Source organism: Nylanderia fulva, unplaced genomic scaffold, assembly GCF_048542155.1.
Source record: "Nylanderia fulva isolate GAGA-0341 unplaced genomic scaffold, ASM4854215v1 Scaffold91, whole genome shotgun sequence".
Taxonomy (NCBI): Eukaryota; Metazoa; Arthropoda; class Insecta; order Hymenoptera; family Formicidae; genus Nylanderia; species Nylanderia fulva.
The window spans coordinates 90,912-151,859 of NW_028191037.1; the positions used below are offsets into that span (position 1 = coordinate 90,912).

The window sequence follows — 60,948 nt, forward strand, 5'->3', positions numbered from 1 at the left end:
ATTGTGACGCGTTTCTTTTTATGTTGTTGCGATGTTCTTTCATCCTAGTTTTCAACAATCTACCCGTCTGCCCTACGTACGACGCATCACAATCCATACAATCAATTTTATAAACTACATTATTATGGAGTTCTCTTGGTAACTTATCCTTGTGTACTTTAATGAATTTACGGAGACTGTTAATTGCTGTATATGATGGAATGACATCCAAATCACGTGTAATGTCCTCGATTCTCTTCGATACATTATTAATATACGGAATATTAAAGTACGAAACTTTTTTCTGCGTTAGAATCTTGTCATTGCATACATTTGCTCTATTGTTATGCAACTTATTATTATAGCGGAAGAACAACTTTTTTAACCGCGCTTGTAATGTATGAAATATCAAATTGAGAGGATAATTATTAGACAAAAGAACTCCAATCATAGACTCAAAGTTAACTTTATGGAATTTCGGATGAGATAGCCAAAAAACTCTATCTATGAGGCTGATAATGGTGCCTTTTTTATGACAGAGAGGATGCTGCGATTCAAAATTTAAATATCTACCTGAATACGTCGGCTTATGAAACAAATCAAACTCAATGCTCCCATTATTTATAATAATGGTGACATCTAAAAAATTCAATCGGTTGTCAACCCCCTCCTCCATGGTGAACTGCAATCTAGGATGGAAAGAATTGAAAGTGTTTAAAACTATTTTAAGCATGGAGAGTGGGGCCGCCAACGCGATATCGTCAACATATCTAAAATAAAATGGAAATGACAATGGAATCGCAGCAATCGCTCTACTCTCCAAATCTTGCAACGTGATATCCACAATAATCGGTGAGAGGGGGGAACCCATAGGCGTGCCAAAAGTCTGTTGATAACATACATTATTAAACATAAAATAAGTCGAGTTCATAATAAAACGAATTGCCAATAAAAATTCATCTCGTGGAATAATACACTCTTTTTCAATATACCCCCATCTGTTAATTAAACTATCAATAGCCATATCCAATGGTACGTTGGTGAACAATGATGTAACATCTAGTGAAACTAGCTTCACATCACTATCCACACATAAACCATTTAATTTGTTCACTAATTGGAAACTATCAGAAATAGCCGAATCAGGTTTCGGAATTGCCTTATATATTATCTTATGTAAAAATTTTGCCAAGTAATAAAGAGGTGTATTCCTAGATGACACGATGACACGTAAAGGGCAATTTGGTTTATGCACCTTCGGCAGACCATACGCTCTCGGTAAAACCCCGTCCGTGCAGTTCAGGGATTTATATGTTGTTGAAGAAATGTAATTCTTCGTTTTCCATCTCATTAAAATTCCGTGTAATTGATTAATTAGGTTCCTAGTCGGATCTTTTTTAACAACAGTATAAGTATCCCGGTCAGCCAGCAAATCACACATTTTGTCCATGTACATATCTCTGTTCATCGCAACCGTGATATTACCCTTATCCGCCTTCATAAATAAAATATCGGGATTGTCTTGGATGAATTTACCCGTCAATTTGTAAGCCTTACAAAAACTATTTTTTGTGTGAGCTTTTTCTGACATGGAAATATGGAATTTATTTATTATGATATTTCCTTATTTTTAGGTGTATTGTTATTACGACAACTCATTTTCATTTCATCCCACTGTCCCACCGTGGCTCTGTTCCTCAGGATATACCCCCACCGACCTAGGGGTGCCCCAAAACATGACTGGTCACACCCTACTGGCCAAGCCCCAAGTTCCCCAGGGGAGGGGACGTATGTCACTGGCCGGGGGAAACAGCGCACCTCGGCACAGAACCCCGAGCCCCTTACACGCCCATAGAAGTTTTGACGCTCCCATGGGTTTTCAGAGGACCCACACCTCCGACAATGCGGGTACCGCGGTGGGTGGCGCCACCCGGGAGGGAGGGGCCTACGGACAGCGTCTCTACTAGTGGGTCGGTTCGAAAAGGAAAACGGTCCCGACCCACCGGCAGTACCTTCTCGCCGCCGGGCCCTGCCTCGGAATATGTCCGAACGGCCCCGACGGCAAGTCCACGTGGCATCCTCCGGGCGATGCCCTGTGGGTAATCCCTCCGAGCAAAGTCCCTTGGGGCTTCTCGAGAGCCCCGGACGGGGACGAGAGCCCCGGTGGGTCGGGACCGTTTCCCTTTGTGGATCCTCTGAAAACCCATAGAAGCGTCAAAACTCCTATAGGCGTGTAAGGGACTCGGGGTCCTGTACCGAGGTGCGCTGTTCCCCCGGCCAGTGACGTACGTCTCCTCTCCTGGGGAACTTGGGGCCTGGCCAGTAGGGTGTGACCAGTCATGTTTCGGGGCACCCCTTGGTCGGTGGGGGTATACCCTGGGGAACAGAGCCGCGGTGGGACAGTGGGATGAAATGAAAATAAGTTGTCGTAATAACAATACACCTAAAAATAAGTAACAAACCGAAGCATCTGGATGATTATTTTTGTGCAATAGCACTCAGCGCAGATAGTTACCTTAATGATACTCCTGAAAGTCTCGAAGATATAGAGAAACGAGAAGACAAAGGTCACTGGAAAAAGGCTGTTCAAGATGAAATAGATTCGTTGCTGCAAAACAAAATGTGGGATCTAATGGAATTACCAACTGGAAAGAAAACGATTGATTACAGATGGATTTTGAAGGTTAAAAAAAATGAAAACGGAAATGATTAACCACTCGAGACCTACTTCACCGACCTAGCCCCGCCTCGGAAACGTCCGAGCGACTTAAGCACGGCCAGCCCCAGGAACGCTGGGACAAGAGCCACGCTCTCCACCAGCACTTTGGGACTTCTCCCGTCACCGGGCTCCTCCTCGTAAATGTCTGAGCGGCCCCGGCGACCGATCGACGTGGCCCCCTCCGAGCAATGCTTAAGACATCCCTCCGGACAAAGCCCCTCGGGTGATCACGTGCAATCTCTCCTCCGGTGTGACCCCCTCCGGGCAATGCCCTTCGAATAGTTACACGCGGAGTTTCACACCTCACCCCGGCGGCCCCCACCGCCAAAAGACCCCACCCCAGACTCCGGGGGGACTCTCCCCAGGAAAACCCCAGAAAAAGCCTTCCCACGACGAGACGGAACCCCAGGCGGCAGAAGCCATCGAGCACACAATTGACCCGATCTCCCCCGCGGTCCTTTTGACGTGGGTGACGCTACCAGGGGCCGAGGTCCCCGCCAGTTTGACCCGCGGGATCATTGATCAAGTGTTTCGTACTCTAGCTGTATGGCAGAAGGACAAGCGCCGAAGCGCCATGCAATATCCTCTCCTAACGGTGCCATACCACCGGGCGTTTGAATTCTGGGTCGCCATTCTTTACTACCTACGAGCCAAGGCTCTCCGGGGAAGTAAACCCCGTCTCACTTAATCGGAAGATACTCTCCCGGCTCGAGGGGAGCCCCCAGAAACTGAAGGCAGATGTACTTCCCAAGACAGGAAGGTATGATGCGCTCCTAGCACCCCTCACAAGACTATCCTCTTGCGAGGGGTGAGCCCTCCCACCACGGCAAGATGGCGAATCACGGGAGAGTCTCGAAGTACTTTTAGATAGAGCAGATACTATACACGAGAAGTTTGGTCGTCAGAAGCGTCTGCCTGTACCATGTGATCTTGGTTTTTGTATTCCTCAATGAAATTGCAGTATAGTTGCTGAAACGTTTGATTGGTTGTGAATTTGTGTTAATCTGTTGAGATAATTAAGAACTCTTGGTTTTAAGTCTCCTAATAATGAGGGTTCTCTCTTCAGAGGAAGGCGAAATAAGTATCTTCCTGTGGTATCTCTTGAATGTGTAGTTAGAAAGTGTCTCTCATACTTTTCTTCATCATTATTTAGTTTAGAAGTATTAGAAGAAAGAAATTCTTCCTGAGTTCAAAATCTAGCGATAAGCTCTTGTAAGTCATGGTCCGGAGTGCAATCATAACTCTGTGGTGATGAGACTCTTCACCCGTAGAGATCCGTTCCGCTTAGAACTCATTCAAATATGGTTTGCTGCGTGATCGGAGTTGACGGTTTACTTCGGATTAAACCGGGGAGAATAACCGAACCGTAATTATCCGAGCCGATGGTGATTTGAATAAGTTTGGGACAAGCGTAGTCAAGATCAGCCAATGGCAGACCGGTAATGTGTGACCAGCAATAAAAAGTAGCGTTGTAAGGTGGCAACCTTGCAGTCAGCCGTGGCAGTACATAAGCTTTAATGTTGCAATTGGAGGTATTGTCGTGAATGGAATGAAGTTGAATCGAGACGATTCCCTTTGTGCGACCAGAGTATGTACCACCAATTTCGAGAAGCGGTACTGATGCCGCAGATCTTTTCAGCTGCACGCGTTGTACCAGATCCTCTGAGAATAGCTCAGAACCTTGATCGATTAGCAGATGTATGGTATGTAGCTCATCGTCCTTCCTTAATAAAGCTCTGCATGTTGCGAGCGAAGTGAGTTTTGGAATTGAAGGTGCTTTCCCGGAGTGATGCGCACATACTGTCGGCCGTCATTGTTTTAAAGATTGAGATTGCTTTGCGGGTTGTTTCGTGGTGGTCTTTATTTGTAATCTGCAACATGTTTTGAAGTCGTACTGCTAGCGTCGTCAAAGTGATGCTTTTTTCCGCACTTAATGCAATGTTTTGTGGAGCTGCATTTGCTTACCACGTGTGGTCCAAGACAGTTAAAGCATCGTTTTTGTTTCAATATATAGTCCCTACGTTGTTGAAGAGTCTGATGGATAATGCTCAAATTTTGCAAGATAATGGGCAGATCTGCATAACAGGCACGGATGAGGTCCTGAACCTATGGTAATGTTAGCGACATGTGCCGCAATCTTCCTGCGTGTTTTTTCTGAGGAGATAGCCGAATGATCTTTGTGTGAACTAGAACTGTTAGCGTGTAAATTGAGGTTCTTTATAGCTCTAGTTCTTCCGACTAGGGAATCCTCAAACTGGGCGTACGTAGGATAGGCTGAGGTAGATTTGAGTTTTATCTCCCATGCCTCACAAATGTCGGGATCTAGTAATCGTACTAAAAGATGTAAAAGCAGCGGGTCCTAGTAATGTACGACACATCCTAAGGCACGCATTGTGCTTACAGCCTCTGATATTGTCGTCAGAAGTACTCTCAAGCCTTGTGCGGATTTAGTTTTTAATGGTTTTAAATTAGTTATTCTGTCCAACTGCGCAGTAATTAGATAACGCTTATTTTCATACTTTGACACCAATATGGCCCAAACAACCATAAAGTTGTCACCCGAAACAGGCAGATTACACACCAATCGAACTGCCTCTCCGCTAACGCACGTCTTCAAATAGTGCATTTTTTATACGTCAGACAAGTCTGCATTTTTCCGTATTAACGATGTAAATAGCTCATGAAATGACTTCCACGATTGGTAATCTCCCGATAAATTTGTAATTGTAATCCGAGGCAGGACGTTTCGAGGCAACGTTAACGTGGAAGCTCCGTGAGGAGGTAGATCTAGAATGTCGATCTACGGCTTCGAAGTCATCTCGCTGAGTTAGCAACCTGGCACGAGAGAATACGTAGAATGCATGGCATCGTACGTAAATTTGTTCCTGAACGTAAGCCATGTTGCTTAATGCTTTATTCTCCGAGAAGCACAGATTTTCGTGCTCGTCCTGGAATCTCATCCAATTTTGTTCGAGCATTTCCAATCTCGTAACAACCAAATGACAAGTTACCTGAGAAACTTTTGTGTTATGCAACTCCTTGAATGAGGTTAAAACGGCTCAGTTTGTAGAACAATCCTTGCTTCTAAGCTGGACATGTTGTGTGGCGTAGCTATCATCCGGCTCGAAGAACCAATAAAATGTTCAATTAATGATTGCTCAAGTTTCACGATAAGAAGGCTGTTACTGCGGTTTAGTCGACTTTTCGCTTTTTGTCAAAAGGCAACTTTAAATTTTCTGAAAATAACAATTTCAACAATAAAAGTCGACCAAACTGGCAGTAATTTATTAAAGATGCTTTATTAAAATACAACGTTTCGGTTGTTATTGCAGCCCTTTTTAAGTAAACTTATAAACAATTACACGAATATAATTATAACTTTAATCTAACTATTTATCACATGAATAATTATATACGCCAAACATTAGTAAAAAAATGCATTATCTAATAAGCGGAAATACATAATGCGTTAGTACGACTGAATTAAGTTCACTGCATACTGACATAATATTCAACATTATTTTAATGAACAATGTAAACTTAACATAATACACAGGAACAGATAAAGATGTTAATCGCTCACAAGAAACTTAGTTACTAATCGTTAAGCAATAACTTAAATATAATATAATGTGTCATTTACAACCTAATAACAGTAACAAAGTCAAATAGATAAATAAAAATACTTAAATAGCGTCAAAAACACGATCATAAATCCCACTAAAACTCTTCTAATATTCAGTTATATATAATGTATTATGCATATGCATCTGTATGTGTCATATTTCTTATATTTATAAACATGCATGCATACATACATTATATATATATATATATATATATATATATATATATATATATATATATACATATATATATAGGTATATACAGGGTGTCTGACATAAAGTGTCATATCGAAAATATACAAGTGGATCTTGGATTCTATTTGGAGACGATTTTTCCTCAGAAAAAAGAAGTAGGCTATCTATATTTTTGAATGTTCCCAATTTTTGCCACCATGTATCTTTATAACTAAACCTTAAATTAAAATTTTATTAAAGTAAACTCTACTTGAAATTAATCGAAGAATATGATTTTGTTAATGTTTTATTTGCACAAGACTTAGTTTGCGAAAAACCCTTTTCAATCGCTTATAACTCGAAAATGATTGGTGCCTCAATATTTTTGCCGAGGAAAAATTATCTCTAAATAATAAGATCTACTTATATATTTTCAATGTGACACTTTATATCAGACACCCTATATATGGGTGTTAAAAAAGTGTCGTATACGCTCAGTACCATTCGATAAAGAATGAAAATCTAAGAATAAACGTCTAATACTATTTTTCGATCCGATGAATAATTTCGCCGCAATTAATTATTGTACCTAATCATTTAATCAGCGCAAAGTTACAAGAACAATTCAGAAGCGGGCGCGCGAAGTTAGCTGCGGCGCGGCGACAGCCGTGCTCACGTATGATATACCGTTTTACTTTTTCATAACATAAAAAATTTCATTTAATATAAAAAGATTAAATAATTAATTGTCTTATAAAATATAAATGAAATAAATGTATATACAAAAAGTGATAAACAAAAGGCCAACTTATCAAGCAATTATTAGAGTTGTTCAGTCAAATAAAATTTATTTCATGTATAAACTATTAAGCTACAATCATTCAATATTAAAACTTGCGCAAAAATTACAGTCATTCTAAAATAATAAAATAAACGTTTCAACCGCATGCGGTCTTCTTCAGTATAATTATTAAAATTGCAAAATCATAAAAAAAATTCACATAATATCGAAAATTAATGTTAGTTCTTCAAGAGTCGAAAGTTTATAAGCAGTTAACGCGTGTTTCAATCCGTCATGTCCAACAAATGTTCGCATCGATATGATCTTTGATTTTAATCAGATCTCGAAAAGTTTCATCGTTAATATGCGAAAAATTAAAACGTTCTGTAGGCGTTGACATCGTCCTTCTTGACAATTTTAACCACGTTTTTTTGAAAAAGTTATTGAAGATGACACAAGACAAGACCAACAATTTATAAAAAGACACCTCATTTCAAACTCTCATGAAATAAATGTATGTTAATACATAAAAATAATTCGGTGAATTAAAATTATGTCGAGACATAATAAGGATTCGGAATTATTATTATGTCGCGATATAATTTTAATTTAACGAATTTTCATTATGTGGCGACATAATAATAATTCGATGAATTAAAATTATATCGCGACATACAGATATTTTGGTGAATTAAAATTATGTCGAGACATAAAAATAATTCGATAAATTAAAATTATGTCGAAACATAATAAAAATTCTGGATTATTATTATGTGGCAATATAATTTTTACTTATCGAATTTTTATTTTGTGGCGACATAATAATAATTCGATGAATTAAAATTATATCAAGACGTACAGATATTTCGGTGAATCAAGAGGTAGTGTCTTGTGCTAAGTCCGAAAGAAGCAACAAGACACACGCCGTGTCTCTTTGCGCGAGTCGAATAGTTGAGAGTACTCGATATTTTCAGTTCATATATAATCGCTGAATGGATTGAGTTATTTCTAGGTTCAATCGATAGCTTGAATATGAACTATATAATGAAAGTGTCTTTATTTTTTGCGCTACGTGCTCTCTAAACGGAACTATTACGATACAAATTTGAAATGTCAAAATTTTTCATTAAAAAATGTTGCGGCAAACATATGATTGTAAGGAGCAATGTACGGTTCATGTAACTAACGAAAGAAGACGCTAACGTTTTGTGATGTATTGATTTATTGATTACCTGGTTTTGACAATTCATTATTATCTAGGTTTGACAGGTATGGGTTAATATAATATATTTGTTTAAGAGAAATAAAATTACAGACGTAATGTACTATTATTTTGCTTCGGCTTGATGCAAGCAAATAAATCTGTGTGGAATCAATTTCTGCGGAGAAAAAATAAGACATCAATAAGTTATGTCAAGTTTTTTGGTTGTTCGATTATGTTGGAAAATCTGCTAAATGTAGATGTGATTGATATCATTATTATAAAATATGAAGAGATTGCTCCAGAGTAAGTAATTTCTGCTTTTATGTAATTAATATTTTTTAAATGCATTATTAATTATACTCATGCCAAATATTTACGTATATGAATAAATTTTTTTATATCAATTTATGTAGATCGATTTTATCTGCTTAAAGATAGACATAATAAAAAACTATGTTTAATAATTATTTGTTTTGTATAATATATGTTTATATAATATATATTTTTTATAATAGTTTGGATAGCAAGTCTTCTTACGCGCAGGTGTCTTTCACAGAATTATTTTGAGCCATCTTAGAGAAAAGCATATTGAAAAGGTAAAATATTATAATATTATAATATTATTTTTATGTTATAGGTAACTACAATTTTGAAATAATCTGTTATAGATACAAAATTTTGTCGAGCAACGTAGATTCTTCCTAAAAACGAATACTTAGGGTGCGTTCTGTTTTTACTGGCATTAAAATATATATACATACACACACACACACATATACATTAAAATTTTAATGTATATATATTATATATGTACACGCGCGCGCGTGTGTGTGTGTGTGTGTGTATTTTAATGTGTATATATATATATATATACACAATATATATATACACATTAAATATACACATTATTTTAATGTGTATATATATATTGTATATATATATATATATACACACACACGCGCGCGCGCGTGTATATATATAATATATATACATTAAAATTTTAATGTATATGTGTGTGTATATATATATATATATATATATACATATATATTGCAACGTCTTTTCTTGCTCCGAAACGCCAAGTTCGGACAGGGGAGCGTTCAATTTAAATATTCTACTAGTTTGAATCCTAATATGGTAAAATTCGGTAACGAAAGAGTTAATTACTCGTACTTAGGTACTTTCGGTAACCCACGGTAAAGTTGGGCGCCAGGCGCATGTGAATGCGCCACGATACTCTTGAAAACGGTACTTAAGGTAACTTCTTAAAATTCGATATAGAGTCGCGGGTCTATAGGATGGTAATCTATGGTTGAGAGAGAGAGAGATATAGAGAGACATAAGCGTGGTGATATAAATTGACAGATATATATTTTGAACACTTAGGACTAACAATAGTACATATGATTAATATAATTGGACAATATAATTACAGAATAACATTAATACTCGTATATAGACTAGCGGTATGAACAAAAAATATAATAGCAATATCTCGGCGACTATAACGGAATGACAGAATTAATCTATTAACTTTTTATCAATGATAACAATTTTCAAATACTTTAAATAATTTTTCGACAATATTATACGAACGGAAGTTATACGGAAAAAAAGAGATCGGTAACTGATATGCTGTTCAAACTTAGTATCGCGGACACGCGGTATATACAGAGGTCACAATTATATATGTCAAGACACGGCGCGGTATCCAAAAAAAAGGTAACAAATAGACAACGGTAATTTCGTGACTCTCGCACGATTCTCTCGCCGAGTTGAAAGGTGAAATCTTTAACACTCTCGCGGAGAACGGCTGCACGCAAATTCCGAAAATCTAAGGATAGAACATGTACAAAAAAAACGTGACTCTGACTACAGCGGTAAATGAGAATTTACGATTCTCGTTCTCGATACGAATGACTGTCGGCGGCACTTTCGGAGAGGGCTCGGCTCGCGAAACTCGAAGTCGGCTGGCCCCGCGGTATGATACTCAGAGAGAGAGACCGCTCTCTCCTACACAAAACTCGAGAGGCGGCTTACAATTTTCGGCGGTGAAAGATCGTCCTTCTGTAGTGTAGTCGGAGGTCTGGAGGCACCCTCTCTCACGTGTGGCACACCGAACAGTGAAGAGCCGGGTCTCGCGCGTCTTGGTACCTTACGTGCCGCGCCGATCTCTCGCGCATTCTATCGATGATAGGGTCGATGGCGGGGGCCCTAGGATCTCCCTCGACTCCCCCCTAGCTGGGATAATTTTCTCGCCGGTATCTCAGGGCTGCTCGAGAGGATATTTCTCCGGGTTCGTTCTTTTGGCATTTCTCCTGGGGGAACAAGCGGTAGGCTGGCCGGGCCCTCCGTCGTCTTTTTCCAGGAGCGGCCTCGGGGTTGATGTGACTCGGAGTCCTCTCGGTATTCTAGAATATTTTCACGGCATCAATATTGCGCAAGAGATATTAAATTGAATTTCGGCCACTCAATACTTATCTGCGCGAGGTCCCGTGCTCTCTCTCTCACTCTCGCCTTCACTCCATCCTTCTCTTTCGGCTGCGGCATTCCGGCCTCCTCTGTCTCTCTTCCTCTTGCTTCACAAAGTTCTCCTGCCGCTCTCTCGGACCGTCGCTGTCGCTCTCCCTATGAATCGCTTTGCACGCGCATCGACAGGCCGATGCTGCGTGCAATTGTGATTCTCGCAAAAAATACGGTAACAAACAAAATGAACGAAAACGGATCGCACCCTCCCCGAAATGAGGGGCACTCCAGATCCCCGCGTCCTACTCGATCGGGCTTTTCGCCCTTGTGACGGCGCTCCAAAAGCGTCACGTCACAATATATATATATATATATATATATATATATATATATACATATATATATACATTAAAATATATATAGCACTCACTAAGTTTAAACTTATTTATAATCAATATTTTTCTTGATAACATAATATCACGCAATAATATATGTAATGTATGATTCATAGTGTAATATTTTATTCCTTACATTATTTTGATATCTTTTTAGCATTTATCAATATACTCTTTATAAAGGCATTTTCTATAAATAAAATAACTTTTTTTAAATTTGCGAATTATGATATAAGTTTATTTATTCGAAGATGTTTGCTATTTATTAAAACTACATAACATATTAAATACACTGTTACGTCCTGCGGTCTCCACGATTCTTTTCTTTCGGAGAATGCAATGCGATATCTGAAATATCGCAGGCGCATACGATTTGACAAGCGAAGTAAACATAATTTGAGAGAGAGCTAAATCATCAAAAATAAAAGATATACACAAACCGCGAGAACCAAATAAGTCAATCCATAAAATTCTAAACTATAACTCGCGGCGCCTTAAAAGATAAGGCAGTTGACAGCTCTCGAAACGAAGTTTACTCTAGCATTATGTCCTGCGATTCTTTCTTTCGAAGATCGTAAGGCGATATTTAAAATATCGCAGACCCGCAGATAAGCCACGATGTGACAAGCGAGGCAAAACAATCTTTCTGCCTAAGGAAATATAAAATTATAACCACTGTTCTCTTCAACGAACCACTTGAGAACCAATAAATTTTTCAAAGGGTAACTCTAAACAATCCTCGCCTGACAGATCAGCGATATCTGTTTAAGTCACAACTCGAGAAAGTAATAAACATATCAATCTCCCTTGATAAGAACAAATTCTCCATTGGTCGAAACCTAAGGCTCGAAATAAAAGCCCTAACCAATCGTATTAATTTCCAAAGTTAAAGAGACGCCTCCGGATCTAAAGAGCGTCGTTGAAAATTTCCCTATTTATTGGGAAATACTAACAAACCAATGGATAAGGAGGCGCAAGGAGATATATATACGCGCGCTACACCATACGAGACACAGAGATTCTTCGCTTTCTTTTTCAATTAAAATCATTCGTATTGCAAGTAGTAGTTGTGCCTTATTCGTGGGTTTGTGCGTGACAAGTGTCTCCAGAGCACCACCGAACCACCTGCAGCCAACCAAGGTTCCATCGAGCTACAATTCATCAACCAACGCTCACAATAAGTAGTAAGTTACTTCGGGGCAATTGTTATCATTTCGCCTCTTGTAAGTAATTCCCAGATTCCAAACGAAGATATTCCCTTCATTTAAACGAGAGTGTCTCTTTCTCCTTACCTCTCTTGAAAATTATAGTGGATTTCCCGCATTAGCGGAGAGATTCGTGGTTTTCTTCTTCCTCGAGAATCATAGTGAATTTCCCGCATTAGCGGAGATATTCGTGGTTTTCTTCAACCTCCTTTCTTCCTCTTCCCCTTCTTAGGCGCATATAGAAATATATATATTGTTGCGTCCTTTTGCGATATCTCGCAAAAGACGTCTCTCGCACACACTCTCACTCACTCGCGGCTCGCGAAATAAATACACTCTCTTATGAAGAATGAAACGACCTTTTAATACAACGACATCAATGAAATACAATGATTAATGTGCACACGAAAGAAGGAAGATTGTTCTCTGGTCAAGACACGTCTGTACGAGATGACAGCTTGGCCAAATCTAAGATGTCGTCGAAAAACAAAGACAGGGCGGTTGTCAATAAACAACCCTCTTGACGATGACGCTCAAGGGATGAAACCGATGACGCTCAGGGGATGATAGACCAGGGACGGACGCAACAATATATATATATATATATATATATATATATATATATATTTAGTAGTTCTACACCCCCAAAAAATGGACTTTGATGGTGCAGGATAAGGAGACTTGTAATGTCTTTTAAGGTCTTTTAGGGTTTGAACATGGCCGGAGACACTACCGCGTCTCCTAATATATATATATTCTTTCGAGAATCCAGGAGTTATTTAACCACGCGCGAAACCGCCGTCGACAGAACCGCCGTTTAAGGCAAGAAGTGGTTCAAGTCGCAATGATTTAGTAAAAAAAAAATATATATATATATATATACATATGAATTGTAATAACCAATCGGGACGCTTAACTATCTTTTAACAATAACTCTCTTTCCACCAGTCCCGATTGATGACCTCCGTATTAATGTATCACCCGCGAAACACACACCCATGCATTCACACTGTTATGTATATTTGAATAGAATTTAAGTATATTTTAAATGTATGAATATCTTTGTTTTCGTAATCTTGTCGTTTTGATAATGAAAATAATAATAAATATTTATTCTACCAATCAATCTGCACTTATTTAATTAAACTGAAATAAATAAAAACCCCACTCTCATTCCTTTTTTCAACCCAATCGCACAAAGTCCTATTCTATGCAAAAGAGATTAAATTCTCTTGCTAAAAAGGGACCACCGAGTGAACGGGCTGTAAATAAAGTAAAAGTGATCCTTCTGGTCATTGACTTATTTCGGTTCTTCCAGGTTCGCTCGGCTCGAACAAACATACCAGTCAGCGTTATTCGAGAAAAGTATCGTTACGCCTTTCCTTCGACTCTTCCTAATTATTGAGTCTGGACGTAACAACACATTAATTTCTTACAATTAGCTTTTACAATAATTCTTATTTTATGATATAATATATAATAAGTTTATTATATACTTAGAATGTAATAATTGTTTATATGGTATTCCGTTTCATAAACTTAAGAAATCTTGTCAGTACATTGTAAGAAAAGAAGTCATTTCCCATGATTAGATAAGACTATCAGTAACTAACATTGTGCATATATATATACCTATATATATAATAATATAAATATGATATTTAAAATCGGCCAATAGAGCACAAGCGCGAAAAATTAATTCTTCGGAACTGTATCTCTTGGTTTGAGATTACTAACAAGTAACACTACCTAAGTGCCACTCGCCGATTTTGATATACTTAGAATATGTTGTAGTCTAGGCCAAAATAAGAGACACGTATTTTTTTATACGTGTCTATACGGCCATTAAAGTGGTGAAAACCCTCTTGAAGAAAAATAGGTTTTTATCTTTCTGAGCAAATATCATCAAAACAGTAGGAGATATAAAAAAAATTTTCAAACAAAATTTTTATGGTTTCTAATGTAATTTAAAACTGTGCAATCAAATTTTTCGAAAATTTTATATTTTTCGAAATCCTCCTCCCCCCTCTCAATTTTTGAAAATTAAAAAATTTTGTTTATAGTATAACTTATAGTATATATTATTATATATACTTATTTTTTCAATTAAATCCTTCAAAAGCCCGTCTTTTATGGTAGTCTCTGTGAAATTACAAACAAAGCTATCGCCATGAATAGCAAGAGTCATAAGGCGGACAGAGCGCGTGTATAGCAGTATACAGAGGTACTTCAAACGTATTTCTGATACTGCGACTTCGGAATACAAATTTATCATATATGGTTGAATTTGTTGTTAAATATACTATAAGTTTAACAAAACAAAACAAAATTTTTTAAATTTTAAAAATTGAGAGGGGAGAGGAGGATTTCGAAAAATTTAATTGCACAGTTTTAAAGTACATTAGAAACCATAAAAATTTTGTTTAAAAATTTTTTTTATATCTCCTACTGTTTCGACGATATTTGCTCAGAAAGATAAAAACCTATTTTTCTTCAAGAGGGTTTTCACTACTTTAACGGCCGTATGGGCACGTATAAAAAAATACGTGTTTCTTATTTTGACCTAGACTACAACATATTCTAAATATATCAAAATCAGCGAGTAGCACTTGGGTAGTGTTACTTGTAAGTTCCATATATAAATTAATCTCGAACTTACATATGAAGAAATAGGCGAGAAAAATATAGGTCCGAAAAGTCGCTGAAGCGGGAATCGAACCCGCGTCTTTCACTTTCCGGGCGACTGCTCTTACCAACTAAGCTATTCAGACCCTTTCGATCCTATATTTTTCATTTGCCTTTTACTAGATGTTAGTAAATAACGCCGCGATTAGCCAAAGCGTGAATAAAATCAGATAAGAAATGTATTTTTATCGGCTCTCAATATTAATAATAATAATGTAAATATGATATTTAAAATCGTGATATTTTGTTTGCACATTTTTCTCGCCTATTTTTCCATATGTAAGTTCGAGATGAATTTATATATGGAACTTTGTTAGTAATCACAAACCAAGAGATGCAGTTCCGAAGAATTAATTTTTTGCGCTTGTGCTCTATTGGCCGATTTTAAATAGCATATTATTATTATTAAACTTTTTACACATAACATCTCTGTATAACTTAATATTTATTTTTAGATTGTTTAAATGCGGTGGTAGTACGTCATGTTTTCTGCATCTAATAGAAAAATTAATTGTTGTTTTACTCCACAAATCTTCCTCTGTATATTCGACAATGTCTTAAGGAGGTTGGTAATGTGAAAGCCATAATTACTTGTAATCCTTTGATAAAAGCTGTTAGAGTTCGTGTACACCATAATTAGGTCCAGGTGTTAATTAAATCAAATCAGATAAAAATAAATTCCAAAAAGCGCCAGTAAATAAATTTAATTCTTCGTAAAAATTAATTCTTTGTAAAAATTTTTAATTAATTTTTCGATATAAAATATTTCTGTTGTGAAAGCTGTATAATTTAATACTTAAATTAGTGCAGAGAAAAATTCTTTAATATTTAGTTTTATCATGTGATACGATTATTTACCAATTGAATTTTTTTATTGAAGTTTTTTGCAATTTTTATTGTATTTTTATTGTATTATTGAAAGTTTGTAATCACTTTTTCCAGCTCATTTGATAAAGACTTAAAACAAAGATTGAAACGTAATGAAGAAGTTTTGAATAAACTAATACTTTTGCCCAGTTTGGTCGTTTACGATTTCTAAATATTTAACCTTTGTGATTTTATTACTGGCGTTTTTTGGAATTTATTTTGATCTGATTTGATTGAAAAATAATGTAAGTTATTTAAATACGATAAAAACTAACTAAAAAATGTAAACATTAACTGACAACTAAACTTCTAAAAATTATAATTGCTTATATCAAAATAAAAATTTAAACATGTATAACCAGGCCAACTGACGAGCATTGAAATTATTAAAAATTTTTATTAATTTAAAAAATCACATAAAAGAAAAGAAATAATTAACTACATAGTCAAAATTATTTAATTGATCTTAAAAACAAACTTATACTTAAAATACATTATATTTGACATATTTATTATTAAAATTGACATATAAAATATAATAAAAATAGAATAGAATCACAAACGTTTCAGCTGTACACAGCCTTCTTCAGTGTAATGAAACAATTAAATTGAAATTACAATTAATCCGAGAGTATCTAATAAAATGCGAATAAACTCATTAAGAACCATAACGATGCGTAGTCGATTAACCATATAGATAAACTATGATAATCATCATTCTATTTCATCTTTAATTTCCATCTATAAATCCTTTGACCGCTTTCAAAGCTTAGGGAAAAGAATATGTGTAAGAAGGATTTTTCATCTGATTTCATCGGTGAAAAGCGTGGAATTATTCGAGATCCCATTATAATAAATGGAATAATCTACAGAATTAAAATTCATTTAGGTGATAACCATCACAGTATTTTTTTCGACAATTATATTAACCATGTGTACTTACAATGTAATTTTAAACACCTCTCACTTGATTGTTCCGTACTATCTCATCTCAAAGTACCTTATAGAAAGACAGAGCTCAACCACGCATTTATAATCACATAAGCCCTCAAAGTTTTTCTATCATTGACTTTTATTAGTATATTTGTTTATTTATCAAAGTTTGCCAATTTTTTTAGAATGTCAGAATAAGAATCACTAAGTAACTCTGTGTCTTTGTTAAGATTTATTCCATTTTTTTTGTTCTTTAATATGCAACATTTCTGAAATTAATCTTTTTTGATAATTAGTTTCGTAGTCTAATATCCTAACATTATCCCAGTCAAAACTATGTTGTTCTTTCAATATGTGCTCAGATATGACAGAGTGCCTTTTAGAATCTAATCTAACATTATTTCTATGTTCTTTTAATCTAGTCTGCAGTTGTCTCTTTGTCTGACCCACGTATGATGCATCACAATCATTACTGTTCGAAATTGAGAAGAAAATTAATAATTGTTTAAGTCTATAATTTCAGTCTAAAAATCGATATTTTCTTACATGAATATGCGAAAAAAAAACCGCGGAAAAAAGGGCTCGCCCGATATAAACAAGTAGGCGATAAATCAGGATTATCCTAACAAGCTGTCAATAATAACAACATTGCTCAACCGAAAGCAACGATTATCGCATTGATTATCGATGTAATAGACATGCGCCGTTCGATCACGTGGCTTCCGAAAGCCAATCGATCCCGCTATCGAGCGTTTCGCGCATGTCAGGTGCGTGCTTGTTTCGCGCAAATTACGGGGCGGCCAATAAAGACAGGCGCCCTCGCGTCACCTTCGAACATTTTTAAACAAACGAAATTAATTGGTGAAGCAAAAATTAGTGGGGCTTCAGTACCGCACCGATAAAAGAAGCGCCCACCAAAATTGCGCGGCTAGTCTCTCGAATCTTAGTACGTACAACCGCTGTCAAACCGCTTCGAAATTACCGCAATTATTAACCGCACACGCACTTTGAAATCGATCTCGGCTTATCTACTGGAACTTTTGTAAAATTACTGTATCGTCTAAACTGTGTTAAAGTAAACTCTGTGTTATTTTTTAAAGGGTGATCAATTCTTTTCGGCCTTCAAATCCGCGCTCTCCTTCACGCGTTCGCGCATACAATTACAAAAGATCTTATATATTACGTTAGAGTTTTGTGATTGTTGATTTCTGTCTTTGTGAGCTTTAATAATTTTATTTAACTTATTCAGACAACGATATCCAAACATTGTTTTAGAATTGTTAATTATTTTACTTTTCTTAGTAGAGGAAACAACCATTTCAGACATATTCTTGATGTACGGAATAACTATCAGTTTTTTTCTCTCCTCATCGCCTATTGTATTCACAGTTTGTTTCGGATAACTATAACTGTTATAAATCTTGTCATTTGAGATGAGATGTTTAATACGTCGATTCATCCTGTTAAAAATCATATCGAGAGGATAACCATATTGCTTAAAAGTATATTAATAACTAGTTTCAAATTCTTCTGATAATAGTGTGAGTGTGATAAAAGTAAACATCTGTCAGTTAAATTATAAATAACTCCAACTTTATGGCAAATAGGATGGTTAGAAAAATATGACAGTACTCTGCGCAAAAACATTTCTTTTTGGAACCAACCCAGCAAACACCGATATATAATTGTTACATTGCTATAATAAAACGGAATATAACAGGTAATATAACGTGTACGTTACATGTAACATCCATGTTAGTTGTAATTTCCCACTCATAGATGTAACATTTTAATATAACATATATTACATATATAACATATATAACATGTATTACATATATAACATATATAACATGTATTACATATATAACATATATAACATGTATTACATATATAACATATATAACATGTATTACATATATAACATATATAACATATATTGTAGTTATATTGTAATTATATACCAAATAGCACATTGATGTATTGATAAGTCAGTGCTATCTTGGGATATAATGACAATATAACTACAATGTAATATATGTAATATTAAAAATGTTACATCTATGAGTGGAAAATTACAACTAACATATACGTTACATGTAACATGCTTAAGTATATAACATTTATTGATTGGATTATACTCATGGATATTTAAAAATTACATTTTTTTCCATAATTTCTGGAACATAAAATAATAGCTTATCATCTTTTTTTCTATACATTAGTCCATTACGCAATTCGAAGAATTTACTTTCGGACTGTTCCAATTGATTTCTCGCGTCTACAATTTTCGCGTCCTGTCCCTGATTAAGCGTAAGATTCCATTCGAAAGGATTATCTTCCACAATTCCCACCATTCGGCTATGCGCGTCGACATGTTTCATACGCGTTCCGGGCCTATGCTCTAATTCATAGTCGTAATTTAGCAATTCTAATGCCCATCTAGCAATTCTAGGATTGATATCCTTTTTCTTTAGAGTCATAGCGAGGGAATTACAGTCGGTAACAATTTTAAATTTAACATTTTGCAAATAAATTCGAAAGCGTTTTAGTGCATAAATTATTGCAAGAGTCTCTAATTCGTAACTATGATATTTGGATTCCGTCTCGGTCGTTCGCTTCGAAAAATAGAATACCGGGTGAAACTTGCGATCCAATTTTTGCTGCATTAGAACCGCACCGTAACCCACAGAGCTCGCGTCACAATGCAATTCGGTTTCGTCTTTCGGATTATAAATGGCTAATCCGTACGGAAAGAAACTATTGAATTGAAAACTATAGAACTATTAGTGCACACTAGATCAATAGTAATTTCGCGCACTATTGAAATTTGCACTAGTAGTGTTACATCCACACTAGTAGTGTTACATCCGCACTAGTAGTGTTATATCCGCACTACTAGTATTACATCTGCACTAGTAGTTTTACATCCGCAGTAGTAGTTTTACATCCGCACTATTACGTACTTGGTAAGGTATGTATTCGGGGAGATTATATATATATATATATTTGTATATATATGTATGTATGTATATATGTATATATATAATCTCCCCGCGATATATATATACATATACGATATACCCTCCATATAATAAGTTTGGAAACATCTCACGTTTTACAGATATAAATAACAGTCGCATGGCAGCGATCTGCGCAGATTTTTGATATGAATATATTGTAAGACGTTCTAAATGGAAATATATCGTCATTTAAACGTCTTACACGATATGTCCATATACCAAAAATCTGCGCCGATATCACTGCCATGCGATTATGCTTTATCTGTCTCTAAATACTCTAAAACTTTAGGTGTTTCCAAACTTATCTGGACGGTGTGATGTACTGGTATATATATATACATTATATATATACATTATTATTATATATAATATATTGCTATATAGAAATAAAGCAACACTGATTATTTATTTTACATTAATTACTAGTTGTATTTTTATTCGCATAATTAAATTCAAATAATAATATCATGTTAATAATTATAAATATTGAAAAATAATATATTTTAATAGAATAATTTTATAGATAAAGAGAATAATAATAATTTTAATAAATAATTAATACGAATTAATAATAATAATATAATAATAGTAATTTTAAAAATAAAAATAATAGTTCTAATAATAATAATATAATAATTTTAGATTAATCATTCTTTGTTTTTTCTTCGCTTTGACATAGCTGGCTTACTTCTTAATTTCATCTCCTTTATTATTTGGCCCTCTATTTCGAGGAACTGCATTATTGCACTTCTGTTGCACTGCTTTCCGGAATATTTTATCAAAATCTTTTTTTGATGAAAATTTGTTCTTAACGTATGCTGAAAGCACATATATACATGTATTTATCGGTTTTCAAATTGTTACCTATGCGAAATCAATACTTCATCGCACAAATTATGATCACATACTTTTCATAGCTTCAATTTTCACCGTATCGAGTTTCTTTTTAGCGGCTACACCTTTTTCGCAATGAAAATTTGCCACAGTTCCTGTAAGCGAGGAAGTAGCCAACTCTTCTTTTGAAAATAACAATGACATCATCTCGCATATCAATTTAGAGGCAGATGTGTGATTGCACAAAGAAAGACGAGTAGCATTCACCACACAAAGTTCTGGTCCTCCCAGGTCGACTGTTTTTTCCTGTGATTTTGTACAAAAAATATGATAAAATAACTTTTAAATAATTATAAAATGTAATGATATTCATATTCATCGCAAAATTGCATCAGATAAAAATTGAAAACCAACCAATTAATATATTTATACTATACACTTAAAAATCAAAATTTCAATCGAAATTCTAAAAATATTAACTTCTATATTAAATAGCGCATTATAAAATAATTGAAATAATTTTTAGGCTTGCGTACTGCGATTGATTGATGCTTATCCGCAGGCTTTATTTTATCTACTGCATTCGATTCGTGTACGTTTTCCAATTCATGTGTGTTGACTACTTTTATATTTTTATTTCTAACGTCTGGATGAGTATCAAAGAAATCTTCCGGTGATGATTCTCGGTTATAATTTTGCGGTAGAATATGTCCGGATGTCGAAGGTTTCGACTCACGTGAGGATGTTGATTCACGAAACTCATCTGTATCCGATCTTTGAGACGATTTTACTCGTATTAACTTATCGCTACTTACAATTGGCTCTAACTCGTTATTTTGCACTATCAATGTTGCAGGCGATACATCGATTTGATTTCGAAATGATTTTAACTTATTGTTTGGTAGATCCAACTTATTGCTGATCCAGATCGGATCAGACTCTAGTGTCATTGCTGGAGGCGGAGTATAATCTTGCTCACGTTCAATAATGCAGTTACTTATTGCTTGTACTTTCTACAAAACAAATAAGCACAATTAGCATATATCGTTTCATATTACAATATATTTACAAATATACGATTTAATGCAAATAAAAGTCAAAATTACATAATATATACCTGTTGCAGTTTATCAATCTGATTATTGAGAGATTCGGTTTTCCATGAAGCACATTGCAAGTCGGCCGTAACATCTTTCATAAATTTATCTATCTTTGGCAAATCTAAAAAAATACATAACGGTGTGATTGTATTAAGAATTGTACTAACAAAATTGAAAAACGCTCGAAAAAGTAGCATATAAAGAAATGTATTTGTAAAGAAATGATTAACGTTTGCACTCGTTGTTTAGAAATCTGTCTATTTATTTGGTGAATTGCTGATAAATGCAATAATTCGACAATTATTTAAAAAAAACTATCGAGATAAAAATTAAAGTTTATCTGTAGTAATGCAATTTGAGCTATACTGAGTAGTAAACAAATTGAAATACTCTGAATAATAATAATATAATTATTAATAATAATAATATAATATAATTCTAATTAATTTTCTTTAATCATTTGACTTTATTTCATAACGGAATATTTAATTTGATTTCTGAGGATTATTAAGAGGAAAATATTCAACAAGAATACCTTCGTTGACAAATCGTAATTTGCGCAGTCTTTCATTGTCTCTTCGTAATCTTTTGTTTTCCTCATTTAATACAATGACTGTATCTTTTAATTGTGACTTTGATTGTTTATGAATGAGAGATTTTTCGTTTTCTTCACCAGATTCGTCGTCGCTGATATCTATCGATTTATTCTATAATATGGTATAAATTATATATCAACCTATTTTGTCACGTTTCAAAAGGAAAAGTCTAAAGAACACATTATATACATTCACACACACACACACACACACACACACACACACACACACACACACACACACACACGCACGCACGCACGCACGCACACAAATTAAAAAAATACCTGTGACGAATATTTCTGCTTTTTGTGTTTGTATTGTTTTAAAAGTTCTTTTCCTTTTTTTACATTTAGAATACATTTCTATAAATAAAAAATCGTTATACTCTCTTATTCAATAGTATAAATTTATTTTTATAGCATGCGATTTTTAAAATCATGATTTATATCTATATAATTATGTATGTTATACCTTTTGTTTCGCATCCTTTTTTGTTTCTTTTACACCTGATTCATCATTACTATCACATTCTGTATGGTTATTTTTACTCGTGAACTTTTTTCTATTACTTCTGTCAAGTTCAGTGATACCATACTTTTCTAAATTGTCTCTGATCTCACACATTTTAATCCATCCTAAAATTTCAATAAAGTGTTATCTCATATCTCTCTTCCTAAGCTCTTATCTAAAATTTTATAAAACTATTTTTATTCAATATTATTGATGCGCGCTTACCTCCATATGCCCGTAATTTTGTTGCAACCACCTCCCATTGACAATTGGCCAATTTTTTTTTCATTGTTGTTGCTACAGGGCCCACATCACAGTCTTTTGGCCATCGAACTTTCACTATCGTCCCGCGTTTAATTACATCATCTAATTCAATGTTTGTGAATTTATTTTCCAGCCATTCTAAATATCCAATAGATATGCTATCTTCTTCATTTGGAAACTCGCACACCATATATCTTTGGTCGTCCATTATCTATACACGAAATAATTAATCATATAATGATAAAATAAATTAATTATGAAATATTGAAATAATTATTTTGTCAAATGTAATATGTATAGGTTAATTGACTTTAATACAACGATTGCATTTATTAAATTATGATAATTCATAACTCAAATATATGTATATGTGAGGAAAGAAACTGAAAAGATATACTCTTGGTGATTATACATTCAAAAAATAACCTATTCTACACATTTATGTCGTATAAATTACATCGAAGATTTCTTACTTACCTAAAGCAAAATCGATGTAAGCCGAAAACAAATGCCACTGCATAACTTTTTGTCGCGCGCACCGGATTTTTTTCGTGCATGCGCGGCGAACGTAGCTTCAATGAAGTATGTATATATATGTACAATAGAGAAAATGTTAAGAATAAATATTAAATATTAGGAAGAAATTAAGAATTATTTTAAAATAATAAAATTGAAAAACTCTGATATATAATTTCATCAAATTCGAATATAAAAGGGCTCTATTTATTACTAATTTATTAAAGACTCCTTTTATTAGTCTTTTAATTATATTCGCGAATTTGTATTTTATATATCACACGCACAGTTTCTTTTCGATTTATTATTTTAAAATAATTTTTATTCCTAATATTTAATATTTATTTCTAATATATATTTTCTCTATTGTGCGCAATGCCTTAAAAAAGAATATATGTGTATGTATATATACATAAATAAATAAATAAAAAACGGCAGTCATTATATGGCCGCGCATATATATGCGCGAGAATGACACATGCTCGTTTTTGGTTAGTGCATCAATTTGAATCATCAGCAGAAATATTTTATTACGCGACTAATAATTAATTGGTGTAAAATTCTATAGTATCAAAGATAAATGATATAGTATAAAGTGTAGTTCCAGTGTGTTCCGCAGAAAAAGATTCATATAAAAAGACGTTTAAGAGGTATAATTTTTAATATATTATAAATAATATTTATACTAAGCTTAAGAATGATTTTGTTTCATATAAATAATAGCTTTCGTACATCATTTTTGAACTCATCTCCATATGTATATATTCGTGTGTAATTGTACGTAAAAATGGATGAGAATAATATATTGATTAGAAGAGGATGTTATAAACGATATTTACAAGATGACGATGTACCAGTGCCCGAATCAACAATTCGTTCTCGTAGACGACGAGAACAGATGCCATTACAACAGGTCAGTATATTATAAAATGTAAAGGATTTTAAGGAAAGAGAAATTATAAATATATGTATTATTTATAATATATTAAAAAATCCTTAAATTCTTATTTATTTGCAATAGAGTGTATATTTCTTTATTTATTTAGGAACAAGAAATTAATGTTGATGATTCTATGATATCGAGACAACCATTTGTGAGTTCTAATGACAACACACATACCATTGCTGCTGAAGACATTTCGGAAGATAGTGATTCAAATATAAATGGTCCAATATCTGGCAATCCAGAAAATAAGAATGATACAGTGAGTGTAATCATTGAATCAAATTTCAATCTTTCGGATGAGATCTCAGCATGTTCGAGCGAATCTGATGTTGTGATCGCCAATGATGACGCATCGGATTTGGAAGAAGATATAGTTCAAGACTATGATGAATTCTTAGATGAGTCTGCAGAGAATGTAGCATTTGTGCCACCAGAGAACAATGATCAGGTACAGGATTCGAGTAAATTGAAATGAGTTATTTTAATTGAGATAAATTTTTCTGATGTAAATAAAGCTTTGCAGTGAAAAATCTGTCACAAATTGCATCAAAAGATGTCAAGGATAGATATATTCAGACTCTCTAAAAAATTATGTGTGCGCTATAGATCTTAATTACTTACATTTAAGAATAACTTCAAATATAAAAAAATAATAATCGAATCCATATTCAATTTACAGGAACGAGTCCCATTATATGAACAATCGAATATATCCAAGATAGAAAGTGAACTCCTCATATTAAACTTTGCGATACGACACAATCTAACTGATGTTGCTCTTGAGGACCTCATCACTTTGATAAACTGTCACCTACCATACTCAGTATACCACACGAAGTATATATTTATGAAGAAATATGATATTCCAGCATCAATTCGTAAATGCTATTATTGTCCAGAGTGTTATGTAAGATTGAAAACTAGTGCAGATGATAGAGCAAAAGAAAACCTTGTTTGCCAAGAGTGCCAATGTAGATATGATAAACATACGTTGAGAAAAAGTGGTAACTATTTCCTATATTTACCTTTAAAACAGCAGTTGCGCGACTTTGTAAACAGCGACAAATATGCTTTGCTTCAAAAAGAAAACGATAATTATTCTGATATAACTTCTGGACAAGTGTATACATCTTTAAAAGATTCTGGGATAATTCAATTACATGATATCACGCTGCAGATCAGTTCTGACGGAGTTCAAGTGTTTCATTCATCGTCTGTATCTATGTGGCCTATACAGGTGATAATAAATGAATTGCCGTATAGAGAAAGGAGAAAAAATATGATGTTGTGTGGTTTGTGGTATGGTAAAGAAAAACCTGATATGAATTTGTTTTTATCTTTACTCGTCGAGGAATTGATCTCATTGCATGAAGTAGGCATTACACGTAACGTGCCAGGCGAAGAAGAAATTCATATTAGAGTACACACAATCGCGTCTCCTGTAAATTCTGTCGCGCGACCTTTATTACAAAATATAAAACAATATAATGGAAGTTTTGGTTGCAGCTTTTGCCTGCATGAAGGTATTCACATTGAAGTCGGTAAAGGAATGACAAGAGTATATCCTGGTTACGTAAAGGAACTATCCTCCTTCCGTCTGGATGGATGGATGGTACTTCCCAGCTGTCCTCTCCTTTTTGACTCTCTCTCCTCCTACTTCCTTTCTTTCTCCTTCAACCTCCATCGGCACTTAAGCTCTCCTCATCCTACCTCTTCGTGTCCTCTCCTCCCTCTTGTCTCCTTCTTTCTGCTTTCTCTGCCTCTGTCCCGGTCCTCCGTCCTCTTTATCCCGTCTCTCTCATCCACCTTTAACAAATACAAAACCTGCCTTTTCCTTCCCCCTTCACCTTTCCCCATTGCATACATAATAAATTCCTCTCTCCTTTCTTGCCTGGCCATTTTGCGACCTTACAATTCTCTAGGTCCCTTTCACCCTTCCCCTTTTCTTTTCTTTCTTTCTATTTCCCTCTGTCTCTCTTCCTTTCTTCCTATCTTACCGTTCTATCCTTCTTTCCTTCCTCTCTCATCTATTCTCCTTTTCTCTATTCCTCCCCCTTGCCTCCTCTTTTCTTCTACCCCCCCTTTCCTCTCTAACCTCTCTAACCTCTGCTTTCCCTTTCCCCTTCCTCCTTCTATTCTCCTTTCCTCTCTAACCTCTGTTCCTTTTCTTTCCATTCCCATTTTTCCCCTCTATCCACAACCTTTTACCACTTACTATCGCCTCTTTACCTTTAGCTGTCTCTCTCCTCGCTTTTTCCATCATCATCCACCTAATTTTCCTTTTCTCTCTTGTCAGATCCTCTTCAATTCCTATTTCCCATTTCCTCCACATCATTCTCCCATTCTCCAAAAGCTCCCTCTTATCCTCTTCATTCTCCATCTCTACCATCACTATCATTCTTCCATCATCCCCCCTCACCTCCCATGACCCTGCTATACCTGCTTTTTTATCCAGCATCATCTCTATCATTTTCTCCAGCAGTATCCTTCTCTCCTCCTGGTCTTCTTCATCCAGTCCTCTCCATGCAATATTTTTTTCTCCTCCTCCATCTTCTTTCCATCTCCTCCGCTCTTCTTTCTATTTTCTCCCTCTTCTCTCTCTCCTCTCTCTCTACTCCTTCTCCCTTCTCTTTTTTTCATTTTTCTCCACATTTCTTCTCCCCTTTTCCATTTATTCTTCTCTTTACTTCTGTCTTCCCTTTCTTCTTCCTTCATCCTTTTTTTTTCCACCTCCTTCTTTTCATCTCTTCCTTCCCTACGCTCTGCCTTTTCTCCTGTCTTCCCTTTTTCGTCTTTCTTCTCCGTTCTCCCCCATTTCCTTTCTCTTTCATTTTCCTCTGTTCCTCTCCCTCTTTAACTCCCTAGGCTCCTTTTTTTTCCTCTTCCTCTCTCCTCTTCTTTTCTTTTCCTTCCATCCTTCTCCCTCTACTCCCTTCTCCCTTTTTCTCTTCCTCCTTCACTATTTTTCACCAGTCTTCTCCTCTTTCTTCTAGTTTTTCCTGTTCTTCCAATCTTCTTCCTTTCCCATTTCCTTCCCTCTTTTGCATTCCTCCTTTGTTCCTCTCTTCCATTTCCTTTTCTGTTCCCCGCTGGATCTCCTCTTTTATCTCATCCCTTTCTGCCTCCTTGTCTCTTTTCACTTCTTTCTCCTTACTCTCTCTCTCTCTCCCTCACTCACCTCACTATCTCCTCCACCATCACTTCCACTCTGTCCATCTTTCTCTTCAGCTCCCTCATTTCTTCTTTGCACCCGCCGGCCCTGCTCTTCTCCATTCTTCTTTTTCATTCACTTTTTCCTTCACCTTCCTGTATTGCACTTTTCTCTTTTCTCTTCCTTTCTCCAGCCCATCTGTCCCTTCCTCTCTCTCTTCTTTATACCTAACCACCTTTTATCTCCTCTTCGTCTTTTCCTGTCTTCTTCCTTCCTCTTCTGTCGTTTCCTCTTTTCCTCTCCTCTCCCTCTTTTCACCCTTCACTTCTTACTTTTCCTTCCTTCAGCCTTCTTTACCTCTGCCTTTTATTTAATCCTTATCTCCTACACTTTTGCCTTTCTTTATTCTCACCATGTGCGTACTTGCGTATCATGCGTGACAATACGCGTGCAAATTCCTTCCTCTCACGTATTCTGCCTGCTCTCCCTTGTGCCACTTCTGGCTCCCTCTCTCGCCTATCACTACTACTATCCTTCCTTTACCGTTCTTTCCTTCCTGGTCTTATCGACCCTCTTCTTTCTCCTCCTCTGTTCCTTTCTTCCTTTTTCCACACAAAGTTTTTTATTCTCTTCTCTCTTGCTTCTTCCTTCCTATATTCTTATCTCTGTTCTTTTCTTCCTTTTTCCTCTCTTACTCATCTTCTTTTCTTTTCTCCTCCTACTCCTCCTCCTCTCTTCCTCTTTGGCCGTGCGTCCTCCCGTGACATCTGCTACGTGTACAACTGTTCCACGGCCATCTCCTGCTCTTTCCCCTTTCCTTCCATGCACTTCCTTTTCCATCCTCTGTTTCTTCTTCAGCTCTTCTTTTTCCTTTCTTCCTTTCCTTCTTTTCGCTTCCTTCCTCCATTCTTCCCTGCATGTCCTCTTCTCACCGTGCGTACCGTGCATGCTTTCTCCACGTGTCCACCATTCCACTACCTGTCTTCCTATTCTCCATTTTTCGTCACTTTTTCTTTGTTCGTTTCCTTTCCCTTCATTTCTTTACTTTCTTTCATTCGTCCCTCCTTCCTCCTTACTCCCAAACATTTTCTTCCTCCTCTTTCACCTCACATTGTCTTAACTTTTTCGGAGCACTCTCTCACAACGTCCTCTCACTTTCCACCATCTTCCAAAATCCTCATATGGGTGAATAATATAAAATGCAAATATATTTTTTAAAAATCTAAATATATACAATACGTAGTTATAAATACATAGAAAACATAAATAAGAATACAATATACATCTCCTTTATCTCAACCAATAGAGCCACACGCGATGTTATTGCGACAATTAAGAAAGAAAATTTGGAAACTAAGGAATTTGTATCCTATGGTTGGGATCTCAGAAATTCCCTTTGGTCCTCTCTTAACTTCCCCTGTAAAGAAATAGGCGAGAAAAATATTGGTCCGAAAGTCGGCTCTATTGGCCGAGATGAAGGAGGTGTATATTGTGTTTTTAAAAATTAAGAAGCCGACTTAATATTCTTATTATTGTATCGTCGCGTCTGGGCCTAATTACGACGCTTTGGGGGTAAAAACATTAAGAGAAATATTGATTCGTAAGTGTCTGAATAGCTCAGCTGGAAGAGCAATCGCCCGGCAAGCGGAAGGTCTCGGTTTTGATTCCCGATTCAGCCGACTTTCGGACCAATATTTTTCTCGTCTATTTCTTTACAGGGGAAGTTAAGAGAGGAACAAGGGAAATTTCTGAGATCCCAACCATAGGATACAAATTCCTTAGTTTCCAAATATGCTTTCTTAATTGTCGCAATAACATCGCGTGTGGCTCTATTGGCCGAGATGAAGGAGGTGTATATTGTGTTTTTAAAAAATAAGGAGCCGACTTAATATTCTTATTATAAATAAGAATTATACAAAAACATTTTTTATAAGTTAAAAGGCCAACTTAACGAGCTAATTAATTAGGTGTTAACAATTTATTCTACGTCATGAAATAATACAAATGATAATTAGATTAAATGATATTACGTATCATTATCACATCATGGATTACAAAATTAGACGTTTATTTAATAAGAACTACCGAAATCTGATGTTCGGGATTAGGCTCTTTAACGACTAATTCGAACGATCAGCCGTAACTCAAGCCAACAATTATAATGTGTTATACTGCGTTTTTTCATATTATAAGTCTATATATTTTACATGTATGATAAGTTCTGTCTTTCCAAATTATTTAATTTATGGATATGTTAGCAAAGCGATATTTGTATTGATAAAGACTGTCGTACAGTTGAAACGTTTACTAATTATCATTTGTATTATTTCATGACGTAGAATAAATTGTTAACACCTAATTAATTAGCTCGTTAAATTGGCCTTTTAACTTATAACTTATTTTAATTTTACACGAGCCGAATTTTATTTTTTATTATAAATATTTTTTATATATCTTATTGTTCGACGGTAATTATTTACGCACCAAACACGGATGAGCGTATATACGGGAGCGTTTATAATTAATTTTTAAAAATGATAATTTGTAAAATAACTTTATTACACATGATTGAATTTGAAAAAAATAAGCTTTAAATTAGATAAATCAAAATTTTTATAATAATTTTGAAGAAAAATTAAGTGGTAGGGTTTTAGAAAAAAAATAAAAATTTTTTGTTTATATAACTTTAAAGTACTCTTGAAGCCAATTAAATTTGTTTTACGTTTTTTCTTTTTATCTCTTATAGTTTAGAAGATATTCGATTCTAAAGAAAAATACCGTTTTTCTTTAAAGGGGTGTTTCACCCTTTAAAACTCAAATTGCGCACGTATAAAAAAATACATGCCTTTTAGATTTGTGTATTTAACAATATATTTCAAGGAGAATCAAATCGGTTCCGGACAGTTGTGACATGTCCCTTGTAAGTTCTTTGACATACGGTAATATCACAGTATATGTACAGAGAGAAAGATGAGAGCGGCCAGGCCGGCGTTTTGGCTGTTACCGTTTTTACGGGACTGCTTGAAGCGCCCCTCGCACCCGTTTTTAATATCGGAACTAACTGCACACCCATTTTCTGGCAGGGTCGATAAAGTTTGTATTTGGTGCGAGTCCGTGCTACGCCCATAATTTTCGTGTTAACACAGTATCACGTATTCATTCTGTATATGTGCGATCTTTTCTCTTTATTTATATATATATATATATATATATATATGTATTTATATAATTTGTATAAAAACTAAAATATAATTATTAAAATATATATATATATGTATATGTGTAATAAATATATAAATCTTATTTTAATTAAAATAAAAAAAACGATTAATTGTTCGACCACCTGGATTTTGGAATGTAATTTTTAATATATATTATATTATATTTAATATTTATCGCCGCTTCTATTAATATGAAGTGCAATGTCAACGTGCAATAATGTACAATTATTTAAAGTTTCCATGCCTAATGTATCATGCCGGTATAAAAGAACGTCAAGTAGCATGCGTAGCCGAGCAACTAAGATGACGAGCTGAAATCGTAGACATTTCAAGTTCAAACCCCTACCTTTTTCAGATTTTTTTTTCACTTTTTTCAAATAAGTTATTATGTGTATAAATGTGTAATAATCAATATATCATTATTTGATAATTTTTTTTGTAATGGAACAAAATAAATTATTTTTTAATTCTGATAGGAATTTAATTATTAATGCAAACGCCCACACACATAATTTAGATATTCAATTTTTTTTAGTTCAAATGTTTCTTGCAATCTGTATACGACAATCAGTCCACTCGCTGTGCCACAGATTGCATCGCATAATACGCTCAGAGTTATAATACGATAGAGATCGCTTTACGCTGTTTTTCCTTGAAATAAATAAATTTTACGTGTTGTGTACGCGTGTTTAGTATATTTGTTTCTTTCATATTAATTTTAACTATAATTAGTTTTTTAATTAAGATTATTTTAGTGTTAGTTGTTTATTTGTTAGTGTCCTGTTTTCTTTAATTTCGCATTTTTTAATTTTCTTTTTTTTTTGGTGTTGGTGCTAATTATTATTTTTATTTTACAATGTCGAGTAAACACCGGTTTTACGATAAATGTGTGTATTTAAATTGCACAAATATTAGGACAAAAGATGGAAAACGTTTATTTCGATTTCCATTACAAACGGGTGCGAGACATGATTTATGGTTACGCAATAGTGGTGAGTTTATAAAATTGATTTACTTATTTATATCAATATATAATATATATTGATATAATATATGAAACAAATATATATATATATTCTTTGTTTTTTTTAATAAAATATGTCAGATATTATGTATGTTTACGTATGGATTACGTTGAAGTGTTTCTTTGCCGCGTTTTTCTGATCTCGCCGAACGGTTCGCGAATCCTGTGCGAATAAAAAACGATGCGCGTGTGTGTGTGCGTGCGATTGTGATGATCAGTTTCAGTTCGTCTTCAACGCTTGACGAGAGAAGAGGTCCCGAACTGCTGTAAGTTTATAAAAACATATTTTTGTATAACACATTAGAACGATTTTATATTATTTTTTTTGTCTAGAAAACGTTATATTAATAACCGTTATGAAAACGATCTTGACGACGGCGACGATGCCGGTGACGACCGTCGTCGAGATCGTTTTCATAACGGTTATTAATATAACGTTTTCTAGACAAAAAAAATAATATAAAATCGTTCTAATGTGTTATACAAAAATATGTTTTTATAAACTTACAGCAGTTCGGGACCTCTTCTCTCGTCAAGCGTTGAAGACGAACTGAAACTGATCATCACAATCGCACGCACACACACACGCGCATCGTTTTTTATTCGCACAGGATTCGCGAACCGTTCGGCGAGATCAGAAAAACGCGGCAAAGAAACACTTCAACGTAATCCATACGTAAACATACATAATATCTGACATATTTTATTAAAAAAAACAAAGAATATATATATATATTTGTTTCATATATCATATCAATTTATATTATATATTGATATAAATAAGTAAATCAATTTTATAAACTCACCACTATTGCGTAACCATAAATCATGTCTCGCACCCGTTTGTAATGGAAATCGAAATAAACGTTTTCCATCTTTTGTCCTAATATTTGTGCAATTTAAATACACACATTTATCGTAAAACCGGTGTTTACTCGACATTGTAAAATAAAAATAATAATTAGCACCAACACCAAAAAAAAAAAGAAAATTAAAAAATGCGAAATTAAAGAAAACAGGACACTAACAAATAAACAACTAACACTAAAATAATCTTAATTAAAAAACTAATTATAGTTAAAATTAATATGAAAGAAACAAATATACTAAACACGCGTACACAACACGTAAAATTTATTTATTTCAAGGAAAAACAGCGTAAAGCGATCTCTATCGTATTATAACTCTGAGCGTATTATGCGATGCAATCTGTGGCACAGCGAGTGGACTGATTGTCGTATACAGATTGCAAGAAACATTTGAACTAAAAAAAATTGAATATCTAAATTATGTGTGTGGGCGTTTGCATTAATAATTAAATTCCTATCAGAATTAAAAAATAATTTATTTTGTTCCATTACAAAAAAAATTATCAAATAATGATATATTGATTATTACACATTTATACACATAATAACTTATTTGAAAAAAGTGAAAAAAAATCTGAAAAAGGTAGGGGTTTGAACTTGAAATGTCTACGATTTCAGCTCGTCATCTTAGTTGCTCGGCTACGCATGCTACTTGACGTTCTTTTATACCGGCATGATACATTAGGCATGGAAACTTTAAATAATTGTACATTATTGCACGTTGACATTGCACTTCATATTAATAGAAGCGGCGATAAATATTAAATATAATATAATATATATTAAAAATTACATTCCAAAATCCAGGTGGTCGAACAATTAATCGTTCTTTTTATTTTAATTAAAATAAGATTTATATATTTCATTACACATATACATATATATATATATTTTAATAATTATATTTTAGTTTTTATACAAATTATATAAATACATATATATATATATATATATATAATAAAGAGAAAAGATCGCACATATACAGAATGAATACGTGATACTGTGTTAACACGAAAATTATGGGCGTAGCACGGACTCGCACCAAATACAAACTTTATCGACCCTGCCAGAAAATGGGTGTGCAGTTAGTTCCGATATTAAAAACGGGTGCGAGGGGCGCTTCAAGCAGTCCCGTAAAAACGGTAACAGCCAAAACGCCGGCCTGGCCGCTCTCATCTTTCTCTCTGATATGTATAACCAGTAGCGGCACTTCATGTCGGCTCTTTTGATGTCAGTGTCCGAAATCATGTGACATGTCGCCATGTTCTTGATAGTAATAGCGCGCTTATATTTAAATTGTGAGAAAGAAAGGCAACTATATATAAACAATTATTTTTATAATTGTGCAGACAATTATTGTATAAATAACCACAATGTATATTTTCTTGAAATACATATTACATATGTAACATTAAAGTAACGCAAATAATCATATAAACATAAAAAAAGAAGAAATTTAACAAGTAATAGTATTAAAATATACCTATGTGTTATTTAATAAATTATTTTTTTATTATGTTTGTGTATTATTTAATGAATTATTTATATTAAACAAGTAACATATTTATTATTGCCATTTTATTTATAAACATATCGATGTACATTTAGATTATTTACAATTGAAATGTATATAATGTGTAAAATTACGATAAATTCGTGATCAATGATTCCAATTTTTTGTTATACTCTTCAAAAATACGAAATCTCAAATTTTAGATGTATATAAAAATTGATAATAAATAAATGTATATAACAATTCTATGTAATTTACAATTGGTTATAAAAGACTAATTTGTTTTATATTATCAGGTGTATTATTGTTTATCTGTTTAATGTACTTAAATTGATTTCTGTCTTGTTATTATGAATACGTATGAATACTTATAAGATAAGCTCCATTTTGTGGATAGGTATGTGTTGAATAATTGAACAGGAATTCAGTCACCTAGAAAACAATATTAATTATAAAATAAAACACTTTTTATTAATATTTTTAATATTATAATGTTTAGAAAAAACAAAAATTAGACATTTTCTGCATCTTTAACACACACACATATATATATGTAGCAATTGTGCTCTAGAATAAATGTTATTGTAATTTTAGAAACAATTAAATTTTATATATACGTATATAGGAAATTGTCAAACAATTAATACCTTTCTGGATGAGATGGAAAGCGAAAAAAGCTCAAGTGACGACTGGAGCCGGAATTTTTATTGCAATCTTGCATTGCGCACGTGAAACCACCAACAACTACGCGACGTTCCATTATTATAACAATGTTTTTTAAAAATATTTTCAGACCTAAAACTTAACAGAGTTCTTTAATTAACTTGAATTCATCAATAGGCTATATTTATTTTGATAAACACAACCACCACTTACTGTGTTTACAACTCACTGTACACCATATTGTGGATAGTAATCCAACGCATGCGCCGTAGCATTTCTCCGACGTTATTTTTCTTGAGTGACGCTACTGGTTATACATATACTGTGGTAATGTTGTATAATATAGTCAGATTTTGTACTATTTGAATTATCGTTATATCCACAATTCGATCGTCATTATTTCGTGTCATAAGCAAATTTAACCTATTATTCACAAACTTATTAATAATCCAACGAAAAAATTAATTTCGTGGACGCAAAGAACATCACGGTATGGCCAATAAGCCAATATAGATATATATGTCTTATTAATAATATTTGACGGAAAACAATTATTTGTCAATATCGTTTTTACCTTAGAGATGTTTTTTTGATGAAAACGGTCGTCTGATAATAAAATTGCATGATGTACAAGACTAAAAATAGTATTCTTTTTGTATTTAAAAGGATGATTGGAATGATATAATTATCTACCCGAGCAAGTGGGTTTCATAAACCGATCAGTTAACAGTATACCATTATGTCTAATCACATTAGTGTTCAAAAAATTAATCGCGTTATCCTTTTCAATTTCATGCGTAAATTTCAATCTCAGGTGATAATCATTAAAGGACGACCCAATTTCATCAACACCCCTCAGTGGGATGATCGTGAAAATATCATCCACATATCTATAAAACACCTACATGAATAAGCTAGCCGACAAAAATTATAAAATATGATTATTTTCACTTTTTCAAAATATATTTCGTTTGTAAATCGTTTGTGATTGATTGTGAGTCTGTTTTAGCGTTTGTGACAAATTAGGTTTTTGTAATTACCCATACAGCACCGATAGATTGCAAAAACATTACAACAATCTTTCACCGCAATATTGCAATATTGTAAATTCACTGCAAAATGTTGCTACATCATTGCTGTTGAATTGCAGCAATGTTAAAATGTCCGCTTTTTGGAAGATTGCAACAAAATATTACAACAATATTGCAATGTTATGAGTTTGCAATAATGCATTGTTATTGCAACCATAAACTAATGTTGCATATACAGGTATATAAATGTAAATAAATCATTAATGAAAATACGTTGTAGTTAAATGTTATCTATATTTTTGTTTATTGCAATGTAATCACAAATAAATATAATCACAGTCGATTATATATAATCACAATAAATAAATATTAATCACAGTTGATTATATAATCATAAATATAATCACAATCGATTAATCGAAACTTAAAGATAATTTTAAATTTGGCGTATGGGCTAGCATTAATTGCCCACTAGCTATAAAGAAACTTAAAGATAGTAACGACGTAGAGTTTGAACCATAAACTATATAATTCCAAACATAACATTTGAGCCTTAAAACATAGTTTGTTTTCAGTTAAGAGAACTTAAAAATAAAGATAAGGAATTATGTTAAAACAAATAAAGTAAATCATTGAACATAAAAAAAACTTAGAAAGAGCATTATAAATATTATAAACTTAACGAGGCTGATTTTCCTTTTCTGTTAAGGATCTGTAAAAATAAAATAATATTAAAATTCATATACTTACATAAAACCTCACCTACATAAATATATCAAAAGTATGTACGTATTACTCAAGATATTATACGTAGAATCCTCCTTGCCAAAATGTTTAGTAATATTCTCTGAAACAATATAGTAAAAATATTTTAATATAAAAACAGATTAATTTGCCTATATTTATTTGTATATAATGTGTTGTTTATACTATTACACATAATACAAAAACATATGCTTATTCTAGAGACAAAATCACATATATCCTCTCAAAATTTCAACTTGATTAGAACAGTAATAATTATATTTATCTATTATGTGCCTTTATATATTTTCTTATTTCAATATTTCTTGCTTTCTTTCTGGTTTTCTATTTCACAATATACAAATACATATTATCTGCAATGCGACAAATGTATATGCACAGTGCGAACTGTATAAATAGTTGAAACACTCATCACAAGTAAGAAATGATAATATAAAATATACACACATAAAGCACTAGCTACAGATTTATATATATTATATTACTTTTTATGTATTATAATTATTTATTTTAACTGCTGCCTATATTTACCTCTAAAGTATCTATAGTTTCATATTACTGTATCATAGAGATATGTACATATATCCCATAGCAAAATAGAAAATTAAATAAAGCAAAAATATTCACTTAAAAAATATACGAAGATATATCATAAATAAATATATAGTTTTTACTTTCCCAATCAGTCTCAGTCTCCTTGAGGTTATAGAGGTTATAGGTTTTTATTAACTTTGGGACAAGTAATTCTCTTTTATAATTACGAAATATAGATTTTTAACTTTATAGTATATCGTTATAATTAAACATAGTATTATCAAAAAAATGCTTACCTTTTCCTTTACACAGCAAAACAAGTCAATGCGAGTTACTGTACACGTGATAACCACGAGTTGCAACGGTCTACGTCTACTACGTAGCGAAGCCGGCGCCTACTATACACGCACACATGTATTGCGCAGAGCGTTCGGCGCAGAAATTTAAGCCAATGATTTAATAAAATTATTGATTATCGTTAACATCTTTTATTGTACAATATTGCAAAAAATTATTTTATTACAGTATTATACCCAGCAAATACCAAGTTACAGTTATATAATTGTTAGTTGTAATTTTCCATTTTTGAGTGGGAATTACAACTAACAATTATATAGCTGTAATTTGGTGTTTGCTGGGTACATGTATATATATTACAATATATAAATTATAGAATTTGGATTACATGCAATATTTCCGAAATATTAATATCATGTTGCTACAAGTGTGCTGGAATTTTGTGCACCTATATCTCTGCAATGTCTTTATAATGTTGCATTGCAACTTGCAACATTGCAACGTTGCTGCAATATAATTGCAATAATCTGTGCTGTATGGGTAATAATTTTTTTTTAATCGTGAAGTTAGCCGACACTTTTTAGTAATAAACAGATTTTGTAATAATTAACAATTGTAATCGATAGAAAATCGTTTGTGATTGACAAATATATCAATATAATTGTTTGTGAGTTAATAATTTCTTTATTATAAATATTTTTTTTTGTAATACTATATACTTTATAATAATATATACTTATTACAAATAAATTAATCGGTCATAAATGTAGAAAATATACTCACATCGCAAACAATTTACAAGAAATATAAATTTTCAATAATAATATAACAGCTGCTCCAACAAATTAATAGCATTTTTGCGATCTTTGTCCATAGAAAATAAAACATAGAACACAGAATGCTTCCCGCTAGTGTCCATCAAAAAAACGAAAGATGATTGGCTGCCGTGTCGACTTTCGTCGCGCGTAATGCATCGACGCGCTATTGACTAGAGCCCTAGTACTTTGCGCATGCGCACTATAATTATAAAATTATTTATTGCAAATAATAAAGAAATTATTAACTCACAAACAATTATATTGATATATTTGTAAATCACAAACGATTTCCTATCGATTACAATTATTAGTTATTACAAAATCTGTTTATTACTAAAAAGTGTCAGCTAACTTCACGATTAAAAAAAATTATTAATTACAAAAAAACCTAATTTGTCACAAACGTTAAAAACAAACTCACAATCAATCATAAACGATTTACAAACAAAATATATTCAGAAAAAGTGAAAATAATCATATTTTATAATTTTTGTCGGCTATATAGCTTTATGTAGGTCTTATGCGCTTATGTAATAGCGTTTTCGATTGGGAAAAAGTTAGTGCGCACCAGTGCGCACTCAGTTCATACGAACACTGGACAAGTTCCATGGGTTGCACTGAATAGTGCAGGTGAAAAAGAACACGCCGAAATTTTCAGTGCCACTTGAGTTGACTAGATTCCGGGAAGAACGAAAAAGTAACCTCGACATCTTGTGTTCAGTTAAGTAATGATTTTTATTATATGTAATTAAATATAGAAGATGATCAAGAATATCACGTATGACAAATATAAAAATTATTATTATTTAGTATAAAAATGCTATTACATTAAGTACATTAATTATATTTTAAAAAAGGGTATAGGTTCGATGTTTATATAAAAAGATATAACACTTATGGTGTCATTATCTATTTTTTTCACACATTCTACATAATTTACAGTTTTTGGAATTATTCTTCTAGTTCGAAGAGTTGTAATTATTTCTTCTTGCTCGCTTGAACTAGAAGAAGATTCCAAAAATGTCTTCAAAATATTAAAGAGAGCCAAATCCGAATTGCTCATTATGTCGAATTTTCGTTCAAAAGAATGCCCTACTGCTTGCATGCATCCAGTGCACTGAACTGGCACCGTCAAAATATCTCGTGCCACTTAGTGCGCACTGAGTGCGCACTATGCGAGTGTTGTGCGTTCAAACGAACACGCAACACTAGCCAAGTGCGCATTGGCACTACCAATCGAACACGCGCCTGACATTCAGTGCAGCCAGTGCACCCCAATCGAAAACGCTATAAGAGTCCCAGCTTATGCATAAGAAATTCGATTGGTTGAATTTCTTATACATACGTTTATAGACCAATCAAGATTATTATGCTTACGCTTGTGCGCCTATGCAAAAGTGTGTGCTCCCCGCTATATCCACTGAGAACATTCGTGGACATTGGCTATGTAGTTCATGTTCACGTTTTCTATGTTCACAGAAGGCATATCGCTTTTAGGGATCACCTAAAAGTGGGCCGTGACGTTTCTCAGTCTTATCTCTGGTTAGATGTAAAATAGATTGTTTATTCGTTATATCGAGAAAATTATGTAACATGTTATGTTAGTTATTTAAATTTTTTTAATCGCGAACAGCGATTAGCAGAAATAGCTTCACGTACAAGCTTTTTTCAACGTATACTTCGTACTTGATCAACTTGTGCCTTTTGTGAATTATCTCTAATTTTATTATATTTTTACGATTTTATTAAAATAACAATAATTTCTTTCGAGAATATAGGCAACCGAAAATGAATCGTTTTGCAAAAATCCTTAGGAGTAAGGAAACTCGTGATTATTTTATGAGGCAAGTCTTATGGTTATGTTGTCTGTTTTATCACTATTTATATAATGTTCACGATGATACATATTAAGCTTGTTCTACAATTGCGTAAACGTAGATGTGAGTGGTTGTACGGTATCGTAAAAAGCAGTTTTAAACCATTACTACACCGTTTACAAATAATAGTAATAGTTTACAACTGCTTTTTACAACATCGTACAATCACTTACATCTACGTTTATGCAATTGTAGAACAGGCTTTACTTTACATGTGTGTAAAATATTGCATGTGCAAACGATAATGTTTTTCTTTATTCAGCACGCATTTTTGGGGTCCAGTTGCCAATTGGGCGATACCAATTGCTGCTATTAGCGATATCCGGCGAGATCCTAAATACATCAGTGGAAAAATGACTTTTGGTTAGTTCAATGATCCTTCAATATATTCTATTTTGTATAGTTATATGTTTTTGTATATTATTTAGAAGGGATAAATATTTGAAGAAATTTTATATTCGAATTTTATAGTATTTTATATTCATGTAATATTTAAAACACCACATATTTTAACTCAAAAAGTTAGGAGCAAATGTAATAAATATTTATTTATTTTCTTTATATATATGGGACATTTCACGAGAAAAAGGTCCACATAAAAATACTGTTTAGGTTTTTTAAAATAATCATGAAAACGTGTACACATGCATATTGTATGAGGCCCAAAAAAAGTTTAAAATAAATATTATATGTCTTAAATCTAAGATATTGAAGATAGGATGTTTTAAGAAAGTTTTCTTTTTTTGACATTTGTAACTAAAATTATAAAATATACAAAATTTTTAGATATGACTTTTTTTAGGATTTTTTAAATGCTTTTAGATAAAAAAGTTAATTTTTTAGTGAAAAAAATGTAAGTGTGAAAAGGATTTTTTTTAGTTTTAAATAAACAAACGACAAATATTCACTTTTAAAAATCTGAAAAATTTTCAAAAATTCTGCAATATATGTAGAATATATGGTTTTCATAAAGGAAATTTTGAGATTGCAATGGAATCTACTTGTAAACGAATATTTTTTTCAAACAATTTTAGCCAAATTTCAACTAAAATCTCAATGATATCAAATTTTTATTAATCTAATTATTTAAATTAAGAGTTTAACAAGGCTCTGTAATATAAATATAAATTTGAAGACAGGCAGTAAGAGCCAACTCGCGGATGACAGTGCGTTATCCTAACGAAACTAAATTTTTCGTTAGGATTAAGTATCTGTGCACAAGGCACCAAATATTTTACTTGGTCACGGCCAAGATTTAAAATATGAAATAATCTCATATTTGAGATTTAATTTCAATAACCCTTTAAGGCACCAAATATTTTACTTGGTCACGGCCAAGATTTAAAATATGAAATAATCTCATATTTGAGATTTAATTTCAATAACCCTTTCACCCCCCTACGGAAATAATTATTTAATGCTATAATACATAAATAATATATTTTAAATAGTTATAAAATAAATAATTATGGAGTTTTTTTTAATATTTTAATTTTTTCTATATTTTTATATTAAAACGTTCTATTTTTTCAATATCTTGGATGTGAGGCATATAATATAAATTTTTTGAAGTTTTTTTTTAATCTCATACAATATGTGCACTAACACGTTTTCGTGATTATTTTATAAAAACCCAAGCAGTTTATTTTTAAGTGAACTCTTTTCGTGTGAAATGCCCCCCATATCACCGACGAGGTACTTTACTTCGTCAGTGCTCATACCATATACATATACATATATGTATAATATGCTTCATAAAGTGATACAACAGGCCTATTCTGTAATTTTTTTTAACGCTTGCATTATAATTATAATGCATGATTTACTAGAAAATTTATAATTTTATTGGTCCAAACTTAGTAAATTATGCATTATAATTTTAACGTAAACGTTAAAAAGTTGCAGAATAGACCTGCTGGAAAGTTGCAACTTTTGATGATGTTTTAGAGATATAATCGAAGACAAAAGTTAAGCGGGGAGCACACACTTTTGCATAAGTGCATTGGTCTATAAACGTATGTTTAGGAAATTCAACCAATCGAATTTCTTATGCTTATGCTTATGCATAAGAAATTCGATTGGTTGAATTTCTTATGCATACGTTTATAGACGAATCAAGATTCTTATGCTTACGGTTATGTGCCTATGCAAAAGTGTGTGCTCCCCGCTTTAGCAACGCTTTATGCACACGCTGTATACGTATTAAAAAAATTGCAATAGTTTAATTTCCAAGCACTCAGTTGTTTTCAACACGACCGAATGCTCGGTAATCGAAGAAAAAGCTAGAGTTTCAGTAAATTATTATTTTCTTCTAAATAGTTTAGTGAATGTTATTTTGTATGTAATATAATGTAATTTTGCAACATTGTTCCTTCAATTATACATATAAAAAATTTGAAATACATGGTATTAGTTTTTCGATATTTTTTTAATATAATACAATCTATAATAACGAATCTACATAATAAATAAAGGTTTAATTTGACGGCTTCTGATTCTTTATGAACGTCGTACTGAATTATAACGAGAAATTAGAAGTCATGAATTTTTTTGCTGATATTCATTATAATAATTAATTTTTATATGCAGGCACTTGTGTTCAATAATATGGTTTAATAAAATAAACCGAAATTTTATTTATAAATTAATTATATATACATATATAATAATTGTAAATCTTGATCAACCATATAAAATCCATTTTTGCTGAAAATGTAAACAAATGTAAATGAATTATACATTATTATTTAGTAATGCAGCATATAAGGAAAAGAGAATTTTGGAAATTTATTAATTCATATATCAGTAAAACTCAGATAAATTTCACTTCTGTCCTTCTTTAACGTGGATGTTGGAGAAAGACAGAAGTGAGATTTATCTGAGTTTTGATGTAAATGGAAAGCAACTATATATTATTGAACACAATCGCGCATTTATAAAAAACTTTATTATACAAAATATTTTGCAAGAAAAAAATTAAAAAAATATAATATTTTTTACTTTCTATAATATGTCATAATTCAGCATGAGATCAATAAAAAATACTAGCGATCTTAAATTAAACAACTTTTATTAAATAATATTGTATAATATAGTTGTAATAAGAAGACAGAATCTTTAATAATGAAATCTATCCGATATACTTTAAGTTTGTCGTAATTTTGCAGAATTATTCTATTTATTATAAAATATACATTTTTTGTTAGTTTCCAAAATATTTTTCCTGATGTTTATCTTTTATATATACAATTATGTGTAAAATCATAGCACTGGTTGAAAAAAATGAGAGGAATTTGTATATTTCCTTCATCATCAAAAAGTGATTATTAAAGGATTTCCTGGTATTCGTCAATTTGTTCAAAAACAACAAAAGTCAGAATTTAAATTTAACGTATAAGACGGGCAACAAGAGCCAAATCGCGGATGACAATGCGTTGTTCTAACGAAACTAAATAATTTTTTGTTAGAATTAAATACCGGTGCACAAGGCACCAAATTTTTACTTGGACACGGCCAAGATTTTAAATATGAAATAATCTCATATTTTGAGATTTAATTTCAATACCCCTTTAACCCCCCTACGGAAAATAAATAAATGAATGCAAGAGAAAAATATAGATCCGAAAATCGCTGAATTCCCGATTCAGCGATTTTCGGATCTATATTTTTCTCTTGCATTCATTTATTTATTTTCCGTAGGGGGGTTAAAGGGGTATTGAAATTAAATCTCAAAATATGAGATTATTTCATATTTAAAATCTTGGCCGTGTCCAAGTTAAAATTTGGTGCCTTGTGCACCGGTATTTAATTCTAACGAAAAATTATTTAGTTTCGTTAGAACAACGCATTGTCATCCGCGATTTGGCTCTTGTTGCCCGTCTTATACGTTAAATTTATATTTATATTACAGAGCCTTGTTAAAACTCTTATATAGTCAGAATTTAATCCTAGATATACAGTCAAGACAATTAAACATATAAGAAACATACAAATTCCCCTCATTTTTCCAACCGGTGCTATTATTTTGCACATAACTGCATATAGAAATTTTAAGAATGTTATCTTCGGAATTTCCCAATTTAATAAATTTTTTATTGAGAGAAATGTTGCAATATATAAACCACAGTACATGCTACAATTAATAGCTTTTCGAGATATTGATGTTTTAAATAATACTTTACCTCTAGATTACTCTAGAAAATGGGTTGAGCTAGATTGACAAAAGGATTCTTTCGCTCCCTGTGAATTTTGTTTTTTTAATTTTTAATTTTGTTGAAAAAAAAAAATATATATATATATATTAATTTTTAAAGTTTTGCCAAGAGTTATTCTCGTAAAAAAATTATATTTTTTATGAAAAAAATAATTATACACACTAAAATCATATACAGGGTGTCACTTAATTGGCGTCCACTATTTACATAGCGATATTCCTCGTGGAAAACTGAGTCAAAAAGTCCTGAGCCATTTTTTTCTATAATGGATAATAAAGCTGTAATTACTAATAAAAAATGTTAAGTTATAATAATACTAATCATTATTACTAATACTGGTAAACCGCGCATGTGGCGGTGTGCGTGAGCGCACTATGCAAGGCGACTATACTTATGGCAAGGCGCTATCCTTTTACGCGCGCCTTTGACATGCCTTTTTATCGTTAATAATGAAAATTATTATGCATTATAGAAGAAAATGGCTCAGGACTTTTTGACTCAGTTTTCCACGAAGAATATCGCTATGTAAATAGTGGGCGCTAATTAAGTAACACCCTGTATAATATAAGTATGAATAATAACACAATGTAAAATAAGGACTGTAAAATAAAAGCAAATATCGTAGGTGAAGACAAGAGTCAGAGTTGTGTTGAGATTACAAGAAATCCATTTTTTCGGTAAAAAATCTATTAAATAATTTATCAAATTGAGGGGCTTCGAAAATGACATTTTCACTGAGATTTTATATACAAGATTTTTAAAAAATTCAATAAAATCAGAACAATAACTTGACATCATGATTTTGTCACATAAAAATTATGCTTGTATTTTTAAATTTTATTAGTTTTATTCAACTGTAAAAATAGAGAATAAAAAATATGTGCTATAAATATTTATATAGTTTATATAGTCATAGAGTTTACAAAAATTATGAGATTCATAGCTTTTGGAAATTCTGGAATTATATCTGCCACTTACTAATATTAATTTTTTAAGATTCTATATTATATTTTTTTTCAGCCTTATGTCTATATTCAGCAATGTTCATGAGATTTGCCATCAAAGTGCAACCACGCAATATGCTTCTATTTGCCTGCCACTTTGTTAATGAAGGTGCACAAGTTACGCAAGGTTGTAGATTTATTAATCATCATTATCTAAATAAAAAGGAATGATAAATTAAGAAATAGATGATATCTGCTTGCCACAGAAAAATTTTATTAGTAAAAAATTATCATATATATGTAAAAAAAGGGAAAGAGGAAGAGAGAGAGGGAGATGAATATTTGTTAAACTGTTAAACATACAAATATACATATAAAATACAAATATAAAAATGTTTGATTAACAATAAGTATATATATTTCAACCAAGTTTTTTATTAACTCTTTATCAATTTATTACTTTTATGAATAATGTGGATATATATATATATATATATATATATATATATATATATATATATATTAAATAGTTTCAACTAAAAATGGTATATTTGTAATATATATATTTTTTATTTTCGAGTAAATTATAACATATAAGAACTTAAAATATATAAATTTATTTAAAAATCATAATTGTGATATAATTTCTGCAATTACACACATACAATTAAGAATATTAAAAATTTTTTTGTGATTTATCATTTATATATTATTATATATCATACTTTGTCCATATTCACTGCCTTTAAAATTATAAAAAAAAAGAATAGTTTCTAATAAAAAATATATGTAAATATTTTTAAATATACATATATAAAATCTTAAAAATTTTTATACAAAAGATCCATTATATTCGGAGATTGTACTATGCGTATAGATATAAAAATGTAACAAGTTATTATTTATTATTGGCGTTACAAAAGTGTATTCAAAAACTTAATTTATAATCTTTTCATCTATCTATTTTTAGTGATATTAACTTAGCTTATATTTATATAATGGACGGCATAAATATTGTACTTGTTGATACAGAAATGTAACAATAATCTTGGTTTACAAAATCTTGTGTTTTATGAAGTATGTGAGTGTTTTATTTAAACACAATTATCGTTTTACTCTAATAGTTATAAGAAAATTCTTTCTTGAATAAAAATTGTTTCAAAAAATCTATGACTTAATAAAATATGACACTTTTTGTAATCCTTATAATAGGTACATGTGCCTTTAAAATTTAACCCTTTTTCTAAACACCATGTGTAAATATTTTTAATAATCTTCAGAACAATTTTTATTTAAAGAATTTTTTTATAATTTTATTAACTAAAAAATAATTAAGTGTCACATGTGTAATACTTAAGCAAAATATGATGAATATGTGTGTGTACATATATATATACATATATATAATATTTATCTTCTTTGAATTTGCAAAAATATTGTTAAAATTAATATGTACAATAATAATACCCAATTGGCTTGAATTGACGAAGCACCAGCTAATCGACATTTAAACATATCATACCTAAAATAACAATGCTTAAAATTAATAAAATTATTATCATTATTAAAATTAATCATAAAAATTATATCTCAATCAATCATAAAATCATTATTTTTCATGTATCATGTAATTATTAATAGATAACTTTAAATCCACAATAACTTAATAATAATTTTTAAATTATTATAAAGAAAGAAAATTATTATGAATACCTGGTTTCTTTATCAGCTACAATATTATTAAATTCAGCTTCGACTAATTGTCCATCATAATATGTAATTAAATCTTCAAATGGATATTCAAAGCCTTGCTTACATTCACATTTATATCCACCTGTCTCGAATCCTCTTCCAAGAATAGGTACACACTATCGAAATAAAAACTTAAAATAATTATCTGTATATAAATATGCAATACTGTATATAAAATAATCATGTGTGAAAAATTATTTGGAATTACAGTAAATTATATGTATTTCCTTTTAATATTTTCAAATTTATGCAGTGTCCCAGGATCACACTACATCTAATATCAGATTCTTTGAAGATTTTTTCTTAACAAAAATGTCGAGATTAATTTTTACAAGTTTTCAAATTTTTCCTATATATCTTTGTAAGTCTTTAAATAAAAATTCCATTAAAGTAAATTCTTATTAAATAAATTCTTGAAAAATTAAGTAAAGAAATATAATAATCTTTTAATTCCCATAAAGTTTAGTTTTACAAAAAGCTTTTCTTTTTTAATCGTTTATAACTCGAATATTGATATCTCGACATTTTCGAGGAAAAATCATCATCAAGTAATCTCAAAAATCTGTCATTAGCAGGCAATATCTCTGGGATATTTTATATAGTACATAATTTTAACATTATTGTTTAATATAATGCAATAATGACTTACATATGACGTCTTCCTATCACATTTGTGCGTATCTTTGAATGCGTTAGGTCGGTAAAATTTATCATCACATTGATTTATATCTACTTGAAGTAAGTCCATAGTAACAGCTACAATACCTCTGTAAATATCTCAATGTTAAATATAATCTTTCTCGTTTTTATGACTGGGAACTGGTTTCATGTCTCCATAGCGTTTCTTATATTGAATTGTTTTTTTACACATACTCTCACACACTCGCATATAAATACAGAAGGTCAAAATGATGTCAATTTGACGTTATATTAACTAAATATTGACCAAAAAATGATATAAATTTAGTCAATATGATGTCAAATTGACATGATTTTGACTTTTCTGTTCTCCTTGGGATACATACATATACAGGGTTTTCATTTTAATCTCCCTGGACAAATATTTCGAAATATATGGAAGATACGAAGAAAAAGCGTTTCATACAAAAATTTTATGATTACTTTGACAGGGACATAAGATGGTATTATTGGTTCAACCTTGGATAATCGTTTGAAGATTATATGAAGATCGCCTTCAATTTCTTAAATGGAAACCGCTATTTTTCAATGCATATTCTTGTAGTTTATCTCGAGAACTTTTCAAAACACTATAATAAAGTATTTTTCTCTTAAGTACTTCTAGAATTATAAAACTTAAAATATAAAATTTTTTATATAAAATGTTAAATATTCAGTTTTCGAGAATTTACCTTAATACTTTTATGTATGGAATAATGAGACCAATCAATTGGTGAAAAGAAAACACAGTTGCTTTTAAAAAAAGCTACATGTTGCAAATTACATACTTTTTTCCAATTATCTATTTTCTTATATTGTGTGTGTGTTATACACATATGTATATATGTGTACATACATGTACAGAAACATATGATCGCACAATGAGAACACTTACTAAATTCCAGTTTCTCCTTCAAGCTATCCCAGCCGAAAAAGGGGGATGCATAGGTAATTACCCACTTCTTCACCTTGCCATTACAATCAAAATATGGAGTTGTCCAGTGTCCATGGTCTAAGTTTGCTGCCCTACACAGATAACCCATATTCTCATACATTAGAATAAATCACTTTAAAGATCGAATTTTCCTTATCCTCAAAGTAACATAATCCTTTTATACTTTAATGCTTTACTTATCATCACTTGAGAACATATTAATAAGCTATAATTTATAACCCGTCAATTTTGTGAACATACATTTTTCCTTACCTGTAAAAATTTGGGTAGTGTTCAAACTTTTTTAGGTGCTCTCCAGTTTCGTTGAATCGAATTTTTATCTTCATATAATATTTTTCCAACTGATCAAAGTTTGTCGCCCAACGTTGCTTTAATATTCGGAAGTAACTTTTCTTCGTATATACTTCATCTGTAATCATATAAATTGTAGCAAAAATCAAATTTAAATAAATCTTTAATATTTAAGAAATTGACATACTGAACGATTTACTAATGGAACAAATTTATAGTTAAAAATTTAAATATAATATATTCTATATATAATTTGTGTAGTTATTTTTGTCTTGTAACATGAATTTCCCTTTACCTGTATCATTAAGTCTGGCTAAGTCTTCGAGTTTAAATTTACGTGTATTTAATTGAGTCTTGTAAGCATATGGGGCAAAGAATGTCCTATTAGTAAATTTATTACGATCCCAAAAAACACTGGCCGACCATATCTTTGTATCGCCAAGTATTAGGGCTAAAGTTTCTCCTATCATTTGATCTTCCGTTAGCGGTCTGTCGGCTACTCTTTTCCCCGAATATACTTCTTGGGGATCGGATATTTGCATAAATGCACTGATGAAGTTTGCCAATCTGGTCGCCATTTTTGCTTCATTTTCAAAAAATTCTTCCGCACCGAAACTAATGTCACCGCGTAATACTAAATCCTGTGGTGCGTAACTAAAAATAAAATTCAGGAATGTTGTTCAAATTAAAATAAAATATAAATATATTTCAATATAATAGAAAAAAAAATACAATAACCATACGTACTTCTTGCAAGTTCTCGAATTCATGCTCAAGATAAATTTGAGAACTTGATCAATGTTCATCTTTGTATCGTGAAGTGAGGCCGGACCAGTGGAATGATTCCTATAGTGATGATACTGTTCGAGATATTTTTCTCTAATATATGGTTTCGCTTTTTCCCATTGCACTGGCATTTTATGAATCCCTGCAAAATGAAATTCTTTTATTAAAGTTACTTTTTATCGATTAATACCTCAGAAAAAAAAGAAAAAACACATACAACCAATTCGCGAACAATCAAAACCATTATAATATTGTTCTTGCGTTGCTCTCTCCACTATTTCTCCAAGGAAAGGTCGTCGTATGACAGTCGGTAGTCTGTAACCAGGTCTACATCTACATTGATATCCCCCTCTTCTAAAGCCCCAACCATGTATTGGCTCGCACTGTAAATAAGACATGTATAGCAAAATATTGTATGTATGTACATACATACATATACAAGATGTTGAAAAAAAGGGTAAAATATTTTTAAGGGGATTTAATATGCTCAAAAACAAGTCGAAAAGTCTTAAGGGGATGCTGCCCTTGTTCTGTTTTACCGATTTTAAGTGGATTATATATAGATTCACTTTTTATTAAATATATAAATTGAAAAATCCTCCACAAGAAAAGTACTGATAATAATAAATGGGGAGCGCTGTCCTGCATTATAACTTTTGCTGTTTATGCCTTGACATCGATTCTGCATGCAAATATACATACATACATAATTAATTCAAGTACAAATCTTTTGATACAGACTTTTAATGTCATTTTTATTACTTCTGTATTACTCTTTCATATCATCTCTATTGGGAAGGCCATATTTTGTGCACAAATAAATTGCAAAACTTTTATATTAAATAACTATTATTATAAACTGATGCAAGAGGCTGGTAAAAAAACTATAATTTTTTAACTTTTATTGTTTCTTTATACGAAATTACAGCGCTCCCCGTCCATTATTATCAGTACTTTAATTGTGGAGAAAGATTTTTCAATCTGTATAGCCAATAAAAAGAAAAGCCCTTGAACTCAAAGTCGATAAAGCAGTCATGGTCAGCATCCCTTTAATAAAATATTTGGGTCCGCAAATAAACCATTTTTTTGAGATACTTTTATTTTTATATTTTATGCCTGTGATAGATAATAGATACATTAAATTAAATTGTAATATTATATGAGATGTTGCAAATATCTCAAAAATTGTTCATTTGCAGACCCATGTTTATTAAGCTTAATTTATATTAAGACATACTAAATTCTCTTAAAATATTTTACCTTTTTTCAACATCCTGTATATAGATATTGTGTGTATATACATATATATATTGATTTATTGAATATGAATTAATATAGTCGAATATTGCTAGTTAAATATTTTTTCCTTTTTCTTCTTTGCAACCTTTTAACTTGTATGAAATATTTTATTGTTATTGCCACATTTTTAGTAATATGTTAAATCAATTAAAGTTACACACACACACACACACACACACACACACACACACACACACACACACACACACATATATATATATATAATTTTATTTTATATAATATTATTAATTAAAAACATATTATATTGATTTAATTTTAACACATACAATATATATATATATGTATAATAAATATATAATAAATATAATTTTTTTAAAATTTATATAAGAGTATTTGTGAATATACCTCTGTAGTATCAGTTTTGCATCTTGCAGTATTGGCAAATCTATTAGGACCACTGTTCCCTTTACCTTTGGGACATTGATTTATATCTATTCTGTCAAAGTCCATTTCCATCACAGAGACAGCAGTATACCTAACACATTTTTATGTTATTACAATATATAAACTTATTGTATTATTATATATAATGTATTATTAATGTAATATATATGTACGTTGGATATTCAATATGTCTGAAACCAGTATGCCGTGGATAAATATCTGCTATAGGTGATACTGCAGCCACAATCCATCTATTTGATCGACCGCAATCGAAATATGGCCTTGTCCATTTTACAGGTCCAGGATATTCATCGGCACCTGCAATGTAAATTAATAATGAAAAAAATAGGCACAAGATTTGAGATTGTCGAAATGTTTTCTGTTTTTGAATTCTTGTTTTTACCAGGTGGACCATGGAAAGTAAATGTTTCATTTGTATTATTAGCATAACGAATTTCAACTTGATAAGTTGTTTTAGTATCGTGTCTTTTCTCCACATTATCCGGTAACCATTTCTTGTACCTGCAAGTAAAACATAGGATAAAATATATGAATTAATATTGATGAATCAAATTTATTGCAAATTATATATAAAGTAGTTGTTTTTATCAAATTTAAAGGACCCTGCACTAAACCATGTGAAATTGGGCTTTGGCTGAATTTGAAATATGTTGTATCTTTTGGATCACTGAACAAACGTTTCTTCAGACAAAATGTCAAAAAATGGACAGTTTCGTCATTTCAACCCTTCAGAAGCCTGAGATCAGACCAGCAAAGATATCACTTTTGGATCAATACGGTTATCATTATAAAGGAACGATATGAATATTTAGTTAACAAAATAATTAAAGAATAATTTGTTTATGACAGTATTGTTTAAACAATTTAAAAATGTCTTTGTTTACAAGAACTTATTATTCCTGATTTAAATTCTGTGGGAAAAATCACAATGCAGTGTTTTCCTATATAATGCATTATTTGTTTTAAAATAAGCAATAAACAAATGGTTCATAGTAAAATCTATTCCATTAGCCTTAGTTATAAAAAATTAATACTGTTAAATAGAAACAATAATATTAAGTACATTTTCATTACACCTGCGATTAGCCTATGTTATAGTTACCAAAGTCAACAATATTTTATATTGTACTCTCAAATTATTCTTTCTAAAGTAAAAAATTGCAAAATACCATTCGTTTATACGATAGAAATCAGTAGTGTAGTCATCGCTGAGTCTGGTAGTGGGAAATGCTCCTAAATCTTGTACTGTGAATGTATTCCTGGTGGATATCCTCTCCAAATGTATAGGATCATTGAAGTCATCCGCTCTGAAGGTTCGCGGTGCAAATCTGGGAAAGGTTTTATTGAAGAAACCCCTGTAGGACGGAGAATAGGACATATTGGGCGAGAAGTAAATGGCCGAGGCGTTGATGTAAGGATTGGAGGAGATATCTGCCACCGTGGACAGAAAGTAGTACATCATGCCCGGATCGTAAGTGTCATTGATCGCCGGTCGGATGAAACGCGACTGAAGTATGTAACTCCAGAAGAAGCTTCTGCTAAGGGCCATGTTGTGCAGATGCAAGAGAGCGGTGCGATTCGGAAACACCGGATTGATATTGATGTCCTTGATGTCGGGCAGATGTGACACCGCGTCCTCCGGCAGATACAGATCCCCGAGGTGCTGAATCTGACAGTTGTCCTCGTACACCTTGTCCATTCGCATGCGAATCTCGTCGAAGGCGTCGCGAGTCTGCCATTCGTACTGACCGACCACGACAACGCCCAAAAGGTAGTACAACCAGGAAGCGACGATAATCGGCATCATCGCGCGAGGAAGAGTAATCATATTTTTTAAATCTAAAGGCACTTTTTATAAAACACTTTGTGGTAGCTTCAATGAACACCTGGCATCTTCTCGCACCTTCCTTCTCTTCGTGTTTTGTGTCTTTCTTCTCTTTCGTTTCTATCAGAAATTATACTCTACAATTTGTAGATTTATTATTATATTTCATAATAAATTGAACACAGCTTTGTTATAATCTTTAGTATTTTAATACGTTGACACGTTGTAAGGACGGAATTGATTTGTATTAAATACTTTTACGATAGACGGCTCTCTCGATCGAATCACACGACGAACGTTTGGTTTGGAATAACACGCCCAATCTAGCGGATGTATGTTTCATAAGCTGCTCCGATGGTGACGTCATTACTCATGTATACCGCGTTAATAGGTTAGTTCGTTGTACCACTAAACTTCTTGTACTTTTTGTTTTGGCCTATCTTTTTCTATTCTCTCTAACTTTTACTAAATCTATCTCATTTTTATACTATAAAGAACAAACAAAATTCAATTTAATTTTTATATATTTATATACACTTGTAAAAATTAGAGGAATAAAAAGTAAAAATTAAAAGAAATACTTTTGTCTTTCTTAAAAACTAAGCAAAATTCAGACAATAGCAACTTTTAAAACGAACAAAATTTAAATAATTTAAAAAAATTTCAAAGCTTAAAATCTCTTATATACTTTTAAAAGGTCACTTTTTTGAGTTTCTGTGAGTTTATTAATTTTTACATATAAAAATTCATGAGTTGGATATATGGAAAATTTTCGTTTAATTTTATATATATATATATATATATATATATATATATATATATATATATATATATATACACAGGGTGTCCGGTAACTAACGGACCAACGATTACAAAATGGATTCTTTGGTCAATTTATATAGGAACAATTTTTCCTCAGTGAAAATGTCGAAAAAGGTCATCATTTTTTACAACTTTCCAATATTTGTCAGTATGTATCTTTATAACTATAAGCTTCAAATTAAAATTTTATTATAATAAACTCTATCTGAAATTAATTGAAGAATGTAATTATGTTAGACTTTTAACTCCAAAACGTTTAGTTTTCAAAAAATCTATTTTTTTCAATTGCTTATAACTCGAAAATTATTGACTTCTCAACATTTTTGCTAAGAAAAAATCGTCTCCAAATTGGCCAGAGAATCCGCCCTTAATCATTGGTTCGTTAATTACCGGACATCCTGTATATTTCACGTCAAATTGGCCAACCCCATTGAGAAATGATTGGTCGAATCATCATCGATTCGACATTGATTCGACGAATTTGACATCGATTCAAAAACGAATCGACGTCGATTCGACCATCATTTCTCACTGGACCCCCCTCCCCTCTCCGCGCAAAATTGTATTGAAGTAAATTTAACTTTCAAGGTATCAAAATTTAGCTTGAATTATCTAATTTTTCATGCCGTGTGGCAATTTTGAAAAATGTTAAATAATGACATTGGTTTTGTCAGTTATATAGAAAATGGTAATATATTTGGACACCGATGAGGTACTAAAGACCGATGGTCTTACGGGAGTTGCGTCGTCTACTAAATAGTAGTACCCACGGTCTTATATACAAGTCAGGACCACAGATTAATAGACAGATCGCTAAAGGTTCGTCTAAAAAAGAGACCGTTATTTTTGCCCCTTACCGACACACTTTGCCTCTGGTTCGAGTCCAGGCTAATAAAATCCTTTGATTACCAAAAAACTGTGCTTCTGATGCGAATTCAGGTTAAAATCTTTTGATTTTACACGTATAATCAAAGGATTTTAACTTGAACTCGCACCAGAGGCAAAGTTTTTTGGTAAAATCAAAGGATTTTATTAGCCTGGACTCGAACCAGGGGCAAAGTGCGTCGGTAAGGGGCAAAAATGACGGTCTCCTCTTTAGACAGGCCTTTGGCGATCTGTCTATTAATCTGTGCTTTTATCTATATCAATTACATACTTTCAAGCGTGACAAAATGTAACTAATATGGCTGCCAGCTCAGGCAAATTTATTCAATGTGCACAAGTGCAGATCTTTTTCTTTATTTTGACAGTTGTGTTAGACCTTGCGCACAAGTTAGAAATAAACATGGTTAAAAAATCGTCGCAATAAATATTAAATATTAAGAATAAACATTTTCGCAGTCACCTTATTATTTGGAGTAACATAATAAATATACAAAGATGAAAGTGGCAACATATGTACTTGCTGAGGTAAGATATGTTAATATATGTCCTTCAATCTATTGTACATCAAATATATGGATAAATATTTTATTATAACTAAAATATACCAAAGCTCTTTTAAGTTAAAATAAATTTGGGAAGTCAAATGGCAATGAGAGCCACACGCGATAATTAAGGCGCAAATATTTATTTGTCATTCAAAATTAAAAAATTAAAAAACTTTCGCGAACTTTACGGATCTATATTATATACTATACTTTATCTATATTATATTATACTATATTATCTGCTAATTACAGGCCTGAGTTGGCTGTCATATTATAGTTACATTTTTATACACTTTATTATTCAATGAGTCTGTATATAAGACCGTGGTAGGTGGTACCTGTCGGTACGGTGTCGGTAATTATCAAATTCTTATATTTTATATATATAAATACTCAAATATATATATATATATATATATATTTAATTATTAATTATGTTGAATATAAACTATATATATATAGTTTATATTCAACATAATTAATATAATTCTTTCCAAGTCTAGTGTGTTGTTGAGGAAAGAAATGTTGATCGTGAAAATTACACAACGTCCGAGTACATATAATTGTTTTTTTAATCGATAGGAGTTTAAACATAAGATTATCATAAAAATAATTTACGAAACTTTATTCACGTAGACAAGGACATTTTTCCAAATGAATTAAAGAACAAATATATTATATCACAGAAAAAAAGGAATCTTTGATTCAAGTATATTTTTATTCTTGAACGCTATTTGATTGATTTAAGCATAGAATGCTCTTTGTAATCACAAATTTTCATTTGCCTTAATAATAAATAAGTTTGTGTGAAGTATATTTTATCCTTAAGATATATTCTTGTTTTAAAAATCGCATATGGTAAAAACAAACTTAGTCACATTTGAACTATTAAAATTATTACATATACTTGAAAGTACCGCTTATATCCGATGCTCACTTGTCACTTGTCCTTGCAATATTTATAAGTAAATTTCAGTTTCAACCAAGAATATTTTGCACTTTGTTTCAAGGATAAATTATCCTTTATTCAAAATTATTTATGTTTGGCGCTATTATAAGGATAAAATTAATATACTTGAATCAAGGCATATTTGCATTCTTTCAAGGATACTGTTTTTTCTGTGATAAGATCCTGCAAAAATTGAGATTTTTTATGTCGGACAAATAGACTTAAAAACACGATATTGGCAGAACACGATAATTATATTAAGAGAAATAATATAATTATAATATAATATAACAGCACAGTAGTTTGTCATTATAGAAGCACAAATTGATCGATTAATCGTATGAGTTTGCATAAGAATGTAAAAATCTTGGATGAGCAACTCATAGAAAAGCGATTGATGTCGGAGATGATATATTCACATTAAGAGACAAAAAACCAGTCTGACAATGAGCATACCATAATGATACGAAATAAAGTCTGCATCATCATGCTATCTCGCGTTGGTAGAGAATGTGTCGAAAGTTTAAACTCGACAATCACTGTTGATCTATTGTACTCATCTCAACTCAGAAAATTTAGAACAATGTTCAAGCTTATACATTGTAAAAACCATAAATATACATTCGGTTATTTAATTGACAATTAAGTTCCGACTTTTGTCGGATATTCCATTGGGTATATTCAAACGATGAATTATCAAGTAAATATCTCGTATAGTAAGCAAGCTGGAAAAAATGTCTCAAACAAAAGTTTTTTGACTATATAAGGGGGACATAAGATGGTGTAATTGATTCGAACTGAACATTTTACAAGATATTTTACATTTTATGCCAAAAAATTGTAAACTTTAAACTTTTATAATTTGAAAAGTACTTCATCAAACAACACTTTATTATAGATTTTTGGAAAGCTCTTTAGATAAGCTATAAGAATATGTAATGAAAAATAGCAGGTTCCATTTAAGAAATTGGAGGTGACCTTCACGTAACCTTTAAATGATTATATAAGGTCAAATCAATATATAACACCATTTTATGTTCCCCTCATAGTCAAAAAACTTTTGTTCGAAACATTTTTTTCCATCTTGCTTACTATACGAGATATTTACGTGCGTTGATTAAAATGGCTCACCCTGTATATAGACTATTTATTTAAAATATTGTTTTTATTAATTTTGATCATACATTACTGACAACTTTTTTGCAGAATTGGTTCAACATATCCCGCGCTTATCAAGTTATATAAGTTAGATTAGTTTCATATTTCCAGGTTTTTGTTTCAAATTTTCAATACAAGCTGATCAAATTAATCGGTCTGGAAAAAAATCTGCTTTTCATCCAATAAAGATCTTCTGCATTATACAGGGTGTTCCATAAGAAATTGCTGAAACTAATCAGCTGTCATTTTTTAATGCATGCAGTTATTGAGAAAACAAAAATTGTGTTGGACAACACAATTTTTGTTGGACAACACAATTTTTGTTTTCTCAATAACTGTATGCATTAAAAAATGACAGCTGATTAGTTTCAGCAATTTCCTATGAGACACCCTGTATGTTTCGTCATCTCACCACAGGACGATGTTCTCGAATATCCCGCATATTCTTGAATTCTACCGGGTGCGCAGAAATAAAGAAATGCACTTCCTTTACTACGTGCATAAGAATAGTTCCCAAAGCGTAAGAAGAAAACAAAAGTATGACTTAATGTGAGATAACATTTAGACGACCTTTATTATGATAATCCATATAGCGCCCTGGTCCAACGACCCCTCTTGGGGGGAAACCGGGCTCCGCCTTTACCTCCTCTGCTCCTCCTTTTTTCGGCCGAATTACGCACGGCTGTTCTGCCAAGCGATGGTTATTGTCCTGTAATACAGGTTCACCCCTATTTATCCCTGAAAAAGGGAGAATTTCTCTCAGAGGCGAAACGAGTTTGCGCGAAAGCGAGTAAGGAGAAGACAGCACGACTCGCTGAGGATCTGCTGGGGGGCCAATGTTAATGCCACACTGTTTATGCTAGCTTGTGAGGGGAGGTGGGGGTCTCTCCTGAGAAAAATCTTCCTCACTGTCTGCATTCGTGGTGTGGATCGCCGATATTAACGTGGGAAACAAACCGAACTTGCACAGCGCGGTCATTAAATATTGTCGTCAGGAAAAATTCTCGTCGTCTCCTCTCTCAGCTGCTGTGCGGTCGAGCATCACTTGATTCTCTACACATGCTCTTAGGCTCACGCTCCTACTGATAGCCTTATATATTCGATATACAATATGTGTTAACATCGTCGGTATTCGAAACTATCGAACAATATTTTTCGCAATTGCTATAGTATAGTAAAGGTTCTATCAAAGTATAATATTTCTTTAATATTTTTTTGAGAAAATTATCTTATTTTTATAAGAAATATGATAAATATAATAAACAAAATGTAACGAATAGTTTGACAGCTGTCTAATAAATTTTGATATAATTTTATATATGGACTTTAAGTAATGAATTAAGAATTTATGAATTAAAATTAATAATAAATTAGAAAATTAATTAATAAATTAATTAAATTAATATCAATAAATATATAAGTACGCGTTAAAACTTATTATCAAAATTTATTTAGTAAGTTTAAACAAAATAATAAGCTATAATTACATCGTTATTTTTAAATAACTTTTAAAATAATGCTATTCAATCATATTCATATATTATATATATTTGTCTCACACACCGTTGCAACTTATATTAAAATATCCATATTATTATTCTGAAAAATTTAGTGCATACATCAAAATATAGATAATTGTTATTTTTGTTTTAAGGCTGTCACACTTATTAAAATAAAATTTTGAAAATTGATAAAGTTTAAAAAATATGTATGAAATATGTCCTGTGTATTTTTGAAGGCAACCACTTATGATATGAGGCTTTTTGTACATATTATATATACAGGGTGTTAAAAGAATCATTTAACATTTGTGTGATATATATACGGTACTGAGTAAAAAGGTTTAATAAACATATGTAAGTCGAAAAACTCAATCGTTTTAGAGATATAAATAATTTTATATATTATTATTATGAAACAGCGCTTAGTGGCTTTTATGTGTTACATAACTTGTTAATTGTAATTACCAAAAGATATATTTCTATATAAAAATCAAAGGAGGATGTCCAAAAAGTGCGATTTTTTAACCTCGAGTGAAAAGTAAAATTCGAGTTGTTTTAGGTCTCATACATTTAAAATAATGTAAAAACCATAGTGATTTTTCCTAGAAATGCAGGGAACATTTAAATATCATCATATGTTTGAAGAAAATCACGTAAATCGAGAGCGATAAATCGAGACTACTTGATGTTTCAGCCGAGTATTTACGTAAATGTTTTGGTAATACCAAGTTTCTAAAATTACTTAAAACGAGTTTATTGTTATAAATTGAATAATACGGCAGTTTTAAAATGTAGGCTCTAATTTGAAAGACTTAGATTCATAGTTTTTCATAAAACATTAATATTATATATTCAAACATGGTGTAAAAGAATGAAGTTGATAATTTTCAGTATAAAAGAGTATGATATACTGAAAAAATGCTTAGAATCCAAGAGGGTCAATCCAAATCCTTCCGCCCAAGTTATTTAACCTTAAGTCTCTTTTAAACTTTAAATCCTTAAATAAGTTTTTACTAAAAGTTTTAAATGAAAGACTTACACACACCTCATGTTCTCAATTCTTCATCCATAATCTAATATCCTAAACCTTAAGTCGCTACATCTCAAACTCTTAAATTTAAAACTCTTAAGCTAAAATCCTTCATCCTCACGACTTTTTTAGTATCATACTCTTTTATACTGAAGATTGTCAACATCATTGTTTTACACCATTATTGATTATAATATTCTAATATTAATGTTTTATGAAAAACTATGAATCTAAGTCTTTCAAATTGGAGCCTATATTTTAAAACCGCCGTATTATTCAATTTATGATAATAAACTCGTTC

General features: G+C 32.0%; 4 protein-coding genes and 1 long non-coding RNA gene across 8 annotated transcripts; 2 read left to right on the forward strand and 3 right to left on the reverse strand.

Moving 5' to 3' along the window:
• Positions 1 to 20,686: 20,686 nt before the first annotated feature.
• On the reverse strand, positions 20,687 to 24,038 carry LOC114932198 (uncharacterized). 2 transcript variants are annotated; one of them, XM_029304366.2, is made up of 8 exons: positions 23,323 to 24,038; positions 23,059 to 23,222; positions 22,872 to 22,949; positions 22,527 to 22,698; positions 22,009 to 22,112; positions 21,428 to 21,904; positions 20,966 to 21,197; positions 20,687 to 20,875 (listed from the first exon to the last, which is right to left on the reverse strand). In XM_029304366.2, exons 1-8 carry the CDS (start codon positions 23,567 to 23,569, stop codon positions 20,742 to 20,744), a joined length of 1,608 nt encoding a protein of 535 aa, XP_029160199.2. In that variant the 5' UTR covers positions 23,570 to 24,038; the 3' UTR covers positions 20,687 to 20,741. The 2 variants fall into 2 exon arrangements, with proteins under 2 accessions (XP_029160199.2, XP_085346046.1); XM_085489920.1 differs by lacking the exon at positions 20,687 to 20,875 and having other exon boundaries at positions 21,044 to 21,197; positions 21,628 to 21,904.
• A 626-nt stretch (positions 24,039 to 24,664) lies between these two features.
• LOC146719628 (uncharacterized) lies at positions 24,665 to 25,298 on the forward strand. The gene is made up of 2 exons (XM_085489928.1): positions 24,665 to 24,790; positions 24,924 to 25,298. The coding sequence occupies exons 1-2, from the start codon at positions 24,665 to 24,667 to the stop codon at positions 25,296 to 25,298; spliced, it is 501 nt and encodes a 166-aa protein (XP_085346054.1).
• Positions 25,299 to 34,654: 9,356 nt separating this feature from the next.
• Positions 34,655 to 38,750, reverse strand: LOC114935744 (uncharacterized). Of its 3 annotated transcripts, none has more exons than XR_014926451.1 (7): positions 38,675 to 38,750; positions 37,891 to 38,423; positions 37,092 to 37,142; positions 35,839 to 37,007; positions 35,478 to 35,687; positions 35,249 to 35,402; positions 34,655 to 35,033 (listed from the first exon to the last, which is right to left on the reverse strand). It is a non-coding gene; the product is annotated as an uncharacterized LOC114935744 (long non-coding RNA). The 3 variants fall into 3 exon arrangements; XR_014926452.1 differs by having other exon boundaries at positions 35,249 to 35,396; positions 37,085 to 37,142; XR_014926450.1 differs by having other exon boundaries at positions 37,085 to 37,142.
• Positions 38,751 to 40,155: 1,405 nt separating this feature from the next.
• On the forward strand, positions 40,156 to 50,004 carry Mpc1 (mitochondrial pyruvate carrier). Its single transcript, XM_029318090.2, has 4 exons — positions 40,156 to 40,251; positions 40,488 to 40,553; positions 40,849 to 40,949; positions 45,821 to 50,004. Exons 2-4 carry the CDS (start codon positions 40,498 to 40,500, stop codon positions 45,973 to 45,975), a joined length of 312 nt encoding a protein of 103 aa, XP_029173923.2. The 5' UTR covers positions 40,156 to 40,251; positions 40,488 to 40,497; the 3' UTR covers positions 45,976 to 50,004.
• On the reverse strand, positions 46,346 to 54,135 carry LOC114942677 (uncharacterized). Its single transcript, XM_085489911.1, has 12 exons — positions 53,101 to 54,135; positions 52,314 to 52,432; positions 52,084 to 52,228; positions 51,872 to 52,001; positions 50,424 to 50,589; positions 50,168 to 50,348; positions 49,716 to 50,074; positions 49,382 to 49,538; positions 49,066 to 49,200; positions 48,146 to 48,263; positions 47,458 to 47,612; positions 46,346 to 47,266 (listed from the first exon to the last, which is right to left on the reverse strand). Exons 1-12 carry the CDS (start codon positions 53,757 to 53,759, stop codon positions 47,155 to 47,157), a joined length of 2,436 nt encoding a protein of 811 aa, XP_085346037.1. The 5' UTR covers positions 53,760 to 54,135; the 3' UTR covers positions 46,346 to 47,154.
• Positions 54,136 to 60,948: the final 6,813 nt, after the last annotated feature.

Excerpts from the sequence above, each read along its gene's own strand:
- LOC114932198 (XM_029304366.2), bottom strand. The coding sequence starts at position 23,569 with ATGGACGACCAAAGATATATGGTGTGCGAGTTTCCAAATGAAGAAGAT. Across the intron at positions 22,699-22,871 it reads AGCAGAAATATTCGTCACAG|AATAAATCGATAGATATCAG; the intron begins GTATTTTTTTAA and ends ACCATATTATAG. Across the intron at positions 21,198-21,427 it reads ATAAGCATCAATCAATCGCA|GAAAAAACAGTCGACCTGGG; the intron begins GTACGCAAGCCT and ends ACAAAATCACAG.
- LOC146719628 (XM_085489928.1), top strand. The coding sequence starts at position 24,665 with ATGGATGAGAATAATATATTGATTAGAAGAGGATGTTATAAACGATAT. Across the intron at positions 24,791-24,923 it reads AACAGATGCCATTACAACAG|GAACAAGAAATTAATGTTGA; the intron begins GTCAGTATATTA and ends TTATTTATTTAG.
- Mpc1 (XM_029318090.2), top strand. The coding sequence starts at position 40,498 with ATGAATCGTTTTGCAAAAATCCTTAGGAGTAAGGAAACTCGTGATTAT. Across the intron at positions 40,554-40,848 it reads ACTCGTGATTATTTTATGAG|CACGCATTTTTGGGGTCCAG; the intron begins GCAAGTCTTATG and ends TTCTTTATTCAG. Across the intron at positions 40,950-45,820 it reads CAGTGGAAAAATGACTTTTG|CCTTATGTCTATATTCAGCA; the intron begins GTTAGTTCAATG and ends ATTTTTTTTCAG.
- LOC114942677 (XM_085489911.1), bottom strand. The coding sequence starts at position 53,759 with ATGATTACTCTTCCTCGCGCGATGATGCCGATTATCGTCGCTTCCTGG. Across the intron at positions 52,229-52,313 it reads TACTTTCCATGGTCCACCTG|GTGCCGATGAATATCCTGGA; the intron begins GTAAAAACAAGA and ends TTTACATTGCAG. Across the intron at positions 47,613-48,145 it reads GTGATAGGAAGACGTCATAT|TGTGTACCTATTCTTGGAAG; the intron begins GTAAGTCATTAT and ends TTATTTCGATAG.